Source organism: Armigeres subalbatus, chromosome 1, assembly GCF_024139115.2.
Source record: "Armigeres subalbatus isolate Guangzhou_Male chromosome 1, GZ_Asu_2, whole genome shotgun sequence".
Classification (NCBI taxonomy): domain Eukaryota; kingdom Metazoa; phylum Arthropoda; class Insecta; order Diptera; family Culicidae; genus Armigeres; species Armigeres subalbatus.
The window spans coordinates 260,605,362-260,675,618 of record NC_085139.1 but is presented as its reverse complement, the minus strand read 5'-3'; the positions used below and the strand labels follow the sequence as shown (position 1 = coordinate 260,675,618).

Below are 70,257 nucleotides of genomic sequence, written 5' to 3'. Positions count from 1 at the left end.
CATCCCGTGGATCCGCATAAGTGTTTCTGCTTATGGAACCACCCCACCCATTTATGGCCCTTCATACAGGAGTTTGATGGAATACAAACAATAATATAATCATGATCAAATCGTTTGTCAGGTATGGCCAGTGCTATCGGCAGGTGCCTTGCCACAATAGATGGTAGTATCATCATCATCAAAGTGAACATTTTCTAAGTCTTTTTGAATGGAAAACACTTCGAATATTTTTTGCAATGTACCAAACTCCATACAATATAAGTATTGCCGGAATGGGCTCGATGAGTAGAAGCCGGAAATCGATGTTTGGCGCAATTTGAAATTCAAGATGGTGGACTTCCGGTTTGATAAAACGACCGGAAACCCGTACAGTGTTGACCCAATTTCGTCACGCCCCGATTTTGCCTACCCGATGTCGGGCCCGATTTTATCACGTTTTCGACTCGATTTTATCACGTTTTCGACCCGATATACTAACACCCAAAAATTTCAAAAATTTTAGTCTTTCTTTTTATTTTCGCAAAAATACTTTTACCGCCTGTGGATTATTATGTGTGACTTCTGAGTGAAGGATTCTGTAAGCATTTTTGAAAATAAATAACGGGTACCGTTCACTGGTGTCAGGCCATTTGGCCGAATGCCGTTTGGCCGAATATTTAAAAAAATTAACCTCAGTTTACGAGTAGACCTTCTTCCTCCTTCCTTCTTCTTTCTTCTTTCCACCTCATTCCTTCTTTCTTCCTTCTTCCTCCTTCCTTTTTTCTTTTTCCTTCTTCCTTCTTTCTTCTTCTTTCTTCCTTCTTCCTTCTTTCTGCTTTCATCGTCCTTCTCTCCTCTTCTTTCTTCCTTAATTTTTGTTTCTTCCTAAGTTCTTCTTTCTTCCTTCTTCCTTCTTCCTTCTTTCTACTTCCTTCTTCCTTCTTCCTTCTTTCTACTTCCTTCTTCCTTCTTCCTTCTTCTTTCTTCCTTCTTCCTTCTTCCTTTTTGCTTCTTCCTTCTTTCGTCTTCCTTTTTTCTTCCTTCTTCCTTCTTTCTTCTCCCTTCTTCCTTCATTCTGCTTTCTTCGTCCTTCTTTCCTCTTCTTTCTTCCTTAGTTTTTCTTCCTTCCTCTTCATTCTTCCTTCTTCCTTCTTCCTTCTTCCTTCTTTCTTCTCCCTTCTTCCTTCTTTCTGCTTTCTTCGTCCTTCTTTCCTCTTCTTTCTTTCTTAGTTTTTCTTCCTTCCTCTTCCTTCTTCCTTCTTTCTCCTTTCTTCTTCCTCCTTTCTTCTTCCTCCTTCCTTCTTCCTTCTTCTTTCTTCTTTTTTCCTTCTTCCTTGTTCCTTCTTTCTTCTTCCTTCTTCCTTCTTCCTTCTTCCTTCTTCCTTATTCCTTCTTCCTTCTTCCTTCTTCCTTCTTCCTTCTTCCTTCTTCCTTCATCTTTCTTCGTTTTTCCTTATTCCTTCCTATTTCTTCCTTCCTTCTTCCTTCTTCTTTCTTGTTTCTCACTACTCACTTCTCACTTCGTAAGAAAGCGTATTTCAACTATTCGGCCAAACGGCATTCGGCCAAATGACCCTAAACCCGTTCACTAGTTATGTCTATCCAATGCATAAATCGGTTCTTATTTGTGTTACACTTACACAACTAAAAACTAAACTAAACATAAAATAGAAATAGAGATCATATACCCTATTTTATCACCCCAAAATTAATCAGGGGGCCGATAAAATCGGGATATTACTGTACCATCGGCCGAAACCTATTCCAAGAATTCCTCCGGGAGTTCCTCCAGAAATTCTTCCGAGTGTTCCTCAAAGAAATTCTTCCAGAAGTTCGTCAAAGGAATTCCTCCATAAGTTCCTCAAAGGAATTCCTCAGGAAGTTCATGAAAGGTATTCCTCCGGAAGCTATACAAAGGAATTCCTCCTAAAGTTCTTCGAAGGAACCCAACAAACATTAGAAGCTGATAGAGTGCTTATTAAACCAAAATAGTCTTCTTCAGCTAAAAAACTAACTTTTTCAGCTTAAATTGTTTGTTGGGAATTTCTACAGAAGTTCCTCGAAGAAATTCCTCCTGAAGTTCCTCAAAGCAATTCCTTCGGAAGTTCCTCAAAAGAATGCCTTCAGAAGTACCTCAAAGGAATTCCTACGAATATTCCTCATAGGGCTTGCTCCGGAAGTTTCTCAAATGAAGTACACTTAATTTACTTATGGATCCTGTACACCTCCGGTGGTGCAAAGGGCCGACTTGAAAGATCTCCATCCTGAGCGTTGCCCGGCTATCGCTTTAACCTGTTGCCAGGTTAGATTTCGGTCGACTTCTTTTATTTTTTATTGAGGCTTCGCCGCCATGAGCCTCTGGGTCTGCCTCTGCTGCGATGTCCCGCTGGGTTCCAGTCTAATGCTTGTTTACAGATTTCGTTTCCGCCCCTACGTAGAGTGTGGCCGACCCAGCCCCACTTTCGATCCCGAATTTCTGTTGCTATCGGCCTCTGGTAACAACGACGATGGAGCTCGTTGTTTGAGATCCAGTTGTGAGGCCACCAGGCCCGAATTATATACCGCAGGCATCTGTTAATGAACACCTGCAGCCGTTGAGTGCTCTCCACTGATACACACCATGTTTCGCTAGCGTATAACAGCACAGATTTCACGTTAAAGTTGAAAATTCGTATTTTGGTGTGTTCACTTATCTGCCTGTTTTTCCAGATATTTCTTAAACTCGCAAAGGCAGCCCTTGCTTTCTTGATTCGTGCGCCTATGTCGATCTTGGTACCGCCGTCTGACGCCATTTGGCTACCAAGATATTGGAAGCTTTCAACATTCTCCACTGGTTGCCCAGCTACTGTGAAACTGGAAGGCGTCACCGTGTTTACATCCAACGATTTGGTTTTGTTGACGTTGATGACTAAACCTGCCGAGGAGGAGCGCTCGGCAAGGTCGTTGTGCTTACTCTGCATATCAGAGCGCCGTTGAGCGAGGAGTGCAACGTCATCCGCCAATTCGAAGTCGTTTAGGTGCTCCATGGTTATAGGCTGCCATAACAGCCCGCGGTTTGGTTCACGGTCAATCGCATCTACCAGAATCTCATCGATTACGATGAGGAACAGTAACGGTGATAGAATACATCCTTGCCTCACACCAGCTACGACCCGGATAGGGTCGGACAGGACCCCATTGTGCAGCACTCTACACGAAAAGGCCTCGTACGGTGCTTCGATGAGGCCGATGATTTTCTCAGGAACCCCCTAGCGTCTCAGAGATTGAAAGCTTTTTCGTAGTCAATGAATACCAAGTAGAGGTACTCTTGGGATTCGTTGACCTGCTCCAAAATGATGCGGAGCGTGACAACATGGTCCACACAGGATCTTCCGGCACGGAATCCGGCTTGCTGCCGCCGGAGAGTCGCATCGATCTTCTCCTGAATCCGGGCTAGGATAATTTTGCACAGAACTTTGAGAACGGTACACAGCAACATAATGCCTCGCCAGTTATCGCATACAGTCAGGTCACCCTTTTTGGGCACCTTCACTAAGATACCTTGCATCCAGTCGACCGGGAAAGTTGCGGTGTCCCAGATATTACGAAATAAACGATGCAGTAGTTGAGCGGATGTCATGGGGTCAGCTTTGAGCATCTCGGCTGATATGCGGCCCTGGGGCTTTATTCGATTTCATGCTTTGGATGGCTGTTTGAATCTCTAGCAGTGATGGAGCTTCGGTATTGACACGTGTTATACGTCGGATCCTAGGCAGATCATGCCGAGGTGGTGATGGCCTGGTTGGCACTTGAAAAAGTTGTTCGAAGTGCTCGAACCAGCGTTTCAGCTGGTCAGTTGGGTCGGTCAATAACTGATCATTCGCGTCTTTCACAGGCATCGTTGCATTCATCTTCGCCCCGCTTAAGCGTCGTGAGATATCGTAGAGGAGGCGAATGCCCACGCTCGCTTGTCCCGTCGACATGAGCGTTTTACTTCCTTCTCAAGAGCCGCGTATCGTTGACGGGCTAAGACTTTGGCTCCTCTGGTTTTTGATCGCTCTATCGCGGCTTTGGCTTCTCTTCGCTCCTCTATCTTCTTCCAGGTCTCATCGGTGATCCATTGTTTCCTTGGGTGCGTAGTTCGCCCAGATTGTTCTCGCCGGTGGCGATGAAGTCATTCTTGATGGCGGTCCATTAGTCTTCCACGCTGCCACCTTCCGGAATATCTGCAGCACGCGTCTCCAGTTCTTCAACGAAGGACCGTTTCACCGTGGCACTTTCCAGTCGGCGTGTGTTGAATCGTCGTCCAACTCTTTCCTCCTGCCGACGAATCTGCACAATGCGCAGGCGTATTTCGCCGATAAGGAGGTGATGATCAGACGCGATATAGGCACTACGTTTATTCCGTACATCAAGAAGGGTCCGTTTCCATTTTCGGCTGATGCAGATGTGGTCGATTTGATTTTCTGTAAAGCCGTCACGGGAGACCCACGTGAGCTTGTGAACCGCTCGATGAGGGAAGAGCGATCCCCCGATCACCATGTCGTTATTACCACAAAATTCTGCAGCTCTCCGTTTTCGCTCATTTCTCCGAGACCATGGCGTCCCATAATGCGCTCATGGTTCGAGTTGTCGGATCCGATCTTCGCATTGAAGTCGCCCAAACAGATCTTGATATCACCCTTCGGAATTCTATCTACGACGGCATTGAGTTGACTGTAGAAGTTCTCTTTGTCTTGCAGATCGGCAGCATCGGTTGGCGCATAACATTGGATTATAGTAAGGTTTCGGACCCGTGTTCTAAATCTGGCAACGATTATTTTTCAACTTATAGGTTCCCACTTCATAAGCGCAGAGTGTGCCTGAGCGCTTAGTAGGAAGCCAACTCCGCGATGCCGGGGAGCGTGTTCACCTCGTAAACCAGAGTATAGCAGAACTTGTCCCGACGGCGTTCTGTGTTCTCCAAAGTTTGGCCAACGGACTTCACTCAGTCCCAGGATCTCAAGCTTCATGCGGCGTGCCTAGGGCTAGAGTTAAAACGTTCCATGTTCCTATTCGTGTCCATTGTTTTGCGCTAAGAGTCGTCGCCGTAAAATCAGTCCGTATTCTTTCATTATCGGATTCTCGAACAAAAAGATGTTTCGAGAAAAGTAGGGTTGTTGGCCCAAGGATCCATATCCACCGGGATGAGGCTGCCATCTTAGGTATAGCTTCCGGGGAATAGCATTTCATACTCAGCCGCTGGATGCCAGAACAGACGCTGTTGGAGCCGCACCTCCTTGGTGGACAGACGCTCGATCAGTCGGGTCAAATTTGTTTAAAGTCCCACCCAACACCAGGACTAGGCTGAAGGACTAGGACCAGGACTAGGAATGAAGTACAGAAGATCCTAAAATGATTTTTTCCGGAAGTTCGTTGAAGAAATTTTTCTTGAATTTCCTCAAGGAAAATCCTCCGGAAGTTCGACATAGAAATTTCTCCGGAAGTTCCTCCAGGAATTTCTCCTGAAGTTCTTCCAGGAATTCCTACGGAAGTTCCTTCAGGAATTCTTCCTCCAGGAATTCCTTTGAAAGTTCCTCCGGGAATTCCTCCGGAAGTTTATCCAGGAATTCCTCCGGAAGTTCCTAGGGGAATTCCTCCGGAAGTTCCTAGGGGAATTCCTACGGAAGTTCCTAGGGGAATTCCTCCGGAAGATCCCTTGGGAAGTTCCGCCGGGAATTCCTCCGGACGTTCGTCCGGGAAGTTCCTCCGGGAATTCCTCCGGAAGTTCCTCCGGGAATTCCTCCGGAAGTTCCTCCGGGAATTCCTCCGGAAGTTCCTCCGAGAATTCCTCCGGAAGTTCCTCCGGGAATTCCTCCGGAAGTTCCTCCGGAAGTTCCTCCGGGAATTCCTCCGGAAGTTTCTCCGGAAGTTCCTCCGGGAATTCCTCCGGATGATCCTCCGGGAGTTCCTCCTGGAATTCCTCCGGAAGTTCCTCCGGGAATTCTTCCGGGAATTCCTCCGGAAGTTCCTTAGGAAATTCCTCCGGAAGTTCCTCCGGGAATTCCTCCGGAAGTTCCTCCGGGAATTCCCCAGGAAGCTCCCGCGGGAATTCCTCCGGAAGTTCCTCCAGGAATTCCTCCGGGAATTCCTCCGGAAGTTCCTCCGGGATTTCCGCCGGAAGTTCCTTTTTGAATTCCTCCGGAAGTTCCTCCGGAAGTTCCTCCGGGAATTACTCCGGAAGTTCCTCCGGGAATTCCTCCGAATTCCTCCTGAATTCCTCCGGAAGTTCCTCCGAATTCCTCCGGAAGTTCCTCCGGGAATTCCTCCGAAGTTTCTCTCGGAATTCCTCCGGAAGTTCCTCCGGAAGTTCCTCCGACAGTTCCTCCAGGAATTCCTCCGGAAGTTCCTTCGGGAATTCCTCCGGAAGTTCCTCCGGGAATTCCTCCGAAGTTCCTCCGAATTCCTCCGGAAGTTCCTCCGGGAATTCCTCCGGAAGTTCCTCCGGAATTCCTCCGGAAGTTCCTCCGGGAATTCCTCCGGAAGTTCCTCCGGAATTCCTCCGGAAGTTCCTCCGGAATTCCTCCGGAAGTTCCTCCGGGAATTCCTCCGGAAGTTCCTCCGAATTCCTCCGAAGTTCCTCCGGGAATTCCTCCGAAGTTCCTCCGGGAATGCCTGCGGAAGTTCCTCCGGAAATTCCTCCGGAAGTTCCTCCAGGAATTCCTCCGGAAGTTCCTCCAGGAATTCCTCCGGAAGTTCCTCCAGGAATTCCTCCGGGAATTCCTCCGGAAGTTCCTCCAGGAATTCCTCCGGGAATTCCTCCGGAAGTTCCTCCAGGAATTCCTCCGGGAATTCCTCCGGAAGTTCCTCCAGGAATTCCTCCGGGAATTCCTCCGGAAATTCCTCTGGAAATTCCTCCGGAAGTTCCTCCGGAAGTTCCTCCGGAAATTCCTCCGAAGTTCCTCCGGAAGTTCCTCCGGAAGTTCCTCCGAAGTTCTTCCGGGAATTCCTCCGGAAGTTCCTCCGGGAATTCCTCCGGAAGTTCCTCCGAATTCCTCCGGGAATTCCTCCGAATTCCTCCGGGAATTCCTCCGAATTCCTCCGAATTCCTCCGGGAATTCCTCCGGGAATTCCTCCGAATTCCTCCGGAAGTTCCTCCGGAATTCCTCCGGGAATTCCTCCGGAAGTTCCTCCGGAATTCCTCCGAAGTTCCTCCGGGAATTCCTCCGGAAGTTCCTCCGGGAATTCCTCCGAAGTTCCTCCGGAATTCCTCCGGAAGTTCCTCAGGGAATTCCTCCGGAAGTTCCTCCGGGAATTCCTCCGGAAGTTCCTCCGGAATTCCTCCGGAAGTTCCTCCGGGAATTCCTCCGGAAGTTCCTCCGGAAGTTCCTCCGGAAGTTCCTCCGGAAGTTCCTCCGGAAGTTCCTCCGGAAGTTCCTCCGGAAGTTCCTCCGGGAATTCCTCCGGAAGTTTCTCCGGGAATTCCTCCGGAAGTTCCTCCGGGAATTCCTCCGGAAGTTCCTCCGGGAATTCCTCCGGAAGTTCCTCCGGGAATTCCTCCGGAAGTTCCTCCGGGAATTCCTCCGGGAATTCCTCCGGAAGTTCCTCCGGGAATTCCTCCGGAAGTTCCTCCGGGAATTCCTCCGGAAGTTCCTCCGGAAGTTCCTCCGGAAGTTCCTCCGGAAGTTCCTCCGGAAGTTCCTCCGGGAATTCCTCCGGAAGTTCCTCCGGGAATTCCTCCGGAAGTTCCTCCGGGAATTCCTCCGCGAATTCCTCCGGAAGTTCCTCCGGAATTCCTTCGGAAGTCCCTCCAGGAATTCCTTCGGAAGTTCCTCCAGGAATTCCTTCGGAAGTTCCTCCAGGAATTCCTTCGGAAGTTCCTCCAGGAATTCCTTCGGAAGTTCCTTCAGGAATTCGTTTGGAAGTTCCTCCAGGAATTTCTTCGGAAGTTTTTCCGGGAACTCCTCCGGAAGCTCCTCCGGGAATTCCTCCGGAAGTTCCTCCGGGAATTCCTCCGGAAGTTCCTCCGGGAATTCCTCCGGAAGTTCCTCCGGGAATTCCTCCGGAAGTTCCTCCGGGAATTCCTCCGGTCATTTTTATTAATTCAGCTTTGCTACGTCGCAGCAGGCTTTGGGACAGAATGTCGAAAGACAAAAGGTCGAAGGACAAAAAGTCGAAGGGACAAAAAGTCGACGGGACAAAAGATCGACGGGACAAAAGGTCGAATGGACAAAAGGTCGGAAGCACAAAATTTAAAACCCTATAATTCTGTAAACATGAAGTTTGAAAACAGGTTTCTGAAGAAAAATCTAGCTTATTACATTTCCCAGTATTGCTCTTTTAAATGCCGCGTAAACATATTTTTTGGTCTGCCCTGATCGGAGATATAAACTTTTGAAAAAAAATTAATTTTGACAGGAAAATGAACATAACTTTTGATCGGGAAAAGATATTAAGCATATTTACCCATCAAAAGTTTCATTTTTTGAGCTCTAAAAGTCACCCGAAAACGACTTTTTCGAAAATCTAAAACAAAAAAAGAAGATCAAAAATACTGTTTTTTTAGGTACACCCTAATCCAATTAGGTAAAATTTCTCTAAATCAGCCAACTTAAGAGCTACAGAAAAAGCTTTTATAGCAAAATTTATTAGAATTAGCTGCGCTACAACTTTGTAGAACATAACATGTCAGTATTCCGAAAATAGAAAAAAAATATATTTGTTTTTTTTTTAATGGACCACCTCTTTTTTATAGCACCATGATGGCGTTACTATTTCGAATTATTTCGTAGAACAACACTTTTTACTAAAAAATATAGTTTTGACATAAAATGCATAATTTCGCGTAAATCTGTATCCTGGACCATAGTGGAGTGTTCCAAGACCACGCGCGTCCCGAACGGTTTATAATCATGATTGAGTTTTGTGTATAAACAAGATGTGGGTTCAAGTCAAGATTGGGTCATCGTTCTCACGAACAGTCTGAAGGTCGGCTATTTAAATCGCTCAAAAAGGCAACTTATATTACAATTTTCTTGTGTCCGGATACATATATTTCATTATACATTAGACATTCTAACTTATTCAAAATATGGCCCAATCTGATCCCTATTTGGCCAATTGTCACCCACGATGACGGTACCTACATCATAGCTTTGCTTTGTATTGTTCTCTATACTATGGCTTTTCAATTTTGACCAATTTTGTAATTTCGACCTTTTGTCCTTCGACCTTTTGTCATAGATTCAGGAATTTTCAAAAAGAAACCTGGAGCATTTTTTTCAGGGGGGGGGGGAATAAATTCCTAAAGAAAATTCCAAATGAATTCCTAAAGAATCAAAAAAAAAACCGATGGGCTAAATAAAATTCCTCCGGGAATTCCTCCGGAAGTTCCTCCGGGAATTCCTCCGGAAGTTCCTCCGGGAATTCCTCCGGAAGTTCCTCCGGGAATTCCTCCGGAAGTTCCTCCGGGAATTCCTCCGGAAATTACTCCGGAAATTCCTCCGGAAGTTCCTCCGGAAGTTCCTCCGGGAATTCCTCCGGAAGTTCCTCCGGGAATTCCTCCGGAAGTTCCTCCGGGAATTCCTCCGGAAGTTCCTCCGGGAATTCCTCCGGAAGTTCCTCCGGGAATTCCTCCGGAAGTTCCTCCGGGAATTCCTCCGGAAGTTCCTCCGGAGGTTCCTCCGGGAGTTCCTCCGGAAGTTCCTCCGGGAGTTCCTCCGGAAGTTCCTCCGGGAGTTCCTCCGGAAGTTCCTCCGGGAGTTCCTCCGGAAGTTCCTCCGGGAGTTCCTCCGGAAGTTCCTCCGGGAGTTCCTCCGGAAGTTCCTCCGGGAGTTCCTCCGGGAGTTCCTCCGGAAGTTCCTCCGGGAGTTCCTCCGGAAGTTCCTCCGGGAGTTCCTCCGGAAGTTCCTCCGGGAGTTCCTCCGGAAGTTCCTCCGGGAGTTCCTCCGGAAGTTCCTCCGGAAGTTCCTCCGGGAGTTCCTCCGGAAGTTCCTCCGGGAGTTCCTCCGGAAGTTCCTCCGGGAGTTCCTCCGGAAGTTCCTCCGGGAGTTCCTCCGGAAGTTCCTCCGGGAGTTCCTCCGGAAGTTCCTCCGGGAGTTCCTCCGGAAGTTCCTCCGGGAGTTCCTCCGGAAGTTCCTCCGGAATTCCTCCGGAAGTTCCTCCGGGAGTTCCTCCGGAAGTTCCTCCGGGAGTTCCTCCGGAAGTTCCTCCGGGAGTTCCTCCGGGAGTTCCTCCGGGAGTTCCTCCGGAAGTTCCTCCGGGAGTTCCTCCGGAAGTTCCTCCGGAAGTTCCTCCGGGAGTTCCTCCGGAAGTTCCTCCGGAAGTTCCTCCGGGAGTTCCTCCGGGAGTTCCTCCGGGAGTTCCTCCGGAAGTTCCTCCGGGAGTTCCTCCGGAAGTTCCTCCGGGAGTTCCTCCGGAAGTTCCTCCGGGAGTTCCTCCGGAAGTTCCTCCGGGAGTTCCTCCGGAAGTTCCTCCGGGAGTTCCTCCGGAAGTTCCTCCGGAAGTTCCTCCGGAAGTTCCTCCGGGAGTTCCTCCGGAAGTTCCTCCGGGAGTTCCTCCGGAAGTTCCTCCGGGAATTCCTCCGGAAGTTCCTCCGGGAATTCCTCCGGAAGTTCCTCCGGGAATTCCTCCGGAAGTTCCTCCGGGAATTCCTCCGGAAGCCCGTCTGACATTCATCATTTGGGAAAGTTGAACGGATGAGAAACAGCATTCGCTGCCAGAGTCCAGAGTGAGTTACCGCTGGTCAGTCCCGAGTGTAGAGCATGCATCGTTGTTGAATTCGCATTCGTAGCAGTTGAAGTGGACGATGACGATGAAGGTTCGACGGGGATGGCACCAGTGGCGGAAGGGTTGGAGTTTCGTGTTTCATTGGTTGAATGCACATTTGTTGGTTTACCATGGTTGTATGTATTGGAGGGGCAAAGTTGTGTGTGGTGACGAGATTTACACCTCCTGCAAGAGATTTCCGAAGGACAGTCACGTCCTACATGGCCCTTTCGGAAACAGTTGCGACACAGTTGATGTCGTTTAACAAGTCTTTCCTTCTCTTCGACGGGCATTCGACCAAATATGTGGCATTGATAGATTGGGTGTTCGTCATTTAATTTATTTATTCATCTCTTTATTTTTTTTACAACTCAGTTACCATAAACCTTATAAAACTATTTCTAGTTTTCAGAACTGACCGAATGGATACGTACGATCCGGGCCAACATCGAGGAGATGCGCAAAACCATCTCAACGCCATCCTTCCACTACAATGACAAAGGTTGGACACTCAAGCTTTCTTTATCCATGATCTAACGCTACTTTTACCTTTTCAGTGATACGTCAGAAGGTAGAAACCAAAATGGACCAGAGTCTTGGGCTGTGCAAACAAATTTACACCGCGATCAAGCGGCTACAGGAGGAACTGGAAGAGGAGAATAGTCGAGGGAGTGTCCTCTTCCGGATCAAACACACGCAGTTCCTGGTCATCAAGGACGACTACCTGAATGCGTACCGAGAGCACGAAGAGTTTGTCAACTACTACGAAAACAAGGTGGTCAATCTGATGAAAAAGGAAGCGAAAGCAAGTCGGTTGTATGGGGGTTTGATGTCATGTTTGAATCTAACTTCGATTGTTACTTTCAGTGAGCTACAACATTACAGACGATGAAGCAGCGGAGATGTTGGCCAGCAACCAGATGTCACCTTTTGTAGGGAATGTAAGTATTTCTGTTCTTATGCGATTTAACGGAAAGGTCCCTAAGATAACTGTTTCCGCAGATTCTGGAAGAAACGGAACGGGAACGGCAGAAACTTCGGGACATTATGGCACGACACTCGCAGCTAGTCGAACTGGAGAAGTCACTGATCGAGATTCGTGATCTTTTCGTGAGGATATCGACGCTGGTCATGGATCAGGGCAGTTTGGTTCAGGTGATCGAGTACCACGCGCAGCAGGCTTCGCTCAACACCGATCACGGAGCGCACCAGCTCGAGAAGGCTCGCGAGTACAAACTTAAGGCACTGAAGAAGAAAACATGGCTGCTGATGTGGGCCGTCATAATTCTGGGCGTACTGGTACTGCTAATGATCATATTCTAAGTTAAATTTAAGTTCTGTAAAAAGTGTTCAAACGGCGAAATCTGTCCGTCCTTGGTTGAAAGAAACTCCGCCTGAAGATAGGCCCACCGACTAAATTAGCGACCGCGCAAGTGTGCCGCTGCTACTAGTTAGCATTCTTAGCTGCCCCCACACGATATGATCGCTATTCATTAGCGTCAATTAGGAAATTGTGCAAAACATGTTACAGTCGTGGTTTCGCTTTCCTATTTTGGTTCAGTTTGTAGTCCGTAGTGAGCTTGGGAAGAGTGAGTATCGGCGAGAATCGAGTATTTTTATGTGATTGAATCGGGTTTTGTAATGAGATCGAGCCATGGTTAAAGATCGGCTTCAAGAAATGTTGGAGGTCAAATTAAATTTCTTTCACCGGAAGAAATCCTTTAACAAGCATTCAATTCCCATTTTTAGAAGAGCAAAGCGATCGAGGAATACAAATTTGTGCATGAGCATGAGTTTAGAACGCGATACAATCAGGAACTGATTTTGGAGGACCTTGATCAAGTAAGGTTACTTAATTGTGCTTATTCTGCGTCTCGGGTGGATCGAGAATTGTTGATTTTGACTTTAGAAGGCATCGACAATTCTCACTTCATTCGAAACGAGTTACCTCATACGAAACGTAGAATAGGCACAATTAATAATAAATTAATAGATTGAAAACAGTTATCTTCCAATCCAGTAGTTTTCGGAAATATCAGGCTGGATTCGGCAACTGCATCGGAACGTTACGGACATTGAGGTGAATATCTTCTGCGAAGGGTGGACGAAAGCAAGCCAAAGGCTACGGGAGAATGCCAATCTGTGCTACCGGATCTACGGGGCCGTCAAACGTTTGCCTGGAGAGTTGGATAACAAGAAGAAGGCAGTATCACGGAAAGATTGCGGGGCAGAAGAAGAGGATTTCGATGGAGATAATCTGGTGAATCGGATACGCAGTGTTCAGTTCGAGAGCATTAAGACTGCTTACACAAAGGCATACTGGAAGTATGATGCGGTGGTACGTCGATATGAGGACAAGGTCAAGCGGAGTAGCATAGTGAGTAAGTTCAGTAACACGAATTCAAGTCTCCTCGTTTCCAATGTTCACGGCTCTTACTACTATTTCAGTACCCATTGCGGATGACTTTGGCTCACCTGACGCCACGGATCCACTACTGACTGCCATCCAGTACCGGAGACTGTCCCACTGTGACCAAATACTTCTCTCGAAGCCCATCGAGGAAGTCTACAATACTCTGAATGCCGTCGAAGAGCGACACCAGGAGCTTATGGTGCTGGAACGTTCACTCATCGAAATGCGGGACTTATTCGTTTTGTTCTCCACGTTGGTCATGGAGCACGGCAGTATACTGAACCTTGTCGAGGGGAATGTTCAGGCAGCCTCGCAGCATGTGGCCAGAGCGGTGGTCCAATTGCAGGCGGCCCGTGGCTATCAGTGGCAGGCGACCAAACGGAAGTGTCTATGCTTCAGTGCAACAAGTGTTTTGGTAGTGATTCTGGTGATTTTGGTGGCCGTCGCAGTCTTGATGGCAGTAAAGAAACTGATGTTTTGAGAAGTCGTCTATGCTTATTTCAGGAAAGAAGTTCTACCAGAACTGGATTACTCTTCATACTCCACGTTTGTAGGAATCAGTTGCGCTCGATAGCAGCCTGCCTTACCGTGTACCCGCCAGGAACGGTAATTGGGTCACCGATGGGTCTAAAATGGCGGCGATATGGACAACGGGGAAATACCCAGTCCAAGAGTTGGTATCTTCGACACACGAGGGCTTCGTCATTGCCAAAGTCAACGGGGTCTTCTTCTGCAGCTGCTATGCGCCTCCTCGATGGTCGATCGAGCAGTTCGGTCGTATGCTGGATTGTTTGACGGCTAACTTGATGGGGCTTAGCCCGGTGGTGATAGCGGGGGACTTCAACGGGGGCAGATCCTACTGGAGTCACTGGCCATGTTGGATGTGGACTAGGCTAATGTCGGTTATCGCGATTATCGACGTTACGTTCTGGAGCCCTGGCCAAACGAGTAGTTCGAGCTGGAGGGTAGATGATGGCTACACTCACAGCGACCACCTGGCGGTTCGCTACAGTATCGACTATACGTCCAGCATTCAGCGGACGGAAGAAGGGGTGAGGCCTAGTCCTCGTATGTGGAAGACATCATACTTCGACGACGAGGTGTTTAAGGAAGCGCTCATACGCACAATACTCTCGGTCTGAGCGGCGAGCAGCTGGTAACAGTACTCTCGCGTGCATGCGATGCCACCATGCCTAGGAAAGTCCACCCTAGGAATGGGAGGCCACCGGCTTACTGGTGGACTCAAGCAATTGCGAACCTGCGCAGCGCCTGCCTACGGGCAAGGAGGCGGATGCAGTGATCACGCACAGAAGAGGAGCGTGATGAACGACGGGTGGCGTTCGTGGCTGCTAGAGCCGCTCTGAAGACTGAGATTAGATCAAGCAAACAAGCCTGCTCCGAGGGCCTGTGTCAAAGTGCCAACGCGAATCCATGGGGTGACGCCTATAGGGTCGTAATGGCCAATACACGTGGGCCGATGGCCCCTACAGAGCGGTCTCCAGAGATGCTGGAAAGGATCATCGCGGGGCTCTTCCTACGTCACGACCCAAGTACCTGGCCTCACTTTGTGGAGCTGTCAGGGGCCAGGGTAGCCGACGAGCGAAGAGTAGCTGTGGCGGAACTTGCGGGGATTGCACAGTCGCTTAGTGTAGGTAAGGCACCAGGACCGGAAGATATTTTGAACCTGGCCATCAAAGCGGCCATTGCTGAGGCTCCCGAGATGTTCAGATCTGTCAAGCAGAGATGCCTGGACGAGGGAGTCTTCCCTGAAGCATGGAAAAGGAAGAGCTTGGTCCTATTGCCAAAGGTGGGAAAACCACCGTGGGATCCGTCGGCATATAGACCAATATGCCTGCTTGATACGGCGGGGAAGGTGCTCGAGAAGATCAACAGGTTGTTGATACGAACGGAGGGTGCGGATAGTATATCGAGTAACCAGTTTGGCTTCCGAAAGGATAAGTCGACCGTAGACGCTTGTCGGTTACCAAATGCGTGGAGATAGCTATCCAGCGTAAGAGGAGGGGAGATTGCTATGGTGCAGTAGTGACTCTCGACGTGAGGAATGCTTTCAATAGTGCCAGTTGGGCAGCTATTGCAGATGCGCTCCTGCGTCTTGGAATTCCCGAGTACCTGTACAAGATTCTCAGAAGCTACTTTCAGAATCGAGTACTAGTATACAATACAGAGGCGGGTCGGAAGTGCGTTGACGTAACCTCAGGGGTTCCGCACGGTTCCATACTGGGTCCGGTGTTATGGAACGTCATGTACGACGGTGTCTTGAGGGTGAAGTTCCCGGTGTACGTGGTAATCGTCGGCTTCGCTGACGATATTACGCTGGAGGTCTACGGCGAATCTATCGAAGAGGTGGAGTTGACTGCAGCCCACTCGATCGCAATTGTGGAGGAGTGGATGAGTTCCAGGAAGTTAGAACTGGCTCACCACAAGACTGAGGCGGTTGTTGTTAACAACCGAAAGTCGGAGCATCAAGCGATGATAAGGGCAGGCAACTGCGCGGTCACCTCTGAACGCTCCATCAAACTCTTGGGGGTAATGATCGACGATAAGCTCACCTTTGGTAGCCACCGGATGATGTCCAATAGCTCTGCGGTTTATGCCAGCAAGCGCAAGCTTCTGGCTAGTGTCGCTCTGTCCATACTGAGGTATGGGGGCCAGCTTGGGGCACGACCCTACGTATTAACTGCTACAGAACGAAGTAAGAAAGTACGTATAGGCTCATGTGCCTAAGAGTTGCGAGCGCGTACCGTACCGTGTCGCACGATGCACTTTGCGTCATCACCGGCAAGGATGGTAAAAATCGCCTCACCCTACATTCAATCAGCACTCACCCATAAACATATTCCCGCTATGAAACACACCGTTTGTGTCGCTCCATACCAAGAGTCACACGTTCACGCGAATGAAGGAGATAAAACAAACAGATGAACTTTTGCCTACGTTTAATTTTTGATTGTGTTTATCCACCGATTCTCTCATGTATGGACTGGATCGCTACGCGATGCAAAGGGAAAGATTCGCAAGTGAATGCATTCTTTCAATCACCGTGATCCTTTCCGAAGCATTCACGGGATCGTTTACCGCAATTTTTGGTAGAATATCGAAGCCTTTGCTGGTAAGTCCACAATAAGCAACGGGTGGGTGGCAGCAAATCCAACTGAATTTGTTTACTACTTCCCATGCGATGAAACTTTTTTTTTAAAGCGCATCATTTCTAGGTTCAAGTTTTTCGCCTGCTTGACAAATTAATGACTAGGTATAGTAAATTTATTTGCGCAGTTTTTATTTTAAGGTTTGTTTCCAGCTTACAAGATAATGCGTCAATTAGCATGAAGTGCAGCATTAAAATTTTCATGGAGAGGCATTTAGTTCAGGACAACTTCCTGGATACTGGATAGAGCTAGGTGATAAAATGTCGTTTAGGTAAAATGCGCTACAATTTCGTATATAATAACTCAACATTTGTCCAAACAGCTTAAGCCCTGCCATGGCTTCGAATATTTATGCCGAGCGTCAGCTCTTCTGTGAATAATTTTGCATCAAATAGATGAATATGCGCTTGCAATCGGTTGTCAATCCATTATTGTCCACTTTTGGACTCTGCAAGTTGCTACAGGGAGCTTGAAGTGCCTGTTCATTTTTTAACCAAAACTGCTGTTCGGCAATTCATTTTTCATAATTTTTCATCAAATAAGGCTGAAACAAATATGATTTCCTTCTTCTGTAATGTTGGTCTTTGCATATATCGAAGGGGATGGTAAATAAAAAATAAATGGGTAAATTGATAAAATCTCATCAGTTTTCTTAAAGATTTTTTTGGGAAAGCTCAATATTTTATTTATTTTTTCAAACTTGAAAAACGACTGTATCATATGATAACTTTGGGATTAGCGGCTTTTCAGTTAAATCCATTAACCCGGAAACTATTGAACCAATCGGCGTGAAAAGTTGTATGCAGGGGTTTTTGGGGCCGGGGAAGGTTCTTAAGATGGTTTGAAGCCCATCCTCGCTCTAGAAGGGGGGGGGGGGCTCCCATACAATTGAAGCATACATTTCTGCATGACTCGAGAACTTATCAGAGAATAAATCATTTTTTGGCGAAATGAAGTTCGTCGGGTCTGTTAGTCTTATATCTTCTTATTTAGAGTTCTGAAGAATCCATCAACTCGAGTTGAAATCGATCTTGAGTGCGACGCTGCAATCAAACAAACGATTGACACTTAGATAAAATAAAATCACGAGTTAGATCGGGCAGATTCGTCTAGTAATAAAATAAAACCACAAATGATGACAGAAGATGCAGAAGAAGAAAGTTATATTTGTTCCGGACTTAATTGGTTATCTATTTGAAATTGATCGCCAACTATGTTCAACACCCCTGGAATATGTTGACAACTTTTGTGATCATTTTCCAAGGCTCTCATAGATGTGGAAAATTTATCCGCAGTACAAATAGCACGTGCTATCAGAGCATTCATCGCCACAATCCCCCACGTGGCGGCCCGATTTTCAAAAATATTTTTTTAGACGACTATCTTGCGCTCATTTTTTGTTGCGATTATAAATAAGCGGAGGAGTAGATTTTTTATGAGCGGTACAATATGAGGTTCCCTCGAGCAACCCGTAGTGTAAATTTCCGTCTCCACATCAAAATATGTCATGCGACAGCGCAATTATTCTGACTTTTCATCATGGTTATGCATTTAAAATTAATGACCGATCACAATGATCACTTCTGGAACAAGGGAACATATTTATTTTTGCATCAAAATATACTGTGCGGTATTCTTATTGATTAAGCATAAAACAGATTATCCCGCATTTAAAATTAATAATCACCAGGGTAAATATGGTACAGGACTTATTTGTATTTATGCCAGTAATGACCACACATTCCAATTAAACATTAAAAATAATTATCTGTTTTCCAAATTTTTTTCCATAAATTTACCACTTTTGAGAAGCTGGAACATTTGGATTGTACAATATATTTTATGTACACATACACTCAACCTCATATTTTCATTTGCAGTAACATAATCCCATGTAAGCCATTTGCAGTACCATAACATTCGTAAATTACGTCACATTTGTATAATTAATTATATATGTTTCTACAAAAAGCGACGTTTGAAGGTGGGTGATACATCACTTCATTTTTTACGAGACGTATTTTCTGGATTTCCTCTATAAAATTTTATGGAAATTAAAAACTTCATAGAGAAGGCTGATTTAAAGAGTGTAAAAAAAACTTGCCACTTTAGAATAGGTTTTCCGTTCAAATTTCTCCTGTGAAATTCAATGCAATTTAGAGCAGTTTTGCGTGGAAAGAAGTAGGGTAAATGATGTATCTTGGACAAGCGCAGGACATTCACAATTGAAAACCACTAGGTTCATCCAAATACATAACCTATGATTGGTCTTGTGTCTCCATTGCCCAATTTTTGAGTAAATTACGTTTACTAGGTGTAAACTGTGATATACAGCGAACCGAAATATTTTCTTTTTGGACATCAAATATATAATTTCGACATGGAAAATGCACATATTTTGGACAGAGTCATTTTCTCCTAATTTAAAAATAACCACCTACAGATCTCAATGGTATGACCTACCTACACGTATCCACATTCATTTAAATGCATTTATTTGCTTAACTGACATAGATTAAACCAGAAATTAACATTGTTTCGAAATCTTATCGATATCATTAAAAACAGCCTGAAAGTTGGCAATTAATGGTTCATCCATGTACTGTACATGGGATGACCAATAAATGTCTGATGCATAAAAACATAACTTCATTTTGGTCACTCCTTTTTCATCCGTCTCAAGTTCATGCTAAGCGATTGGATTGTGTTAGTATCTCAATTACAATTAAACTTTGACCGCAGGACCTCAAGATTGCCGTTTGAACCAATTTAAACGTGTTTCAGGTGCATGTTACGAAGAGTCCTATAATGCAGGTTCTCCTGCATACTGGCGTCCAGCAGGCACTTTGGTAGAAAGCTTTACATTTTAGATACTTTTAAAGATAAATAATAGTTGATTTGTGAATTCTCATCAGGAGCCGCTAGAGTTGAGGTAAAAGTATGCAATGATCCTACTTTCGATAAAAATTGTCCTACACATTATCTAAAATTGATCGAAGAAGCTCAGGCTTGTCCAAAATATGTACATGTCCAAAATATATCATTTACCCTAATTTCTTTTTAATTTTTTTTTTAATTTTCAGATATAATCGCTTTAAATATTGTGATCAACATGTACTTGATGTGTCAAAAATCTTCTTCTACTGTGAAGTAGCCCACTTTTAATACTTGAGAATAAACAAACCAGAACAATAAATTTGACAGTCAAGTTAGCGATCAAACTCTTTATGCGAAATCTGGGAAGCTATGGTTGAATCATGTTGGTCACAAACGTTGCATTGCTTATCAAAGCCTCTTGTGCTATAATACTTTTGCTTGTACTGGATGAGAAATAATCTTAATTTCCCGAAGATAATTCATTTTTTTTGTGAAAAATCAAAACAGTTTCTTGTGTAAATTTAAAGGAATTTCCTGACAAAATTTAAAAAATAATCTTTTTGAATGAATGACAACACGTTGAAATTCAGGAGACTTTTTATTTTTTTAATTCAAATATTTTTTCGTGAAAATTGGAAGCAATTTCATGTGCAAATTCTAAGCAAACATAAACCGTTTAAAATAGAGGAAATTTCTAGATTAATAGTTATCAGAATTTTCGGCTTTCAGTCTCATTAAAAATGTTGATAATTTCAAATCATTGCTAACGTTTCGGTCCAGAGGTTTGGATCTTCATCATCCAAACCCCCGGATAGAAACGTTGACAATGAGTTGAAATTATCAACATTTACAATAAGCATTTTTTTTTCAATAAAACAAAAATTTATCAATGCCTCTCGAAGATGATTAAAATTGGGTTCCATTCCACTTTTTATTTCGAAATTTTGTGTGATTCAATTTCGAGAAAAATCAAAATATGTTTACAACCTAAATTTAATAAGAATGTGTATCTTAAGGTAATATTTTAGCGGATGAAAAATTAAAATTTATTCGTTTCAAACACCTACTACTCATAATCTACTGACACTAGCAATACCCGAAATCGAATATAAAACGGCAAAAATACGGCCAAAAACTTTTGCCGAGGGTGAACCTAAACTTTTGGCCGGGAGTGTACATCTCTATATCTTTCCCTATGCCGATAGTTTTCATTCTGCATACATTTCCGCTTACTACACTACTAAAAATCCACACATATTTATTGGCAAAAATCCATAGATTTAACTTATGATGTATATCAGCGCACACATAACCATTCTCCACGCGAGTTACTAATAAAATATATATCCAAATTAACTTTATGTGTGGTCTCGAATAAGCAATTATTTAATTTATGTGTGATTCTATATTGATTATATTAGGGTGGAGCTATTGCAAAAATTTAAAACGGCGACACATATATCATAATATATAGATATTTTTGGCAGTGTACTACTCGATAGCCTCCCTATCTCGATATCTCTTTATCTCGATATATTCTGGTCATATTTCGTTCGGGATTCTCTCTCCCTATGTCGAGGTGTTCTAATTTCAGGGCTACTAGACCACCTTGGGACAATAATATGCACATCAAAAACAAGAAATGGCATTTGTTTTGTTGTCGTTTTCCATAGCAACTAGCTTTTTTCGATCTAGTGCCCATTTCAATGTTCCCGCCATTCCATTCCATAGATTTCGGCCCAAAAAAATTATAAAAATATTTGTAATGCTGTATAAATTGGTATACATTTGTAGAACGAAGTTGAAAAATGCAGCCTCCCGGGACGTCTGGTCACATTAATCATTACTCAAAATGAATTTGAAACGGATTGCTGATGTAATGCATATTTCCGATTCAGTTTGAAAACAAATCTCCCCATACAATTTGAATTTTTGCTGATAATACTCTTAGATTCAGTTTCGATTGTTCCCTGAATTTTATGGAATAATAATATACTTGGTGTTACGTAGGACTGTAAAAGGATTTCGGCACGCTGCTTAATATTGTCTATCCGGAACAAAGTTAGAACGCTTGTTATACCGAAGTTGGAACAACGCATCAATTAGATGAAACTTCGGAAGAAAGTTCGGTTCGGAAGTCCCTACTTCCGAATTCTAAGTTGGTGTTTTGATGTTTGTTTTTTTGATGTAATGTTTTGATGCTAAATTCGTTCAATGGAATCTGAATCACATTATAAATTATTCCGTAGTACGTGAATGACTCCACGCATTAAAATGTTGTATAACATTTGGAAAAAAATATTTTGGTATAAGCACTATCGAGATAAAATGTATGTACTCCTTTTACGGGATCCATGAGCGGATAATGTGATTGCGGTAATCAATTTTGAGTGGAGAAGCAAAAACTGTCGCAAGGCATAGTTTTGTGAGAAAAAAAAATCCTCGCCGACACCTTGTGGGTTCTAGTAGTGGCGTGGTCACTGTGGTCACTAATCAGATTCGAATGTTGGAATTTGATGGACAAACAAGAACAAACTGCTAAAGCTTGGAATACTTCAGCGTAAAAACGGAAATGCACCCTTCTACCAGTTCCCGGGGTGCACTTTACATGAACCAGGAGTGGACATTATTCATTTCAAGCACATAAATAACCATTTATTTGGTGGGAAATCCCGACGTAAGAATCGCCGCATTACATATTTTAGTGTGAAAATTGTAATGTCCCCAACGCGTGCCCGGGGGCATATGGCAGCATATATTCACATAGCCACATAATTGATGAGTTTTGAAGATAAATGTCATATTATAACCGAACTTTATAATTGGATTATAAGAAGACTATATTCTATAAACATTTACATTTCTCGATCAATATGACCCTAACATATTATTCGGTAAACAACCACACAAACGTATCAAAAAATGAGTTCATCTGAACCAATCAATCACAATCACGCGAACCAAAAAGATTCAATCGCAAATGAGCGTTCCCGATAGGATCGCCTGACCCACATGGAGCACAATCGTTTTGTTTCGCTTGTTTTGCAGTCATTTGCTTCCAGGGCTCTCATTATTCTTAATTCACTAGAAAATAAAATAAAATTGAAGTGAATTTTTGTTTGGCCATTTACTTAAAATTTAAGTGAAACTTTGATATTTTTTTCTATATTATCCCTATTAGTGATGTGTATCCCGTCCACTAGAAACGGACGAGAGCAAAATGGGAGTTGAAAACTATTTCATACTCAAACATTTTGCTTCGCAAATCGTTCTCATAATGCTTTTGCAAAATGTTTCATTAGCGATAGTTGATAAACATACATTTCGCTCTGAGAACCCCACTCATATATTTTTCATACATTCATTTTGAGTAGAATTCACTAGAAGAGTATATAAATATTATTTTCAATGTTTTCTAATGAATTCCACTACATTTGTTTTTAAGATGCACTTGAGCTTTTAGTAAGTTTTATTTGATTCCAGTAAGGCCGATGAATGTTTCGATTTTTAAAGTTTACGTGACTTTTTATAGTGGAATTAAAGTGACAATTATTTTGAGTGAAAATAGAAAAATACGATTTAGATGACATTATGGGTTTATTCGTTATGTGAATTATTTTGAGTAGGAATTTCATCGATTATTTCTTTTGATGTATTTTTTATAAGACTGTAAAACCCGTAGAGTGAATGATCGCTAGTTCAAATCAGATACTTCTTTATTGCCAAAAAAACAGCAATCACCACCAGAAATGCTAACAGCACCAATAGGCAGCGACTAACATCTATGCATAACCATTTCCCACCTCCGGCCTTCCGATAGTAGTGATAGGCCTCCTTGATATCCTCTGCCGCAACGGCCACATGTTGAGCCGCGTCTTCAACCTTGGTTTCCGCCAGGTTCAGCATGCTGCCGTGCTCCATCACCAGAGTCGAAAACAGTACAAACAGATCACGCATTTCGAGCATTGTTCGTTCCAGGGATTGCAGATCTTGATAGCGGCCCTCGACGGCCTGAAGCGTTTCGGACGCTGCTGCTTTGTCGATTGTGGCAGTTTTTTGGAGGCCATTTTGATCCTCCAAAGAGTGACGCCGGGAGGACTGTTGATCGCTTGTATCCACATTGGTATCAGTCGGAACGATTGTGGGTTGTGAGATGTCGCACTGCGAACGCGATATGTTGCTCTGAGATGAAACTGTAGGAAGAAAATTGCAAAAGCGAAAGTTTATGGGCTAGTTACCCTATTGATGTGCAAAGTTCGAGCATTTTCATAACACGCAATAACCATAATTTTGGAAACCTACCGAAGAGTCCATAAATCTCACCGTTCGTACTTACCAATTCGTTTACATTCTTCCATCTTCTGCTCATAGTTCCTCACCAACGTCTGGAACTTCCAGAACGCGTCAAAGTATGCAGATTTGGCACTCTCTAGCTGGCTACTCCACACCAGGCTCACCAAGTCCGTACCTTCGTCACCATCAACACCGCTCGACTCTCGGGTTTCGCCAGACTTTTGCTGATTGATTTGCTCCAATTCAGCCTGCATTCGTTTAACGCTGTTGAATATTTTGTGACAGAGAGTTGCCGTATCGCTCAACATCTGACTGGACCCGATCGAAGCATCGTCCGAGAACGCACGTTCAATTTCGTCAACATTCCGCAGCAACTCAGCGATCCATCGAATGATTTCTGCGAACTGTTGAGCATTAAAATTTGACTAAGTATGTTATGTTACTAATCTTATGAAATGGAATGTCCTACAAAACCTACTTGTGCCAGATCGCAGACTATTTGTTTCTGGTTGAGCAATGTTTGGGGCCCATGTTGATGAGCGATCTTTTCAATTGATTGCGCAAATTGCCGTTTCTGAAAAATGAAGTTTTGAGTTTCATAAGCTTGCAGAAAAAGAAAAAAAACGAAAAAAAATTGCCTTCAACAATGAGTTTAAACGATCACGAATCATTTCTGCAAAATAACGGACGATAGATTGACCATAACCATGCAAATGGTAACAAATAACTGAACCGGTCCTGACAAAATTTATCGTCGTAAGCCTAAAAAGCCGCAGCGACGAGTCCTGGTATTTTAACGCCGCAGATAGCTCGTTATATATGTTATCATTCAATTTATGTTATCAAACTTCTCACGAAGGCTTACTAAATATAATCGAATTTTCTTAATGCAGCTATTTTTCTTCTTTCTTCACTACTGAACATATGCATAGTCGCATATATATATTTGGGATATGTTGGTTTTTCTCGGTGACCAAAACTTCATTATATCAATATGGATCGGTTCTGTACGTATAGTCAATTTCGGAATGAATATGAATCAGTGAGTATTCATTTATGGCTTACAAACTGACAAATTTCTGTAAAACTAATCGCATTTTCAATGATTTAAGTAATTGACCGAATTTGTAGATCCGAGCCAGTCGTCCAATTGAGATTAGGTATGTAGTTGTTCGCACGCAGTCACCATCAATGGCAATCAAATGAGTGAGACAATGAAGAACAAAATCACTGAGAAAACCATTTTATGTTTTGATTATTCATAAAATGTTTGGCAAGGTTCGGGCCGATGATTCTTCAATAAGATGAATAATTCATGCACTGGTTGCAACTATTCGTTCCAATGTGACGCCAATATCCAGTATCGGTCATTCAAAAACGGGAAGAAATAATTGTAGAAATCGTCACTATCGTCGTGATTGGCACGCCATATGAAGAAACTGAACAGCTTAGACTGATAATTGTCTGCCCTGAACTGATGCCACAGTTGTCGGTTCCTTATGAAAGATAAAATCGTGATAGTATCGATCCAATCAATTCGAAAACATGAAAGTATTCGGCACTGATGAGAGAAAATGCGTTTACCTACCGTATTTATAGGGACAGGGGAGCGATATGCTCTAGCTAAGAAAATGCTGCTGCTTTCCCGCTCATTCATTTATTCAGACTAAGGCCGAAGTGGCCTGTGCTGCACATAAAAGACTTCTCCATTCAGCTCGGTCCATGGCTACACGTCGCCAACCACGCAGTCTACGGAGGGTCCGCAAGTCATCTTCCACCTGATCGATCCTCCTTGCCCGCTGCGCACCTTGCCTTCTTGTGCCCGTCGGATTGTTGTCGAGAACCATTTTCACCGGGTTATTGTCCGACATTCTGGCTACGTGCCCGACCCACCGCAGTCGTCCGATTTTCGCGGTGTGAACGATGGATGGTTCTCCCAACAGCTGATGCAACTCGTGGTTCATTCGCCTCCTCCACGTACCGTCCGCCATCTGCACCCCACCATAGATGGTACGCAACACTTTCCTTTCGAAAACTCCCAGTGCGCGTTGGTCCTCCACGAGCATCGTCCAGGACAGTTCATACGAATAGTAAAATAAAAAAAAACACCTTAATAAAGATTAAAAAAAAAATCGTGACAAAAATGGAGAACATCTTTGGTTGAAAAATGATTATTTCAATACCAAATTTTCAAAACGACTTATCTGCTTTTGTAAACAAATATTTAAACGTCGATTTGACGAATCTGATAGCACTCCCACGCAAACCAACACCATCAACACGTAGGTGAAGGCGTCGGCTACCTGTTGGTTTGTGTGGGAAGGCCATCGGATTTGTCAAACCCAGAGTTCATTATATAGAGTTGCGGATAGCCTGTCAAGCCATAATGCCGGTAAGAGAAGCATATCTATTACCGCAGTAGTTCTGGAAGGTTCAATACTGGGCCCGGTTTTATGGAACCTTATGTACGACGGGGTACTGAAACTAAAGTTCACTCCTAATGTTAAGATGACGTAACCCTGGAGGTCTACGGGTAGTCAATTCCCGAGGTAGAACTGACCGCGAGTTGTGGTGTCTGCCTAGCAGGTGGTGGGGTTTGACAGTGGACCCTGTTAAACTTCTATAAAAAGCTGCATGTATCCGTAAGCACGCTCCACCAAAGCGACCGTGTGCTGCTCAAAGCACACGTCCTGGTGTTAGGTGGGACTAAACTGCTCTATACTAGGAGTTTTAGGTACCGTCAACTGGGGGGAAGATGATCATTGAGGTGAAGATGATCATTTGATGTGTCAGTCAAAAGTGCCATTTTTTTATGAAACGGTAGTCAACAATATTATCCGTTCAAGTAATGTTACCGCTAGGTAGAAAATCCGAGTTTTTCCATTATAATCATGAAAATGTATTTTTTGGAAGAAAGAGAGAGATAGTCATAAATGACGCTATTTTCGTTTCAAATATTGGCTTCGTAGACTTCTTTACGTAGTAAATTAAACATTCATACGAATAACCTAGTGTATTTTGACTACTAGGACATAATGATTTTAGTAGAGCTGTCTTGATCAACTTCACCCCAAACCAGATTACTCAAAAATGTGTGATAATTCAATTTATTTTAATAAATGCGAACGCATTTCAGAAAACTAAAGTTGTTGATTATTGCAACGTATAGCAGTACATGTTTTGAAAATATTTGTTTCGATTTAAAATGTAAACACACACACTTAGAATAAATCGCCGAATTCGGTAATATTTTACCGAAATCTCAACAGCAGAACTGTTCGGTAAATAATTTTACTGATATTCGGTGATTTTGACAGTTGAACAATGGAAAAAATTACAAAATATCTGTAAAATAATTACCGAACAGATCTGCTGTTGAGATTTCGGTAAAATTTACCGAATACTGTAAAATGAGTTAAGTGTGCACATTGTTATTGCATGTTTTGTCTTAAAAATGATCATCTTCCCCCCAGTTGACGGTACCAGACAAAGGCTCGCAACGCGCACTTTACAGGGTCGTTACTGTTGAGCGATCGCTAGATAAATCCTAATCAATTAGGTGGACTGACTTACCTCTTACCTTGGTTTTCGGCGAACTAGACACAATTTTGAAATTAGGAATTTGTATATGAAAATAAATTAACAAAACTACGTGAATTTGGAGAATCATGCAATCTAATACTTTATTCTAAAAACTTTTGTAGGTAAAGTGAATGGAGTTTGGTTTAGGGTACTTGCTCATTCCGTGTTTCTTAAACTTAACACTGTCGTTGCGGCCGTTGTGATTCTCGTTGGTCGACTTTGGTGGTATGGTGCACTGGGCGGGGAAAGTTCCGATGAGGTTTTCTTCGGAACCGGAAAATGCCGGGAAGGGGCACTAGCAGGGGGTATCACAGTAACGGTATCCAGATGACGGCAACTCGGCCAATGTAGCGATAGGCCTAGCGTTTCACGTTTAGGGCCCAGGGAGCGGTACTATGTGCACTAAACATGCGAGCGTCTTCAATACAGATCGATTGGGACATTAGTGATCGGAACTGCACACGCGGTTTTCTGTAGTTCTTCTTCGTGTCTTTTGGATGGCTTGACACACACACTTTTCGACCAAATATGAGATTGGCTATGATTGCTGAATTTGGGCACACTCGCGACGGACTACAGTCACTGGCTACGGACCATGAATTGTCCTCAAATACCCAATATCCTCACTCGAACGGATGGGTAGTAGATTACCTTCGCTTGGCCAATTAACTAGCCGAACACAGTTCACTTGCTAATAGCTATCACCGCTTGATTTTAGTTTTTAGCCCACGGTGAGGTTTTAATTTCGGTGCACCGATTGATGTGCGCTCGACGACGTGCTGCTGGCTGCACGAACAAGGTCAATAACTTACGTTCCACATAAATTAAAAATCATTTGTATGAAAAAAATCTTACATTGGGGGAGGGGGGGTCGAAAAACCCAGATAAATTGCTTACGTAATAAGTGTACGACCTTGGACCCGTTTGCGGAAGTAAAATTCCGACAATAATCCTGCAAAGACACCGTTCTGGGAAAAAAACTCTTGGAAGGTCACGTCTCCACGCTCAGCAATGAGTATTAACAAAAACAAGAGGAAGGGGGAGTCTCTGAATTCTCCACTTCCTTCAAAGAAACAAGGTTTCAAGACCGTGCTGCCCAAGCGCGGAAAAGATAGAAGGAAGCTGGAGACTTCAGATATTCCTTCTAAATCTAATGTTGATATTGTTTCTTCTCCTATCGAACTGAGCAATCAGTTCGACTTGTTAATGATGAATTGAGCAAATCGAATCTACCTTTAGCCCAGGTGATTCGATTCATGCGAAGAAACAAAGGATTCCGCCAATTGTGGTATATGTTGCCGAGTTTTCTGGTTTTCGGAAAGAAATCTTGAGTAACCTTCAGGGGATCAAGGTTTCATTCCAGATTGCTAGGAAGGGTGACTGCCGCGTTTTGCCGGGATCCTTTGACGATCGCAAACGTCTTCTTCAGTATTTAACTGAGAAGCGCCATAAATTCTTCACATACGACGGCAAAACTGAGCGATTGTTCAAAGTCGTCTTGAAAGGTCTCCCCAGTGATGACAAATCACTGGATGAGATTAAAATTGAAATTTCTCAATTACTTGGATTTTCACCAGTCCAAGTAATTAGGATGAAAAAGAAATCCCACTCTGGTACTTCCCAGAGGGGCATTTCTCAAGAATTTTATTTAGTTCATTTTAACAAAAGTGAACTAAATAATATGAAAAGTTTGGAAAAGGCCTGTATTATGTCTCATGTCCGTGTTACATGGGAACATTTCCGCAGGCCTGGGGAAAATTTCCAAAACCCCACCCAGTGCCGTAAGTGCCAAAAGTGGGGTCATGGAACCAAACATTGTCACATGGATGCTAAATGCATGATTTGTGGTGGAACCTCTCACGCCAAGGACGCATGTCCTGTGAGAGAAGATTCCAATAAATTTAAGTGCGCAAATTGTGGGGGCAATCATAAATCCAATTTCTGGGAATGCCCTTCACGCAAGAAAGTTTTGAATTCTCGTGCAAAATTGATGACGGGAAATTCCAATCGGATCCCAGATTCGAGCAATTCATACCCACCACAATTCACAAACAAATTTTACCGCTCGTCAACGGGTAGCAAGCACTTCAGTAAATTCCAATTTTTCGAATGTACCTACGTATGCAAACATCGCTGCTGGTAGACAACATTTTCTTCTCAAAATGAGGTTTATACCCATATCCCAACGGAAAATAACGGTCATGTTGCCGATTCAGGTAGCATGACTGATTCCGATTTTGATTTTTAACTGAACAATTGCATCACATGATTGATGCAATGTTCAAAGCAAATACCATTCCTGAAGCTGTTCAGGTTGGTTTATAGTACACACAAAAATTGTTATCGGCCTCCGGTTCCATGGATCCAAATAACTGTGTGAAGGTTCTAAATTGGATTGCCCGCTCTTTTAAGAGTAAGGAAGATGAATTATTCAACTTCCTAACAGTTCATAATGTGCATATTGCCATTATAACAGAAACTTATTTAAAACCAGGGCTCTCCATTAAAAGAGATCCAAATTATTTTATCTACAGAAATGATCGTCTTGACAGCGCCTGTGGTGGGGTCGCCATTGTCATCAATAGACGTATCAAACATAAATTATTTTCTTCGTTCGAAACCAAAGTTTTTGAAACCTTGGGAGTTTCTGTTGAAACAAATTTTGGACAATTTTCCTTCATTGCAGCCTTGTTGAAAGCTGATCTTCAAATTCTGACTCGCAACAAATCAAAATTCTTCGCAAATGCCAAACACCGTTCATGGAATAATGCTCAAAGCAATTCCAACGGCAACATTTTATTTGAAGATTGTTCTGCGGGATATTATACTATTCAATATCCCAATGGCCCTACTTGTTTTTCTTCCAGTCGAAATCCTTCTACAATTGATTTAGTTTTAACTATAGATAGTAGAATCTATAGATGAGCGAAAGCAAGGCTGAGTCGATTTTTTTGCCTGTGCACACGCGCGTATGACGTCACAGCCCTTAACGTTTCCATTGAAATCGTGACGTCATGCTCGTTTGGAGACACGTTTGACAGTTCGTTTGGAGACAGAGGATTTATCTTCGCTCATCTATATATTCCACTATCTATAGTTTTAACTGTGTGTCAGCTGTGTGGCCAATTGGTAACTCATGCTGACTTTGACTCTGATCACCTTCCTGTGACGTAATCCAATTAGCTCCAATTTTAATTATCATATAGCTGATTGGGATTTATATAAAACGTTTATTGATAGGAATTTTGATGTTGATATTCCTATCGATACAAAAAGTGATATTGATAATGCTCTCGTATCTTTGACAAATTTAATTGTCGCAGCCAGAGGCATTGCAATTCCTAAATGTGAAATTAAATTCAACTCCATTATTATTGACGACGATCTTCAGCTACTGATCCGTCTTAAAAATGTGAGGCGAAGGCAATACCAAAGAACTCGCGATCCCGCGTTGAAAGTTATTTGGCGAGATTTGCAAAATGAAATTAAAAAACGTTTCGCTATTCTGAGAAATACCAACTTTGAGAATAATGTCTCTAAGTTGGATCCCAGTTCGAAACCCTTTTGGAAATTAACAAAAATTCTTAAAAAACCTCAAAAGCCAATTCCAGCGCTTAAAGAGGGAAATAAAATTTTACTAACAAATGGCGAAAAGGTTCAAAAACTTGCTCAGCAGTTCGAGAGTGCCCATAACTTTAGTCTAGGTCTCACTAGTCCAATTGAGGATCAGGTTACACGGAGCTTCGAAGACATTCTCAATCAATTGAATGTTTTTGACCCTTCGTTGGGAACTAATTTGGATGAAGTGAGATCTATTACTAGAAAATTTAAAAATATGAAAGCCCCGGGTGATGATGGTATTTTCTACATACTTATCAAAAAACTTCCTGAGAGCTCTTTATACTTTTTGGTTAATTTATCTCACAAATGTTTTCAATTGGCATACTTCCCAGATAAATGGAAAAGCGCCAAAGTTGTTCCTATTTTGAAGCCGGACAAAAATCCAGCTGAGGCTTCTAGTTATCGCCCAATCAGTTTGCTTTCTTCAATAAGCAAACTGTTTCAAAAGATTATTTTAAATAGAATGATGGTTCATATTAACGACAATTCAATTCTATTTTTTCTGATGAGCAATTTGGTTTTCGCCATGGGCATTCAACCACCTATCAGTTATTAAGAGTTACGAATTTAATTCGGCTCAACAAATCTGAAGGATATTCGACTGGAGTTGCTCTTCTTGATATAGAGAAAGCATTTGACAGTGTTTGGCATGAAGGTTTGATTGTCTTCTTCTTCTTCGTTGGCATTACATCCCCCACTGGGACATTGCCGCCTCGCAGCTTAGTGTTCATTAAGCACTTCCACAGTTATTAACTGCGAGGTTTCTAAGCCAAGTTACCATTTCTGCATTCGTATATCATGAGGCTAACACGATGATACTTTTATGCCCAGGGAAGTCAAGACAATTTCCAATCCGAAAATTGTCTAGACCGGCACCGGGAATCGAACCCAGCCACGCTCAGCATGGTCTTGCTTTGTAGCCGCGCATCTTACCGCACGGCTAAGGAGGGCCCCAAGGTTTGATTGTAAAATTGATTAATTTTAATTTTCCTCTGTACATCATTAAACTGATCCAAAATTATTTATCAGATCACTCACTGCAGGTAAACTATCAGAATTCCAAATCTGATAGATTACCTGTAAGGGCTGGGAACCCCTAAGGCAGCATACTGGGGTCCATATTGTATAACATTTTTACTTCTGACTTACCTGATTTGTTTGCAGATGACACAGGTCTCTCAGCCAAAGTGCGAAGCCTTCGTGTCATTTGTAGTAGATTGCAAAAAAGTTTGGATGTTTTCTCCACTTACTTGCAAAAATGGAATGCTTCCAAAACTCAGCTTATAATTTTCCCACATAAGCCGAGAGCTTCTTATTTGAAACATTCTAGCAGACATATTGTCACTATGAATGGGGTTCCAATTAATTGGTCTGCTAAATATTTAGGCGAAGCTAAATATTTAGGACTTCTGCTAAGTCAAAATTAACTTTTAAAAATCACATTGAAGGCCTTCAAGCCAAATGTAACAAATATATTAAGTGTCTATATCCACTTATAAACAGAAAATCAAAACTTTGTCTTAAGAACAAACTTTTGATTTACAAACAAATTTTAGACCTGCCATGTTGTATGCTGTGCCAATATGGACTAGTTGCTGCAATACCAGAAAGAAGGCACTTCAGAGGATTCAAAGTAAAATTCTGAAAATGATTCTGAAGTTGCCTCTGTGGTATAGTACCAATGAACTTCATAGAATTTCTAATATTGAGACATTGCAACAAATGTCCAACAAAAATAATTTCCAATTTTAGACAAAAATCGTTGCAATCTTCTATTGCAACGATTAACTCCTTGTACCCTTAGTATAAAATAGGTTAAGTTTAGTTTAAGTTGAAAACATTGTAATTCCTACATGGTTCAATTCAACCAGAGGAAAAAATTCTAACTGCCAGAGGCAATTGAAATGTATTAATAATAACTAAAAATATGACATAGCAAATAAGGATGATAGTGTTAAGAAAACACGGAACACCTAGTCTAAGAGATGAATGCATGTATTAGATAATTAGCAAATAAAATTAGTTAAAATAAAAAATTAGTCGTAGGTCGTTTTCGTTCGTCAGCCGGTGAGAGCTGAGCTTTCCAATAGTCGATCTAAACTCCTCCTTTTGGCTAACCTGAGCGTTCAAATCTCCTATGATGATTTTGACGTCGTGGTTTGGGCAGCTGTCTTACTCACGTTCCAGCTGCGCGTGGATGCGTCCATCATCAGTGGTTCCGGAGTGTGGGCTATGGACGTTGATTATGCTGAAGTTGAAGACCCGGCCTTTGATCCTCAACCTGCACATACTCCCATTGATCGGCCACCACCCGATCACGCCTTACCATATCGCCCATCACTATGTAAGCTGTTGCAGGCTCGTGTGTGTTGCCGCAGCCCGGTAGATGATATAATTACCTCTAAACGTTCGCACCATTGATCCCTTCCAATAAACCTCCCACAGCGCTACAATGCTGAATCCACGCTCCTTGTGCACATCGGCGAGTATTCATGTACTCCCGATGAAGTTGAGAGATTTGCAATTCCACGAACTGAGTTTCCAATCGCTAGTCCCTTTTCGTCGCAGTGGTCTTCGCCGATGGTTCCGGTCCGTACTCTCTTGTTGAATGTTCGTTGCTTATGATTTTTTAAAGGCTGGCTTGCAGGGTCTGACACCAAACCCCCTAAATTTCCGGAGGACCATTCCTCCTTATTTCCGGTGGACCATGGTGCACAGTTTCATAGAGTCCCTCGTTGGCACTCGGACGATGATCAGCCGCCCTAACATGGAGAACAGACGCTGTTGTGAGCCGATCCTGACATGGAGAACATACGCTCAATAAGATTTGCACCTCCGGAGAGGAGTAAACCCTCCCTTCCCTGTCAGCATACGACCATAGTTCCCACCGGGGTTGGTTACCCGATCTTCCCTAAGGTTGCTCGTATCCCGGCCAGTACCGCGGGGAGGTAGGGATAGGAGTTGCTGGGTAAGAGGCTAAGGACCGCGAGATGGGGTCTATTTTATTCCTTCAGGTACGCGAAGTACCAATCGTACGCTTTACCCAGCATTTGCCGTGCCATCTTACCTAGAGGCCTGAATAAGAGAAACGCGGATAGGTATGTGCCGCCAATCGAACCGTCAAAAAACAGCAGCCAATCGAGCAGGAGACCTTTCAAGCAGCCAAAATGTTGGCTCAAAAACTGAAAACGGCCAAATTCGATTTCATGCCATTTTTAAATAAACAAAATTTAATGTATTTTACATTATTTTACAATAATATATGCAAGTCATTTATAGATTATGAAATTAAATTCCATTGTTTATTGGATTGTATTGTTATATAATGTGAACACTGCTGATGTTGACTCGGGCGATGCCGGCCGGCGACGTGGTTATCCTCGGCTTGCTCGCGATCGAATTGCGACAGTCAGTGATACCAACAGAATAAAGCTGACCTTGTTGTAAATCAACACGTGTAAGGAAACTGAGGTAATAAGACTGGTATGCACCTCACAAGGACCATTCCTCCTAATTCCCGGTGGACCATGGTGCACAGTTTCACTTAGAGTCCCTCGCTGGCACTCGGACAATGATCAGCCGCCCCTAACATGGAGAACAGACGCTGTTGTGAGCCGATCCTGACATAGAGAACAGACGCCAGTCTTCACGAAAACATGAGCGGCGCTGAGCTTGAGTGCAGTTTTTGCCAGTGCATGTTCATCCCGAGCGAGCGTTCTCTTTCAAGCTCGTGTTCACCATCAGCATTGAACATGGGTCCAAAAAATGAACGCGGTGCGGCCCAGCTCAGACACGAGCTCAAGTTCGAAACTTGGGCTGTGTGTTTAGGCTGTGTGCTCATGCAGCATGCTGTGTGCTTAGGATGAGAACTGAGGCTGTGAGAATAGGTTTTGAGTCGAGCGGGATGATTTACGATTATGTGGCATGTTTCGTATTCGCCATAGTTGAGCGGCATAGCACAAAAAGACGAATCGGAGTTCGTAGATGAAAACAAGTTATGGTTTCAGCCAAGATTTTTTTTATGTACAGGTTATCCGACTTGTCAATATCCCCAACTCAGCCATCTTCGATTTTTGTATGGAATTTATGCTCGTTTGTTTACGTTTTGCACTGAAAATGTATGTTTCCCCCCCGCGCTGGCTATTCCCATCTACTGACGAAGTCGGATAACCTGTACATAAAAAAAATCTTGGTTTCAGCATTTGCATTTGCGTGCGTCAAAACGGGACAACAGTCAAAACGTTCGCAAATGCACCCATTCTGCGTGGCCCTTTAGTATGTGAAAAGCAAGCGTGTTATGTTTTATTGTTGAAAATAATCCAAAAGCTAACTAACTTTAACATGAAAATTAAGTGTGTTAGCAAAGATGGTACATATTGCGGATCTTTTGAAATTTTTCCATTTTGCGGATTCCGTAAAGTTCTTCCGCAGCTGTCAAGGTTCTTCCACAGGCTTAAAAATCTTTGAAAAACTGAAACAAAAACCAGATATTTGGTGTTGTCATCGAAGTATGCCATGCGAAACGAGAGAGAAAATGCTGCGGTAGTTTATAAATTGAACCGGAAAAGGGCAAGCTTTCTCTGGAACAGCAATAACATTATTTTTTCTGTTCAGCTTCATTAAAAGAATTAAGCTTAATTGGGGAAACAAATGAAACATAAAATCTTCCCAAAAAACAAAAACATAAAAAGTGTACAAAAAACGGATTAGTTGATTGATTGCCACTACCATGTTTGGGTTTGGGTGAGGGAAACATTTCCGACGCTCTGGGCATAGTATATTCATTGTGTTTACTATATAAGATACAAAATACACATTTATGCAATAGCAGGAATAGAAAAGCTTCAATTATAACTGTTCCTTTAAATGCTAATAGGGAACACTTAGTTGAAAACATGTCAAGTTGCAGTTGAAATGTAAACCCATTGAAGAAGAAAAAAAATGTTTCGATATTGTATTGTCAACCAATTTTGTTTCCCACAAACCCTCAACAAATTGTGTTGAACAAATTGAATTGCTTTTTTTATAGTAGGTAGATACATAGTAAAGTACGTGAGTTAAAATTTATGCATTAGTTGTTCAATAATTCCGATTTCACATGGAGGCTTATATAATCGTGAATTAAATAATCCTGATTGTTGATTATTGCATTGCCAAAATACACACATTTCCATCCCAAGTAGAGAGATATCCCTCAGTGCCGGACAACTTAGTCACATTACGTAAAATTCTATAAATTTCGGGTTCTGCGACAGGTACCCTGCATACACAAAATATACGATTCATATTTGATTATTTGAACATGTTTTCCGATGATGTACTTTGATAATGACTGAAGGTAAAAAAAATCACGGATTACAAAACTGTCTTCCAATATCGTGAACTTTAGCGGCATTTTAAAATATAATCGCGTTTCCTACTCGCTTGAATAAAATACAATGAGGTCGGTTTTTGCTAGGGGAATGCGTTCCACGTACATCCGCGTAGAAAAACTTTGTAAAAAAAATCGCGTAGAAAACCGGCGTAAATCTCGAAACCCGCTTAAAAATCGCGTGATTCATGAAATCCGCTTGAAAAGCGACCCCAGTATACACATTCATAACACTATTTTTCACTTGTGTAAAGACTTTGGTAGTCGTACTTTAAAGGAAATCACATAAACCTAAAGTTCCCACTTTTTTCAAGGTCGCAGAAGAAGCGTAAAGAAATTCTTCTAAACAAGTCTAAAGGCTAAATGTTCTATTAAAGTTCAAAATCTTACATGATTTTGTAACGGTCTTCAATTTTCAATTTTACACCCTGTATCCGATCCGCGACCCCGAATCCACAGAACTGGATTGACAATAAATATTTTAAAATCTGGTGCATTTTTTCTGTTTTGTCTTATTTCGGCCAGTTGCAACTTGCTTTCTTGCATGCTTTCTTCCAAGCAGGCGCGTGCTGGTGCTTATTGCACATTGTTACATTTATTTTAACCAGGAGGTTTTGTGGGTACTCTTAGGTAGATTCGCTTCAAGTTAATTCATATCCTACTCGAATATGTGCTACGAGAGTCGGTTGTCGGTCTCTCTGCGGTTTAGCCTTAAATTTGATCGCGCGACGCTCTCCACTCTATATGCTGTGAAGCTGCCTAGTTTGGAACAAGCGATACTATCTACCGCGCGCGCGACAGTATCATTTGGAACCGCAACTCACCCACATGAGCGTTTTCGGTACGCTCGCTCGCTGACGGTCGCGTATGTGCCTGTCTCGGATTAATCACTTTTATCGCGAAACTGACTGATTGATAAGATTGTGGAAATTGCCTGCGTCAACGAAACGTACGGTGTTCTATACTGTGAACGTACAATGTTCCAAAATAGATAGGGCAAAGTTATAGGAGTGGATTTTGCCGGAACCTGATATTTATCGATCAGGTCGTTTGAATAGCGAAAAAATAAGTCACTCATGACCATGGTGAAAGATCGTTTGAGCGAATTGAAAAGTGTAAGTGAACCTCTCGAATCGAAGGGAGGATTTCCCTTTCATGTAAACTGCTCTTCGGTCGGTCGGCCGGTCGGACGGTGTTGATTTGCGATTCAAATCGTTCTGAATGCTTTGATATCCAGCTAAATACTTGCCTTGCGGTAAAGCGTCCGGATTGCGTATTGGCCGTCCGAACCAATTAGTGCCAATTACATTCAGTTCAGCCGTTTTGCGGGCAACGAGAGTGTGTAGAGTGCACTGCAAAGTGGAACTCGTCTGTGAAGTTGTCACTCCGTAACGAGGACGAAGAGACTGTAAAAACTACTTGTTGTTAGCCTCATCAGGGTGCTTCCAAAAAAATAGAATAAGTCTGGTGCTAAATTTTTATATAGAAGCTGTATATTAGAGTAGGTCGATAGGGTCGTTTTTCAGATTTTTACTCAATACTCGGTGCAACAAGAATAATACAGTCCCTGTTTTTCAATTTGATATTTTTTATAATTTGCATCTTCAACTTCTACTGTAAAATTGTTGAGAGTGATTGATGCCGAATGCAAAGATCAAACTCGATCACCATTACTTATCTGACGATGGGACACTCTAATTCCAAACCCCATGTGATAATCAGTGGACCAAGGTAGACGAACTGATTGCCGTTGCTCCGTTTCGCGAGCAGCGCAACGCGCGGTGCGGCTTCTAACAAAGATGCTGAAAATCACACCGATCGCCGCGAGATACCTACCTACCTAATATATACCGAATGTGATTCGAGAGAGTAATGTACCGTACCCGATGGATGCAATGAATCATGTGTTTTGGACAAGGTGTAATGACCAGTTGTGTGTGCACGGACGCGAAAAGGTGTTTTTGCTGAATAATAGCGTTGCAATTTTCCGGTTGTTCTTTCCAGAAAAGTAAATATGTCAGCGAGGTCAGTCTCAATTTGGTACCGTCGAAGTCGCAGGAGGAAATTTTCTGCAATCTGGAAAAGGTGAGTGATAATTTTCAATCATTTTTATTTATTAGCAGGGTAAGACAATAGAGGTAATAAACCATAGAGGACGATTGTCGCTGCGGTTCCCTTGTTGGGTACATGTTGGGTAAATTTCCATCTGTCAAAACGTACTGATTTTTCCTTCGTTGACATTTAGTGCCCTATCTTCGCCAGCAAAAGATGTTTCGCCAGTGACGACGGCGACAAGCTTCCACTATAGTTTATTACCTCTATTGGGAAGACCGAAGTGGTTTGTATACACCCAGGTTTTTTACACGTTTTTTTGAGAGGTTTTTCTACACGGATTTTTGAACTAAAGTGAACATTTTCTAAGTCTCTCGTGGATAAAGGGCGGACTCTTCTCCCCATCTATTGGGTCAATCTGGAAAACGAGGGCTAGATTATATTATTGTATGTACGAACTTTCTTCTGGAAGGAGATTCTCTATTCATCCCGTGGATTCGCATAAGTGTTTCTGCTTATGGAACCACACCACCCATTTTTGGGCCTTCATACAGGAGTTTGATGAAATATAAACAATAATATAATCATGTCAAATCGTTTGTCAGATATGGCCAGTGCTTTCGACAGGTGTCTTGCTACAATAGATCATCAAAGTGAACATTTTCTAAGTCTTTTTGAATGGAAAACACTTCGAATATTCTTTGCAGTGTACCAAACTCCATTCAATATGGGCTCGATGAGTAGAAGCCGGAAATCGATGTATGGCGCTATGTGAAATTCAAGATGGTGAACTTCCGGTTTGATAAAACGACCGGAAACCCGTACAGTGTTCGGGCCCGATTTTATCATGTTTGCGACCCGATATACTAACCCCCAAAAACAAAAATTTTAGTCTTTCTTTTTATTTTCGCAAAAATACTTTTACCGCCTGTGGATTAAGCATTTTTGAAAATAAATAACGTATTTCTCCGGAAGCTATACAAAGAAATTCCTCCTAAAGTTCTTCGAAGAAACCCAACAAACATTAGAAGATGATAGAGTGCTTATTAAACCTTCACACTTAAATCATTTCACAGATTTCGGTGAATTTTGCTTCAATTCACCGAAATCTCAACAGCAGATTTGTTCGGTAATTATTTCACCAAATTTTCGGCGATTTTTCCTTTGTTCAACTGTCAAAACCACCGAAACTCTGTAAAATTATTCACCGAACAGTTCTGCTGTTGAGATTACGGTGAAATTTCACAGAAATCTGCGATTTATTTTAAGTGTGTTGTCTTCTTCAGCTAAAAAACTAATGTTTTTAGCTTAAATGGTTTGTTGGGAATTTCTACAGAAGTTCCTCGAAGAAATTGCTCCTGAAGTTCCTCAAAGCAATTCCTTCGGAAGTTCCTCAAAAGAATTCCTTCAAAAGTACCTCGAAAGAATTCCTCCGGAAGTCCCTCCAGGAATTCATTCGGAAGTTCCTCCAGGAATTCCTGTGGAAGTTCCTCCAGGAATTCTTGCGGAAGTTCCTCCAGGAATTCCTGCGGAAGTTCCTCCAGGAATTCCTGCGGAAGTTCCTCCAGGAATTCCTGCGGAAGTTCCTCCAGGAATTCCTGCGGAAGTTCCTCCAGGAATTCCTGCGGAAGTTCCTCCAGGAATTCCTGCGGAAGTTCCTCCAGGAATTCCTGCGGAAGTTCCTCCAGGAATTCCTGCGGAAGTTCCTCCAGGAATTCCTGCGGAAGTTCCTCCAGGAATTCCTGTGGAAGTTCCTCCAGGAATTCCTGCGGAAGTTCCTCCAGGAATTCCTGCGGAAGTTCCTCCAGGAATTCCTGCGGAAGTTCCTCCAGGAATTCCTGCGGAAGTTCCTCCAGGAATTCCTGCGGAAGTTCCTCCAGGAATTCCTGCGGAAGTTCCTCCAGGAATTCCTGCGGAAGTTCCTCCAGGAATTCCTGCGGAAGTTCCTCCAGGAATTCCTGCGGAAGTTCCTCCAGGAATTCCTGCGGAAGTTCCTCCAGGAATTCCTCCGGAAGTTCCTCCAGGAATTCCTCCGAAGTTCCTCCAGGAATTCCTCCGGAAGTTCCTCCAGGAATTCCTCCGAAGTTCCTCCAGGAATTCCTCCGAAGTTCCTCCAGGAATTCCTCCGGAAGTTCCTCCAGGAATTCCTCCGGAAGTTCCTCCAGGAATTCCTCCGAAGTTCCTCCAGGAATTCCTCCGGAAGTTCCTCCAGGAATTCCTCCGGAAGTTCCTCCAGGAATTCCTCCTGAAGTTCCTCCAGGAATTCCTCCGGAAGTTCCTCCAGGAATTCCTCCGGAAGTTCCTCCAGGAATTCCTCCGGAAGTTCCTCCAGGAATTCCTCCGGAAGTTCCTCCAGGAATTCCTCCGGAAGTTCCTCCAGGAATTCCTCCGGGCGTTCCTCCAGGAATTCCTCCGGAAGTTCCTCCAGGAATTCCTCCGGAAGTTCCTCCAGGAATTCCTCCGGAAGTTCCTCCAGGAATTCCTCCGGAAGTTCCTCCAGGAATTCCTCCGGAAGTTCCTTCAGGAATTCCTCCGGAAGTTCCTTCAGGAATTCCTCCGGAAGTTCCTTCAGGAATTCCTCCGGAAGTTCCTTCAGGAATTCCTCCGGAAGTTCCTTCAGGAATTCCTCCGGAAGTTCCTTCAGGAATTCCTCCGGAAGTTCCTTCAGGAACTCCTCCGGAAGTTCCTTCAGGAACTCCTCCGGAAGTTCCTCCAGGAATTCCTCCGGAAGTTCCTCCAGGAATTCCTCCCGAAGTTCCTTCAGGAATTCCTCCGGAAGTTCCTCCAGGAATTCCTCCGGAAGTTCCTCCAGGAATTCCTCCGGAAGTTCCTCCAGGAATTCCTCCGGAAGTTCCTCCAGGAATTCCTGCGGAAGTTCCTCCAGGAATTCCTGCGGAAGTTCCTCCAGGAATTCCTGCGGAAGTTCCTCCAGGAATTCCTGCGGAAGTTCCTCCAGGAATTCCTGCGGAAGTTCCTCCAGGAATTCCTGCGGAAGTTCCTCCAGGAATTCCTGCGGAAGTTCCTCCAGGAATTCCTGCGGAAGTTCCTCCAGGAATTCCTGCGGAAGTTCCTCCTGGAATTCCTCCAGGAAGCACCTCCAGGAATTCCTTCGGAAGTTCCTCCAGGAATTCCTGCGGAAGTTCCTCCTGGAATTCCTGCGGAAGTTCCTCCAGGAATTCCTGCGGAAGTTCCTCCAGGAATTCCTCCGGAAGTTCCTCCAGGAATTCCTCCGGAAGTTCCTCCAGGAATTCTTCCGGAAGTTCCTCCAGGAATTCCTCCGGAAGTTCCTCCAGGAATTCCTGCGGAAGTTCCTCCAGGAATTCCTGCGGAAGTTCCTCCAGGAATTCCTGCGGAAGTTCCTCCAGGAATTCCTGCGGAAGTTCCTCCAGGAATTCCTGCGGAAGTTCCTCCAGGAATTCCTGCGGAAGTTCCTCCAGGAATTCCTGCGGAAGTTCCTCCAGGAATTCCTGCGGAAGTTCCTCCAGGAATTCCTCCGGAAGTTCCTCCAGGAATTCCTGCGGAAGTTCCTCCAGGAATTCCTGCGGAAGTTCCTCCTGGAATTCCTGCGGAAGTTCCTCCTGGAATTCCTGCGGAAGTTCCTCCAGGAATTCCTGCGGAAGTTCCTCCAGGAATTCCTGCGGAAGTTCCTCCAGGAATTCCTGCGGAAGTTCCTCCAGGAATTCCTGCGGAAGTTCCTCCAGGAATTCCTGCGGAAGTTCCTCCAGGAATTCCTGCGGAAGTTCCTCCAGGAATTCCTGCGGAAGTTCCTCCAGGAATTCCTGCGGAAGTTCCTCCAGGAATTCCTGCGGAAGTTCCCCCAGGAATTCCTGCGGAAGTTCCTCCAGGAATTCCTGCGGAAGTTCCTCCAGGAATTCCTGCGGAAGTTCCTCCAGGAATTCCTGCGGAAGTTCCTCCAGGAATTCCTGCGGAAGTTCCTCCAGGAATTCCTGCGGAAGTTCCTCCAGGAATTCCTGCGGAAGTTCCTCCGGGAATTCCTGCGGAAGTTCCTCCAGGAATTCCTCCGGAAGTTCCTCCAGGAATTCCTGCGGAAGTTCCTCCAGGAATTCCTGCGGAAGTTCCTCCAGGAATTCCTGCGGAAGTTCCTCCAGGAATTCCTGCGGAAGTTCCTCCAGGAATTCCTGCGGAAGTTCCTCCAGGAATTCCTCCGGAAGTTCCTCCAGGAATTCCTCCGAAAGTTCCTCCAGGAATTCCTCCGGAAGTTCCTCCAGGAATTCCTCCGGAAGTTCCTCCAGGAATTCCTCCGGAAGTTCCTCCAGGAATTCCTCCGGAAGTTCCTCCAGGAATTCCTCCGGAAGTTCCTCCAGGAATTCCTTCGGAAGTTCCTCCGGAAGTTCCTCCGGAAGTTCCTCCAGGAATTCCCCCAGGAAGTTCCTCCAGGAAGTTCCTCAAGGAATTCCTCCGGAAGTTCCTCCAGGAATTCCTCCGGAAGTTCTTACAGGAATTCCTCCGGAAGTTCCTTCAGGAATTCCTCCGGAAGTTCCTCCGGAAGTTCCTTCAGGAATTCTTCCGGAAGTTCCTCCAGGAATTCTAACGGAAGTTCCTTTAGGAATTCCACCGAAATTTCCTTTAGGAATTCCACCGAAATTTCCTTTAGGAATTCCACCGAAATTTCCTCCAGGAATTCCTGCGGAAGTTCCTCCAGGAATTCCTCCGGAAGTTCCTCCAGGAATTCCTCCGGAAGTTCCTCCAGGAATTCTACCGGAAGTTCCTCCAGGAATTCTACCGGAAGTTCCTTTAGGAATTGCACCGGAAGTTCCTCCAGGAATTCCTCCGGAAGTTCCTCCAGGAATTCCTCCGGAAGTTCCTCCAGGAATTCCTCCGGAAGTTTCTCCAGGAATTGCTCGGGAAGTTCCTCCAGGAATCGCTCCGGAAGTTCCTCCAGGAATTGCACCGGAAGTTCCTCCAGGAATTTCTCTGGAAGTTCCTCCAAGAGTTCCTCCGGAAGTTCCTCCAGGAAGTTCCTCCAGGAATTCCTCCGGAAGTTCCTCCAGGAATTCCTCCGGAAGTTCCTCCAGGAATTCCTCCGGAAGTTCCTCCAGGAATTCCTCCGGAAGTTCCTCCAGGAATTCCTCCGGAAGTTCCTCCAGGAATTCCTCCGGAAGTTCCTCCAGGAATTCTTCCGGAAGTTCCTCCAAGAATTTCTCTGGAAGTTCCTTCAGGAATTCCTTCGAAAATTCCTCCAGAAATTCCTCCAGAAATGCCTCCAGGAATTCCTTCGGATGTTACGTAAACCGTTACGGAGCCGGAATCATGTTTTTGAATACAGTTTTTCATGATTATTATACACTAATGTTGGTTTTGGGGTACTCGTGGTTTGATCGAGGTTAGGAAATACAATTATACAATAGAAAAGAAAGGGAATTTAGGGTGCCTTATTTATTACAATGCTGATGTTCACACAGTTGAAATCCATGGCAATGTTTCACATCTGTAACGAGACAAATATTTTTGAGAGACAGCATCGAAAAGAAGACATACGAATGGGGTTTAACGGTAGTTAACAAAAGGAAGACATTCTTGAGGGATTACGGCAGCAAAAGGGAGGGATGGACGACGATTACAATCTAACATCAGCAACTTTCGAAAATTGGTGGACAAGGGATATGTATTCAAGATCGAGACCCGCCAACATTTCCCTAATAGGTTTCGGCTGTTTTCCTCGAATCGAATTTTGAGCCATGACCGCTTCGACATCTGTCGGCGAACTGAATACAGACATCTACTCATCTCCCCATCTGAAGAGCGCTGTCAAGGATCAACAGGGGAAAGAAACTTGTACTCTTGTCGCGGGGGAAGTGAATCTATCGACTGTACGCCATCGATGATGGCCTCAGGATATTTTTCCCAATCGATGTGCTTCGTGAGGTCATATGAGAAGTTGATAGAAACAGATCGATTACGTCCATTGGAAACCGAGACTTCGATCGGCAAATGTTCACTACCATGGGGATCTTGGACCACCTTCCAAGTACATTCCAACGATAATGAGCTCGAAAAAGTGGAAAGAACTAGATGGCTATCTCTTGCTGGAGGAGCTACTCGTGTAACTTCTCCTGTATTCAAAATTGACATATTGAAGTCGTCGCAGAGGTCGTATATCATTGTTAAACGGTTATCGTCGTACAGTTCCCCCAGCCTGTTCGATGGGAGTTAAAATCTCCAAAGAGCATCCGTGGCTCAGGCATAACCGAGCAGATGTGCGAGAGATCTCTACGAGATATTGCGGTGTTTGGAAGAAGATATATCGAGGCGATACTGAGGTCTTTTCTTCGAATAGTCACCTGACATGCGACAGCTGTCCAGACATCGGCGCAAGATCGACGCTTTAGAAGAGGTGCTGTTTTTTGATCCCTAAAAGCACCCCTCCATATCGATTTGCTTGATCGCGGCGGATTATGTTGAAATCAGGAAAATGAAGATTTACATCTGGTTTTAGCCAAGTTTCACATAAAGCTAAAACATCGCATTGTAATTTGTTAACTAAAAATTTAAAAAAAATCTACTTTTGGAAGAATACTTCGACAGTTCCACTGTAGAAACGAAATCATGTTATCCTTATTGACTAAGTTAGCCATGGAAGGATACAAATGACTCGAGGGGTGGCATTTTTGAAGCCAGCTGCTTTAGGAGAGGAGCACATAACATATAGGCATCTTTCCCTTGGAATGTGGTCCCTCCATGATTTTGGAACGCTAGCGAACCTAGCGGTGGAAGTCAAGCTTTACTGAACAACGCGCATTAGACAGAGCGGCACCGCATGCTTTGCTGTCTCTTTCTTTCCCTTTGGATATACGGGAGTGCCGTTCGTCGATTGTTGATACACAAAGAGCCTACTTTGAAATTTGCAGTTTGTTCTATGATGTCTATCTGTTTTGTGAGAGGAGTCAGACCGTGTTCTTCACTATAAGGCCGAAGGTCTTTCTTCTTCGCTCAACTTTTTTTTCTTACTTCTTACATTTTTCTTCTTCTTTCTTTATTCTTTTTTCTCACTTCCTTTTTCCTTCTATATCTCTTCTTCTATCTCTCTTCTTCTTTCTTCTATCTTCTTTCTTCTTTCTTATTTTTTCATTTTTCTTTCTATCTTCCTTTTCTTACTTCTTCCTTTTTCCTTCTTCATGCTTCTTCTTTCCTTCTTCTTTCTTCCTTTTTCTTTCTTCTTCCTTCATTCTTCCTACTTCCTTTTTCCTTCTTCCTGCTTTCTTCTTCCTTCATCCTTCTTTATTCTTTATTCTTCCTCCTTCCTCAAATCTTTTTTTCCTTCTTCCTTTTTCTTTTCTCCTTCCTTTTTACTTCTTCCTCCATTCTCCTTCCTTCACCCTTCTTTCTTCTTTATTACTTATTTCATTTCGTCCAGGGAATAGTTTGTAGCTGAGACGAGACCTGCAAAGACGCTGCTTCTTTTTCTTGTTTTGACACTTGTTCTTCTTTTCATCACAGTTGACCATCGAGTTTCAACTGTTTACTTGACTGTTTCACCTAAGCCCCAGGTGGACCCTTCTGAGCACAATAAAAGTGTATCCAATTCACGAAATAGTTAATTCATTTTCATAAGGATTTTTATACCGGGAACAAAACACAGGTTTATTACTGATTATTAACAAGCTAAACGGAAGGTTTGGAATACTCGGTAAAGTAAAGAAGTCTTGGTAAAACAAAAATGATGTGGAATATTTTATTTGGGATACCAATACTTTCACTCAAAAAGCTGCTGGTTGCACCTGACAGTTCGTGACAGCAGTTGACTGGCAGCAGCTGAAGTTACATTTTTTCCTCTTTGCAGGTCTCGTCTCAGGTTTGTAGCAGTTGGATTCTTTTCAACTTTCCAGAACTTTTTCATGTAGTTGTGTAGATCAGCGACAGTAGCCACGTTACAATGGACGGGTGCTTCTTGCCGGCTTTGTGTGGTGCGACCAGACAGCACCCACCCGAAGACCGAATTAACTAACGAAGGGAGTGACTCTCCAAGTGAAATGCGTCCTGGTACGTCGAACAGATCGAAGAAAATTTCGGCATTGCCCATGGTACTCGATTGGAAGAAAGCAGGATCGGCAAGATTGATGTTGGATGGGATGTTCCAAGCAGCGACATCGATGCTTGTTGATGGCAGGTCCATGGTGACTTTTGGCAAGATAAGAAAGTCGACGTTGGTTGTGTAATCCGAGTTTCGGGATTTGATAACGGCTCGATATTGGTGCTTAACTTTAGTAGTAGCCTTTCCTATTCCTGCAACCGGCGTATTCACCCTCGATCGTCTGACATTCATCATTTGGGAAAGTTGAACGGATGAGAAACAGCATTCGCTGCCAGAGTCCAGCAGAGCGCGTGCGAAGTGCTCCTTCCCTGCATCATCAACAACAATTACCACCGCAGTGGCAAGCACAATCTTCGATCTACCTGGCAATTGTGAGTTACCGCTGGTCACTCCCGAGTGTAGAGCATGCATCGTTGTTGAATTCGCATTCGTAGCAGTTGAAGTGGACGATGACGATGAAGGTTCGACGGGGATGGCACCAGTGGCGGAAGGGTTGGAGTTTCGTGTTTCATTGGTTGAATGCACATTTGTTGATTTACCATGGTTGTATGTATTGGAGGGGCAAAGTTGTGTGTGGTGACGAGATTTACACCTACAGTTGATGTCGTTTAACAAGTCTTTCCTTCTCTTCGACGGGCATTCGACCAAATATGTGGCATTGATAGATTGGGTGTTCGTCAGGGCAGAAGAGGCATCTCCGTCGATTCTCCTGAAAAGCTCCGTGGCTACCAACTCGAACATTTTGCGATTTGCGAGGCTGATAGGCTTGCTGTGGTTCGACTTGCTTGGAAGAAACTTGTTGAAGGACACTTACTCGACGTTGGATAAAATCAGTCAAATCCTTGAAGACCACATTGGCTTGGGCAGCAGAAAATTCTTCCCAATCACGACGAGTAGTCGGATCGAGCCGACTTGAAAGGAAATGGATCAGCAAGATATCCCAATATTCAGTGCTTTCACCTAGTTGTTTTAGCACCTTGACGTTTGCTTCAAACTTCTCGACCAATGAATGAAGCTCGGTAGAGGACTCTCGACGAAGCACCGGAAAATCAAACAAAGCCTGAACATAATTGCGCTTGAGTACCTTTGGGTTCTGGAAGTGCTCGAGCAATAAATTCCAAGCGACAGGATAATTTATCGCACTAATTGGAATAGTTTGAACTAATTTTAGAGCTTCACCAGCTAATGACGACCGGAGATAATAAAATTTTTGTATAGTTGACAACTCGGTGGATGAGTGCACAAGCGATACGAACAAATCGTGAAAGTTGAGCCACGTTTCATAATTTCCAGTAAACACTGGTAATTTCACATCAGGTAGCTTCACGTGGTTTAAGCTATGGCTATGGGCGGATGCGGTGGACGTAGGGGCACTTGTTGAGGCAGGGCAGTGTTGTGATAGGAAACCTTTTACCCTATAATAGGATGTTTCGAACTCAGTTCTCTCTATGAGGTACTGGTCGAGGGCTTCCGGAGTCTCATACTGGGTTTCCAAGTCGGTCTGTACCTTATTGAAGTCCGCCCACAACGATGTGATCGCTTCTAGTCGTATGGGTACTTCTGCTCTGTCTCTCTCCTCCTGCCGCATGAAGATGAAGAAAGGTCCGGTGATGATGCTATCCGGATGTCGATGGCATGTAAGCAAGGAAAGGCCCGGTAGACGAGCGATATCAAAGTGAGGCGATTGGAATATCACTCACCTGTTTGAACAATTATCAATGCCTTGCAATTTTTCTCAGACAGCTTCAATGATGGCGATGGGTGGGAAATTGTGATGGCGATTTGATGGAAGCCGTGTCACACGCAGGAATGGCGTAGGAACCATTTGCCGTAGATTCACCGGATGATCGGAAACGGGTCGACGATCATTCAATTTGCAAAAAAGAAGTAACCGCGGTGGAGGTTCGGATTTTGATGGCTTTTCCGCAAACGCCTCGAACGATGCCTGGACGAACGAAACTTCCCAGGCAGTTGGAAACGGCAGAAATTGGTGTTATTGCCGAGACCCGGCAAACCGCCTGGAGATCCTTCGGCATACAGACCAATTTGCCTACTCGACGCAGCTGGGAAGTTGTTAGAGAGGGTGATCCTGAATAGATTGTCGGACTATACGGAGTGTGCTGGTGGCTTATCTATCAACCAGTATGGTTTCCGTAAAGGCCATTCAACCATTAAAGCAATTCGATCAGTAACGGATACGGTAAAGGTAGCGCGTGGTTTGAATAGGCGAGGTGTTAGGTACTGCGCATTGATTACACTTGAGGTAAAGAATGCGTTTAACAATGCTAGCTGGGTAGCTATAGCTCACTCCCTGAATCGCTTGAGGGTTCCGGATTATCTTTATTATTATTTAATATTATTTATTCAGACTAAGGCCGAAGTGGCCTGTGCAGTACACTAAAGTCTTCTCCATTCAGCTCGGACCACGGCTGTACGTCACCAATCACGCAGTCTCCGGAAGGTCTGCAGTTCGTCCTCCACTTGATCGATTCACCTTGCTCATTCTGACGTTCTGGCTACGTGCCCGGCCCACCGCAGTCTTCCGAATTTCACGGTGTGAACGATGGATGGTTTTCCCAACAGCTGATGCAACTCGTGGTTCATTCGCCTCCTCCACGTACCGTCCGCCATCTGCACCCCACCATAGATGGTACGCAGCACTTTCCTTTCCACGAGTATCGTCTAGGTCTCGTGTCCGTAGAGGACTACCGGTCTAATGAGCGTTTTGTAGATTATCAGTTTGGTACGGCGGCGAGCTCTATTCGATCGGAGCGTCTTGCGGAGTCCAGAGTACGTACGATTTCCAGCCACTATGCGTCTCCGAATTTTTCTGCTGGTATCGTTTTCGGCAGTCACCAGTGAGCCCAAGTACACAAATTCTTCTACCACCTCGATTTCGTCACCACCGATGCAAACTCGCGGTAGGTGTTCACATTGTCTACTTGTCTACAACTTTTCCTATTATGTACTTCGTCTTCGACGTGTTGATGACTAGTCTTCAGTCTGATGTAGGCTTCCTCCATCTTCTCAATGTTACGTGCCATAATATCTATGTCGTCGGCGAAGCCAAATAGCTAGACGGATTTATTGAAAACTGTACCACTCGTGTTAATCCTTGCTCTTCGTATTACACCTTCCAAAGCGATGTTGAATAGCAGACACGAAAGATCACCACCTTGCCGTAACCCTCTGCGGGTTTCGAAGGGACTCTAGAATGCCCCTGAAACTCGAACTACGCACATCACCCGATCCATCGTCGCTTTGATCAACCGTGTCAGTTTATCCGGAAATCCATGTTCGTGCATTGCCCGTGGTGGAGCGTTCGTCCTTAAACTCGCCTGGTACTGCCCCACGAACTCTCTTGCAATTGGTGCTAGTCGACGGCATAAAATTTGGCAGAGTACCTTGTAGGCGGCGTTCAGCAATATGATTGCGCGGTAGTTGCTACAATCCAGCTTATCGCCCTTTCTGTAGATGGGACACACGACACCTTCCATCCACTCATGCGGCAAAACTTCCTCCTCCCAAACCTTGGTAATGACCCAGTGCAGCGCTCTAGCCAGTGCCTCACCACCGTGTTTAAATAGCTCTCCTGGTAGTTGGTCAACCCCAGGGGCTTTGTTGTTCTTCAGCCGGCAAATCTCCTCCTGGATTTCCTGGTCGAATTATGTCCTGCGCGCGTTCTCCCAGGTCCATCACCATACCGCCATCTTCATCTGTCACATCGCCATTCAGGTGTTCTTCGTAGTGCTGCCGCCACCTTTGGATCCCCTCACGCTCGTTCGTAAGAAGGTTCCCGTTTATGTCCTTACACATCCCTAGTAACATTTTGGTTTTGTGCTGGTTTTATAACACTCCTGTAGAGTAAATTGTGGTCTTCGAGAGCGTTATAAAACTTAAAATGTTATTTGGGATATCATGCTGTATCACGTGGCTGTATTACGAGCACGGTTATCATACAACTTTCGTGTGTTATTAGCGCGGTACAGTTGCTTCGTCTGTTCATCTTCCTGCTGGCGCTTTTTCCTCCGGAAAATCGAGTTTTGTCTGTTCGCGCCCGTTCATATCGTGCCTCGTTCGCCCTCGTGCGGTGTTGCAGCAAGCTTGCCCATGCTGCATTCTTCTCTTCCACTAACTGCTCACATTCATCGTCATATCAATCGTTTCTCTGATCCAGGGACACCGTGCCTAGTGCATCGGTTGCGGTACTACCAATGGCGGATCGAATATCTCTCCTGCCATCTTCAAGAGACGCTGCGCCTAGCTGATCTTCCGTTGGGAGTGCCACTTCCAGCTGCTGCGCGTATTCTACCGTCTTGTAGCCACCCAATGTTAAGCTACGGCGTCCGACTTCGACGCGTGTTGTACACCGTGGAGAGTTTTGAGCGCAGGCATACTGCAGCGAGGTAGTGGTCGGATTCAATATATGCTCTGCGGTAAGTGCGGACGTTCGTGATATCGGAGAAGCATTTACCGTCGATTAGATGGTTTTCCGTTTCTTGGTTCAATGCCCGCTTTTCCACACTTTCTGTCCTGTCCAGCAAATCTCCTGCAGCGCCACGACGTCAAAGTTGCGGGGATGTAATTCATCATAGATCATCCTGTTCAACTTGGCAGAGCTATATAAAATGGGGCATATATCACAATAGATCTAACAAATGGCAGTGATTGAAATACCCAACAAGAAAAAAATCCTTCACCCAGTGTGAATGTCCTTCCTTAACAGAACATTACTTCAATGGCGGTTTCTATGTCTTGCTATTACTATCTTGCTACGATGGCGGGTAATTATTTGTGGTCCGGCTTGATGATGGCAATTCCTCACGGACGCGATACCGATATACCCACGCTGGTTGTCGAAGAAACGATGGCCGTTTTCCGTTAACTGGTCTTCAGGTTCGAAGGACTTGGTTCCTATCCCTAGTAACATTTTGGTTTTATAATGGTTTTATATCACTCTTGAAGAGTAAATTATGGTCTTCAAGAGCGTTATAAAACTTAAAATGTTACTTGGGATATTTACTTTAATCAATGAAGCAAAATTGTGCTTCCGACTCCAACAATGATGGGAACGGTTGACTGCGCCTGTTGTCCCTCCTAAATTACCTGATTCCTTCCTGGAATTTGGACATGGAAAGGCCTCGTTTGTATACTCAGTTCAACTCTCTGGAACGGGATATACGATGGAGTGTTGACACTGCAGCTGTCCAGCAAGTGAAAATCACCTGTTTTGCAGACGACGTGTCACTAACGGTAATGGGCGAAACATTTGAAGAAGTGAAGGTGTCAGTAACGGAGACGATTGGCACGATCTGGAGACTGAATGAATGGAGTTACGCTGTAGATAGCCCAGCCACTTGGAAGTGATGTTTAACGACAGACTTGACCTTGAAAATGGCTTGAACTTAACGTCATGGCCGAATGATACACATCTACATTACCCAGGTGGTAGACATCGAACTCTATAAGCGAAAAGACGCCGAAATTGTGAAAAAGATGGTGAGAATTTGTTAGATGACGAAGTGGCAGCAGTAGTAGGACTGTACCGAGAAACGAAGGTGGACCTAACGGCGCAACCTGAGCCTGGCTAGGTTCCAACCTGAAGTTTCTAGGTTCGAGCACCTCATCGTTGTGTCCGGAGAGTGAGAGGCTTGCCCTAGGTTTGGAATAGTACGAAGCGAAGTAGACAGTTCGAGCTAAAAGAATGTCGTAGAAGAAATGTGGCGAAATTGGGTCCTAAAATGAAGAATCGATATTCGATTTTCTTTCAGGGAACGATGAAGGTAATCATTCTAAACGTGTCAGTTTTTCTTTAGACTCAAAAATCGAAAAGAACATTGTTTAATTTGAAATTGAAAAATATATGAAAAATGCTTCCTCGACATTTTCGGTCTTGTTTGACGTACGGATTCAAACGCACTAGCAAAACACCGCAGGGCACTTGACTCAACCTTTGACAGTTAATATATGGGGCTGACGTTTTGGGCTGATGGTTCATTCGTTCTGAAATGTTGCACAGTCCAAAATTTGCCTTAAAATGTCTTAAACACAAAAATATTATTTTTACTGATTTAGAATTTTACCAGAATTTTTATAACAACGGTACAAGTATTCCTGACCGATGCACTATCGTTTGCAACCATAAATGATGTAGGGCTTTAGGACCCAATTGAAGCACATGGAATGCAGTCGATGGGACAGTCATGCGCATATTATTCGAGCTGCAGAAGTAATAGCGTCGGGGTCGGAAGTACACCGTTGGCAAATATTATGTTCAAGGGCTTACGAGGTGGTTTATTCCAGAAGCATCGTACCAATATAGATTTTGTAGGCTTCGGATATGAAAGGTTGTGAAGTATAGCAAAATCCGAACCATGCCTTATCGATCAGCCTGTACCAACTGTCGGGGTTTCCTTTTTTACCAGATAAAACACACAAATTATTTAATTTTCACTTAATATTTATATTTACTTTTTTTTTTTCAAATTCTGCTCATTTATTTTTTTTGTCACACCCCAAGTAACAATTTCAATGCTTGTTAGATTTATTCAATTCTTATAGCGGATTTATAACAGCAGTCACCATGACCAGTTGTTATGTTCTATTGGCGTTCTTATTGCTATCAATAAACCTCTCATAAATCTGCTGAAAAAGCTTCAAACGTCAAATGCTGATTGATCTTATGGGCAGCATTACGGTTATGACTGAGAGCGTAATAAGTCATATTTTCAAAGCTCGTTCAAAGCCAAAATTTTTGGTCGTAATGTGGTCGAATGAATAACCACAATAAGAATATTTGCATTGCAAAGAGTTTATTACGGTGTTCGTCGAGAGCAACATTTTTCTGTTCGATATACATGACGGCCATATTGAAAATAGAAAAGCATTTCCAGATCAGTGAAATTCATTACTGAAATTTACTTCTAGACAATATTTACGCCGCATAAAGAACTTTCCAGGTAATTTGTTAAAATTGCAAATATATTGGTGAGGGAAATCAATGGAATAAATGGATATTTAGAATATCGATGTTATTATTATGTCCAGTGTATTGCCCAGAACTACATAATTTTGTCGGCGCCTAGTGCTGAATCTATTTTTTTTACTAGGTTTTACAATAAAACTGAACGCGCAGCTCATTTCAATAAATATATATACCGAAGAAAAAACCTTGGAAAATATATTTTGTTGTTTTCATTTTCATCTACAATCCATTTTGTTTTTATTATTCTGTGATGTTTTTTTCTCTTTTTCAAAGCGACTTTTTTGACAGCTGCCGCAGCCAAATTCCCTTTTTTTGCGGGTGGCTTGAAAAGGGTTTCGAAATACTCTTATAATACATTTATAGTGGTTATCAAGGGTGGGCCACTTAGTCATATCTTACTCTTATAGTGGTCATCAGAAGGTTGCCGTGTGGTCGTGGGTTTTATTGTGAGTTATTATAATTTGATCTTGAAAACCATTCCAAGAGAGGGATAAAACTTAAAATGTTACTTGGGACACCCGTTTCCGATAACGTCCGTCACAAAACTGAATGCATTGCTTCCAGCGCTGACTGACGTACGCCAGACTCAGCTCTCCGCTCTATTGTCGTGTTTTGCTCTCCCGTTTTGCTCTTTGCTACGGGTTTCTACCACTCGAAGCATCAAGAATATTCTCGAACAAGCTTCACTTTTTGTTTTTCACTGGCACTCTAATATTATATCAAACATATTTGAAATGTGCAATCTAATAATATTTTTCTAAAGTAATATTCTAGTAATGCCAGTAAACGGAATTATTATATTTTTTGTGCTACTCTATTTCCTACACCAACCATGTCACCGGCAATCAAGCGTGCTATCATTAGAATCCTAAGTTTGTTCGTTAATAAAATTATAATAATTAGTTATTTCCGCGAATATTGTCAATACCCCTACCCAGAAAATGATTTTCTTCAGTCGCTGAAGGGCTCACTGATCAAGATGGAGCTATGAACAATTTCAGTTCACTGCAGTCGACTGTGGAGTCCTACCCGTATAATACCCAATTAATTTATTTATTCATCTCTTTATTTTTTTTACAACTCAGTTACCATAAACCTTATAAAACTATTTCTAGTTTTCAGAACTGACCGAATGGATACGTACGATCCGGGCCAACATCGAGGAGATGCGCAAAACCATCTCAACGCCATCCTTCCACTACAATGACAAAGGTTGGACACTCAAGCTTTCTTTATCCATGATCTAACGCTACTTTTACCTTTTCAGTGATACGTCAGAAGGTAGAAACCAAAATGGACCAGAGTCTTGGGCTGTGCAAACAAATTTACACCGCGATCAAGCGGCTACAGGAGGAACTGGAAGAGGAGAATAGTCGAGGGAGTGTCCTCTTCCGGATCAAACACACGCAGTTCCTGGTCATCAAGGACGACTACCTGAATGCGTACCGAGAGCACGAAGAGTTTGTCAACTACTACGAAAACAAGGTGGTCAATCTGATGAAAAAGGAAGCGAAAGCAAGTCGGTTGTATGGGGGTTTGATGTCATGTTTGAATCTAACTTCGATTGTTACTTTCAGTGAGCTACAACATTACAGACGATGAAGCAGCGGAGATGTTGGCCAGCAACCAGATGTCACCTTTTGTAGGGAATGTAAGTATTTCTGTTCTTATGCAATTTAATGGAAAGGTCCCTAAGATAACTGTTTTCGCAGATTCTGGAAGAAACGGAACGGGAACGGCAGAAACTTCGGGACATTATGGCACGGCACTCGCAGCTAGTCGAACTGGAGAAGTCACTGATCGAGATTCGTGATCTTTTCGTGAGGATATCGACGCTGGTCATGGATCAGGGCAGTTTGGTTCAGGTGATCGAGTACCACGCGCAGCAGGCTTCGCTCAACACCGATCACGGAGCGCACCAGCTCGAGAAGGCTCGCGAGTACAAACTTAAGGCACTGAAGAAGAAAACATGGCTGCTGATGTGGGCCGTCATAATTCTGGGCGTACTGGTACTGCTAATGATCATATTCTAAGTTAGATTTAAGCTCTGTAAAAAGTGTTCAAACGGCGAAATCTGTCCGTCCTTGGTTGAAAGAAACTCCGCCTGAAGATAGGCCCACCGAGTAAATTAGCGACCGCGCAAGTGTGCCGCTGCTACTAGTTAGCATTCTTAGCTGCCCCCACACGATATGATCGCTATTCATTAGCGTCAATTAGGAAATTGTGCAAAACATGTTACAGTCGTGGTTTCGCTTTCCTATTTTGGTTCAGTTTGTAGTCCGTAGTGAGCTTGGGAAGAGTGAGTATCGACGAGAATCGAGTATTTTTATGTGATTGAATCGGGTTTTGTAATGAGATCGAGCCATGGTTAAAGATCGGCTTCAAGAAATGTTGGAGGTCAAATTAAATTTCTTTCACCGGAAGAAATCGTTTATCAAGCATTAATTTCTTATTTTTAGAAGAGCAAAGCGATCGAGGAATACAAATTTGTGCATGAGCATGAGTTCAGAACGCGGTACAATCAGGAACTGATTTTGGAGGACCTTGATCAAGTAAGGTTACTTAATTGTGCTTATTCTGCGTCACGGGTGGATCGAGAATTGTTGATTTTGACTTTAGAAGGCATCGACAATTCTCACTTCATTCGAAACGAGTTACATCATACGAAACGTAGAATAGGCACAATTAATAATAAATTAATAGAATGAAAACAGTTATCTTCCAATCCAGTAGTTTTCGGAAATATCAGGCTGGATTCGGCAACTGCATCGGAACGTTACGGACATCGAGGTGAATATCTTCTGCGAAGGGTGGACGAAAGCAAGCCAAAGGCTACGGGAGAATGCCAATCTGTGCTACCGGATCTACGGGGCCGTCAAACGTTTGCCTGGAGAGTTGGATAGCAAGAAGAAGGCAGTATCAAGGAAAGATTGCGGGGCAGAAGAAGAGGATTTCGATGGAGATAATCTGGTGAATCGGATACGCAGTGTTCAGTTCGAGAGCATTAAGACTGCTTACACAAAGGCATACTGGAAGTATGATGCGGTGGTACGTCGGTATGAGGACAAGGTCAAGCGGAGTAGCATAGTGAGTAAGTTCAGTAACACGAATTCAAGTCTCCTCGTTTCCAATGTTCACGGCTCTTACTACTATTTCAGTACCCATTGCGGATGACTTTGGCTCACCTGACGCCACGGATCCACTACTGACTGCCATCCAGTACCGTAGACTGTCCCACTGTGACCGAATACTTCTCTCCAAGCCCATCGAGGAAGCCTACAATACTCTGAATGCTGTCGAAGAGCGACACCAGGAGCTTATGGCTCTGGAACGTTCACTCATCGAAATGCGGGACCTATTCGTTTTGTTCTCCACGTTGGTCATGGAGCACGGCAGTATACTGAACCTTGTCGAAGGGAATGTTCAGACAGCCTCGCAGCATGTGGCCAGAGCGGTGGTCCAATTGCAGGCGGCCCGTGGCTATCAGTGGCAGGCGACCAAACGGAAGTGTCTATGCTTCAGTGCCACAAGCGTTTTGGTAGTGATTCTGGTGATTTTGGTGGCCGTCGCAGTCTTGATGGCAGTAAAGAAACTGATGTTTTGAGAAGTCGTCTATGCTTATTTCAGGAAAGAAGTTCTGCCAGAACATCTTGGACACGGCCCTTTAATTTAAATTGTTGATTGGATTGTTCTTCATACTCTTCGGTTGTAGGAATCAGTTGCGCTCGATAGCAGCCTCCCTTACCGGGTACCCGCCAGGAACGGTAATTGGGTCACCGATGGGTCTAAAATGGCGGCGATATGGACAACGGGGAAATACCCAGTCCAAGAGTTGGTATCTACGACACACGAGGGCTTCGTCATTGCCAAAGTCAACGGGGTCTTCTTCTGCAGCTGCTATGCGCCTCCTCGATGGTCGATCGAGCAGTTCGGTCGTATGCTGGATTGTTTGACGGCTAACTTGATGGGGCTTAGCCCGGTGGTGATAGCGGGGGACTTCAACGGGGGCAGATCCTGCTGGAGTCACTGGCCATGTTGGATGTGGACTAGGCTAATGTCGGTTATCGCGATTATCGACGTTACGTTCTGGAGCCCTGGCCAAACGAGTAGTTCGAGCTGGAGGGTAGATGATGGCTACACTCACAGCGACCACCTGGCGGTTCGCTACAGTATCGACTATACGTCCAGCATTCAGCGGACGGAAGAAGGGGTGAGGCCTAGTCCTCGTATGTGGAAGACATCATACTTCGACGACGAGGTGTTTAAGGAAGCGCTCATACGCACAATACTCTCGGTCTGAGCGGCGAGCAGCTGGTAACAGTACTCTCGCGTGCATGCGATGCCACCATGCCCAGGAAAGTCCACCCTAGGAATGGGAGGCCACCGGCTTACTGGTGGACTCAAGCAATTGCGAACCTGCGCAGCGCCCGCCTGGGGGCAAGGAGGCGGATGCAGCGAGCACGCACAGAAGAGGGGCGTGTTGAACGACGGGTGGCGTTCGTGGCTGCTAGAGCCGCTATGAAGACTGAGATTAGGTCAAGCAAAAAGCCTGCTTCGAGGGCCTGTGTCAAAGTGCCAACGCGAATCCATGGGGTGACGCCTAAAGTGTCGCAATGGCCAAGACACGTGGGGCGATGGCCCCTACAGAGCGGTCTCCAGAGATGCTGGAGAGGATCATCGCGAGGCTCTTCCCACGTCATGACCCAAGTCCCTGGCCTCACTTTGTGGAGCTGTCAGGGGCGGGGGTAGCCGACGAGCAAAGGGTAGCGGTGGCGGAACTTGCGGGGTTTGCACAGTCGCTTAGTGTAGGTAAGGCACCAGGACCGGAAGATATTTTGAACCTGGCCATCAAAGCGGCCATTGCTGAGGCTCCCGAGATGTTCAGATCTGTCAAGCAGAGATGCCTGGACGAGGGAGTCTTCCCTGAAGCATGGAAAAGGAAGAGCTTGGTCCTATTGCCAAAGGTGGGAAAACCACCGTGGGATCCGTCGGCATATAGACCAATATGCCTGCTTGATACGGCGGGGAAGGTGCTCGAGAAGATCAACAGGTTGTTGATACGAACGGAGGGTGCGGATAGTATATCGAGTAACCAGTTTGGCTTCCGAAAGGATAAGTCGACCGTAGACGCTATCTTGTCGGTTACTAAATGCGTGGAGATAGCTATCCAGCGTAAGAGGAGGGGAGATTGCTATGGTGCAGTAGTGACTCTCGACGTGAGGAATGCTTTCAATAGTGCCAGTTGGGCAGCTATTGCAGATGCGCTCCTGCGTCTTGGAATTCCCGAGTACCTGTACAAGATTCTCAGAAGCTACTTTCAGAATCGAGTACTAGTATACAATACAGAGGCGGGTCGGAAGTGCGTTGACGTAACCTCAGGGGTTCCGCACGGTTCCATACTGGGTCCGGTGTTATGGAACGTCATGTACGACGGTGTCTTGAGGGTGAAGTTCCCGGTGTACGTGGTAATCGTCGGCTTCGCTGACGATATTACGCTGGAGGTCTACGGCGAATCTATCGAAGAGGTGGAGTTGACTGCAGCCCACTCGATCGCAATTGTGGAGGAGTGGATGAGTTCCAGGAAGTTAGAACTGGCTCACCACAAGGCTGGGGCGGTTGTTGTTAACAACCGAAAGTCGGAGCATCAAGCGATGATAAGGGCAGGCAACTGCGCGGTCACCTCTGAACGCTCCATCAAACTCTTGGGGTAATGATCGACGATAAGCTCACCTTTGGTAGCCACCGGATGATGTCCAATAGCTCTGCGGTTTATGCCAGCAAGCGCAAGCTTCTGGCTAGTGTCGCTCTGTCCATACTGAGGTATGGGGGCCAGCTTGGGGCACGACCCTACGTATTAACTGCTACAGAACGAAGTAAGAAAGTACGTATAGGCTCATGTGCCTAAGAGTTGCGAGCGCGTACCGTACCGTGTCGCTCGATGCACTTTGCGTCATCACCGGCAAGGATGGTAAAAATCGCCTCACCCTACATTCAATCGGCACTCACCCATAAACATATTCCTGCTATGAAACACACCGTTTGTGTCGCTCCATACCAAGAGTCAAACGTTCACGCGAATGAAGAAGATAAAACAAACAGATGAACTTTTGCCTACACGGAAGAAAAAAAGTACCCAAAATTGAGTATTTTTAAACTTACTTTTGAGTTATTTTTTCTCTTCTCTTTCATCCACTCTTTCTTTTGTTGTCAAAAACAAAAGAGCCAAACAATCCAACAACGCCAGTTCAATACGGGAAGCCAATTTTGAGTTTTATTACCTGAGGTCGAAATTGAGTAAATTAAACTTAAATTTGGGTCAATAAATTTTCAGTTGGGTACTTTTTTAACATGGGAGTAAAGGCAAACTACTTCGACCCTACTTACTCAATTTTGGCTTCCCGTACGGATGTTCGAGGTTGGGTGAATTAAACTCACTATTGGGTAGTTTATTTCTTCCGTGTACGTTTAATTTTTGATTGTGTTTATCCACCGATTCTCTCATGTATGGACTGGATCGCTACGCGATGCAAAGGGAAAGATTCGCAAGTGAATGCATTCTTTCAATCACCGTGATCCTTTCCGAAGCATTCACGGGATCGTTTACCGCAATTTTTGGTAAAATATCGAAGCCTTTGCTGGTAAGTCCACAATAAGCAACGGATGGGTGGCAGCAAATCCAACTGAATTTGTTTACTACTTCCCATGCGATGAAACTTTTTTTTTAAAGCGCATCATTTCTAGGTTCAAGTTTTTCGCCTGCTTCACAAATTAATGACTATATTAAATTTATTTGCGCAGTTTTTATTTTAAAGTTTGTTTTCAGCTTACAAGATAATGCGTCAATTAGCATAAACTGCAGCATTAAAATTTTCATGGAGAGGCATTTAGCTCAGGACAACTTCCTGGATACTGGATAGAGCTAGGTGATAAAATGTCGTTTAGGTAAAATGCGCTACAATTTCGTATATAATAACTCAACATTTGTCCAAACAGCTTAAGCCCTGCCATGGCTTCGAATATTTAGATGGTTATGCCAAATGTCAGCTCTTTTGTGAATAATTTTGCATCAAATGGATGAATATGCGCTTGCAATCGGTTGTCAATCCATTATTGTCCACTTTTGGACTCTGCAAGTTGCTACAGGGAGCTTGAAGGGCATGTTCATTTTTTAACCAAAACTGCTGTTCGGCAATTCATTTTTCATGATTTTTCATCAAATAAGGCTGAAACAAATATGATTTCCTTCTTCTGTAATGTTGGTCTTTGCATATCGAAGGGGGTGGTAAATAAAAAATAAATTGGTAAATTGATAAAATCTCATCAGTTTTCTTAAAGATTTCTTTGGGAAAGCTCAATATTTTATTTATTTTTTCAAGCTTGAAAAACGACTGTATCATATAATAACTTTGGGATTAGCGGCTTTTCAGTTAAATCCATTAACCCGGAAACTATTGAACCAATCGGCGTGAAAAGTTGTATGCAGGGGTTTTTGGGGCCGGGGAAGGTTCTTAAGATGGTTTGAATGGGGGAGGCTCCCATACAATTGAAGCATACATTTCTGCATGACTCGAGAACTTATCAGAGAATAAATCATTTTTTGGCGAAATGAAGTTCGTCGGGTCTGTTAGTCTTATATCTTCTTATTTAGAGTTCTGAAGAATCCATCAACTCGAGTTGAAATCGATCTTGAGTGCGACGCTGCAATCAAACAAACGATTGACACTTAGATAAAATAAAATCACGAGTTAGATCGGGCAGATTCGTCTAGTAATAAAATAAAACCACAAATGATGACAGAAGATGCAGAAGAAGAAAGTTATATTTGTTCCGGACTTAATTGGTTATCTATTTGAAATTGATCGCCAACTATGTTCAACACCCCTGGAATATGTTGACAACTTTTGTGATCATTTTCCAAGGCTCTCATAGATGTGGAAAATTTATCCGCAGTACAAATAGCACGTGCTATCAGAGCATTCATCGCCACAATCCCCCACGTGGCGGCCCGATTTTCAAAAATATTTTTTTAGACGACTATCTTGCGCTCATTTTTTGTTGCGATTATAAATAAGCGGAGGAGTAGATTTTTTTATGAGCGGTACAATATGAGGTTCCCTCGAGCAACCCGTAGTGTAAATTTCCGTCTCCACATCAAAATATGTCATGCGACAGCGCAATTATTCTGACTTTTCATCATGGTTATGCATTTAAAATTAATGACCGATCACAATGATCACTTCTGGAACAAGGGAACATATTTATTTTTGCATCAAAATATACTGTGCGGTATTCTTATTGATTAAGCATAAAACAGATTATCCCGCATTTAAATTAATAATCGCCAGGGTGAATATGGTACAGGACTTATTTGTATTTATGCCAGTAATGACCACACATTCCAATTAAACATTAAAAATAATTATCTGTTTTCCAATTTTTTTTCCATAAATTTACCACTTTTGAGAAGCTGGAACATTTGGATTGTACAATATATTTTATGTACACATACACTCAACCTCATATTTTCATTTGCAGTAACATAATCCCATGTAAGCCATTTGCAGTACCATAACATTCGTAAATTACGTCACATTTGTATAATTAATTATATATGTTTCTACAAAAAGCGACGTTTGAAGGTGGGTGATACATCACTTCATTTTTTACGAGACGTATTTTCTGGATTTCCTCTATAAAATTTTATGGAAATTAAAAACTTCATAGAGAAGGCTGATTTAAAGGGTGTAAAAAAAACTTTCCCCTTTAGAATAGGTTTTCCGTTCAAATTTCTCCTGTGAAATTCAATGCAATTTAGAGCAGTTTTGCGTGGAAAGAAGTAGGGTAAATGATGTATCTTGGACAAGCGCAGGACATTCATTAGAAAATATATCGAGATTGAATAGTATAAAACAATTGAAAACCACTAGGTTCATCCAAATACATAACCTATGATTGGTCTTGTGTCTCCATTGCCCAATTTTTGAGTAAATTACGTTTACTAGGTGTAAACTGTGATATACAGCGAACCGAAATATTTTCTTTTTGGACATCAAATATATAATTTCGACATGGAAAATGCATATATTTTGGACAGAGTCATTTTCTCCTAATTTAAAAATAACCACCTACAGATCTCAATGGTATGACCTACCTACACGTATCCACATTCATTTAAATGCATTTATTTGCTTAACTGACATAGATTAAACCAGAAATTAACATTGTTTCGAAATCTTATCGATATCATTAAAAACAGCCTGAAAGTTGGCAATTAATGGTTCATCCATGTACTGTACATGGGATGACCAATAAATGTCTGATGCATAAAAACATAACTTCATTTTGGTCACTCCTTTTTCATCCGTCTCAAGTTCATGCTAAGCGATTGGATTGTGTTAGTATCTCAATTACAATTAAACTTTGGCCGCAGGACCTCAAGATTGCCGTTTGAACCAATTTAAACGTGTTTCAGGTGCATGTTACGAAGAGTCCTATAATGCAGGTTCTCCTGCATACTGGCGTCCAGCAGGCACTTTGGTAGAAAGCTTTACATTTTAGATACTTTTAAAGATAAATAATAGTTGATTTGTGAATTCTCATCAGGAGCCGCTAGAGTTGAGGTAAAAGTATGCAATGATCCTACTTTCGATAAAAATTGTCCTACACATTATCTAAAACTGATCGAAGAAGCTCAGGCTTGTCCAAAATATGTACATGTCCAAAATATATCATTTACCCTAATTTCTTTTTAATTTTTTTTTTAATTTTCAGATATAATCGCTTTAAATATTGTGATCAACATGTACTTGATGTGTCAAAAATCTTCTTCTACTGTGAAGTAGCCGACTTTTTATACTTGAGAATAAACAAACCAGAACAATAAATTTGACAGTCAAGTTAGCGATCAAATTCTTTATGCGAAATCTGGGAAGCTATGGTTGAATCATGTTGGTCACAAACGTTACATTGCTTATCAAAGCCTCTTGTGCTATAATACTTTTGCTTGTACTGGATGAGAAATAATCTTAATTTCCCGAAGATAATTCAGTTTTTTTTTTTTGTGAAAAATCAAAACAGTTTCTTGTGTAAATTTAAAGGAATTTCCTGACAAAATTAAAAAAAAACTTTTTGAATGAATGACAACACGTTGAAATTCAGGAGACTTTTTATTTTTTAATTCAAATTTTTTTCGTGAAAATTGGAAGTAATTTCATGTGCAAATTCTAAGCAAACATAAACCGTTTAAAATAGAGGAAATTTCTAGATTAATAGTTATCAGAATTTTCGGCTTTCAGTCTCATTAAAAATGTTGATAATTTCAAATCATTGCTAACGTTTCGGTCCAGAGGTTTGGATCTTCATTATCCAAACCCCCGGATAGAAACGTTGACAGTGAGTTGAAATTATCAACATTTACAATAAGCATTTTTTTTTGCCAATAAAACAAAAATTTATCAATGCCTCTCGAAGATGATTAAAATTGGGTTTCATTCCACTTTTTATTTCGAAATTTTGTGTGATTCAATTTCGAGAAAAATCAAAATATGTTTACAACCTAAATTTAATAAGAATGTGTATCTTAAGGTAATATTTTAGCGGGTGAAAAATTAAAATTTATTCGTTTCAAACACCTACTACTCATAATCTACTGACACTAGCAATACCCGAAATCGAATATAAAACGGCAAAAATACGGCCAAAAACTTTTGCCGAGGGTGAACCTAAACTTTTGGCCGGGAGTGTACATCTCTATATCTTTCCCTATGCCGATAGTTTTCATTTCATTCTTTATAATTGGATTATAAGAAGACTATATTCTATAAACATTTACATTTCTCGATCAATATGACCCTAACATATTATTCGGTAAACAACCACACAAACGTATCAAAAAATGAGTTCATCTGAACCAATCAATCACAATCACACGAACCAAAAAGATTCAATCGCAAATGAGCGTTCCCGATAGAATCACCTGACCCACATGGAGCACAATCGTTTTGTTTCGCTTGTTTTGCAGTCATTTGCTTCCAGGGCTCTCATTATTCTTAATTCACTAGAAAATAAAATAAAATTTAAGTGAATTTTTGTTTGGCCATTTACTTAAAATTTAAGTGAAACTTTGATAATTTTTTCTATAGTATCCCTATTAGTGATGTGTATCCCGTCCACTAGAAACGGACGAGAGCAAAAATGGGAGTTGAAAACTATTTCATACTCAAACATTTTGCTTCGCAAATCGTTCTCATAATGCTTTTGCAAAATGTTTCATTAGCGATAGTTGATAAACATACATTTCGCTCTGAGAACCCCACTCATATATTTTTCATACATTCATTTTGAGTAGAATTCACTAGAAGAGTATATAAATATTATTTTCAATGTTTTCTAATGAATTCCACTACATTTGTTTTTAAGATGCACTTGAGCTTTTAGTAAGTTTTATTTGATTCCAGTAAGGCCGATGAATATTTCGATTTTTAAAGTTTACATGACTTTTAATAGTGGAATTAAAGTGACAATTATTTTGAGTGAAAATAGAAAAATACGATTTAGATGACATTATGGGTTTATTCGTTATGTGAATTATTTTGAGTAGGAATTTCATCGATTATTTCTTTTGATGTATTTTTATAAGACTGTAAACCCCTGTAGAGTGAATGATTGCTAGTTCAAATCAGATACTTCTTTATTGCCAAAAAAACAGCAATCACCACCAGAAATGCTAACAGCACCAATAGGCAGCGACTAACATCTATGCATAACCATTTCCCACCTCCGGCCTTCCGATAGTAGTGATAGGCCTCCTTGATATCCTCTGCCGCAACGGCCACATGTTGAGCCGCGTCTTCAACCTTGGTTTCCGCCAGGTTCAGCATGCTGCCGTGCTCCATCACCAGAGTCGAAAACAGTACAAACAGATCACGCATTTCGAGCATTGTTCGTTCCAGGGATTGCAGATCTTGATAGCGGCCCTCGACGGCCTGAAGCGTTTCGGACGCTGCTGCTTTGTCGATTGTGTCAGTTTTTTGGAAGCCCTTTTGATCCTCCAAAGAGTGACGCCGGGAGGACTGTTGATCGCTTGTATCCACATTGCACTATGGTCCAGGACACAGATTTACGCGGAAAGATGCATTTTACGCCAAAACTTTATTTTTTTTTAGAAAAACTGTTAGTCTACAAAATTATTTGAAATAGTAAGGTCATCATTATGGTGCTACCAAAAAATAAGGTGACCAATCACATAAAAAATTGAAAATATTTTTTTCATTTTTCGGAATACTGACATGTTATGTTCTACAAAGTTGTAGCGCAGCTTATTTCAATAAATTTTGCTAAAAAGCTTTTTCTGTAGCTCTTAAGTTGGCTGATTTAGAGCAATTTTACCTAATTGGATTAGGGTGTACCTCAAAAAACAGTATTTTTAATCTAATTTTTGTTTTAGATTTCTCGAAAAAGTCGTCTTCATGTAACTTTTAGAGCTCAAAAAAATGCAACTTTTGATGGGTAAATATGCACAATATCTTTTTCCGATCAAAAGTAATAATCATTTTTCTGTCAAAATCACATTTTTTTCATAAGTTGATATCTCCGGTTAGGGCAGACCAAAAAAATATGTTCACACGGCATCTAAAAGAGAAATTAATATTCTTCATTATGTCAAATAATTGGGGATATGTTATTTTTTTATCTCAAGTTTCACCAATTTTACTAAAATCATGTTTTTTCAAATAAATTGATATAACTCGACAACGGAAGAAGATACAGACGATATTCTTATAGCAAAACACGCGTTTTGAAAAGCTCCAAAAGTCTTCAGAAGATGACATCCGTGAAAAATAAAAAATGAAATGAGCAGATCATAAATCTTGTTTTTTGAGGGACACCCTAATCCTGGTAAGTAAAATTACTCTAAATAAGTGAGCTTAAGAGCTACATTAAAAGTTCATATAGCAAAGTTGATTGGAAAAAGCTGCGCTATAACTTTGTAGAACATTTTACGTCAATATTCCGCAAAATAAAAAAATGAAAATTTTACATTTTTATAAAATGGCCCACCCTATTTTTCGGTAACTCTATAATAAGGGCCCAAGTATCCAGAACAACTTTGTAGAACAAATTTTGTTTCTTAAAAGTATGCTTCAGACCGAAAATGCATCTTTTCTCGTAAATCTAGCAATACGATGATAATGATAAAACTTATAAAAAGTGTTAGAGCTGTAGATTTTTTATTTTTCATTTCTCACGAATGTCATCTTCTGAAGACTTTTGGGGCTTTTCATAACGCGTGTTTTGCTATAAGAATATCGTCTGTATCTTTTTCCGTTGTCGAGTTATATTAATTTATTTGAAAAAACATGGTTTTAGTAAAATTGGTAAAACTTGAGATAAAAAAATAACATATCCCCAATTTTTTGACATAATAAAGAATATTAATTTATTTTTCAAATGCCATGTAAACATATTTTTTTGGTCTGCCCTAACCGGAGATATCAACTTATGAAAAAATAATAATTTTGACGGAAAAACGATTATAACTTTTGATCGGAAAAAGATATTGTGCATATTTACCCATCAAAAGTTGCATTTTTTAGCTTTAAAAGTCACACGAAGATGACTTTTTCGAGAAATCTAAAACTGGAAAGTAGATAAAAATTACTGTTTTTGAGGTACACCCTAATCCAATTAGGTAAAATTGCTCTAAATCAGCCAACTTAAGAGCTACAGAAAAAGATTTTTTAGCAAAATTGATTGGAATAAGCTACGCTACAACTTTGTAGAACATAACATGTCAATATTCCAAGAAATGAAAAAAATATTTCCTAATTTTTTTTATATTATGGGCCACCTTATTTTTTGGTAAAACCATAATGATGGCCTTACTATTTCGAACAATTTTGTAGAAAAACAGTTTTTTCTAAAAAATATAGTTTTGGCGTAAAATTCATCTTTCCGCGTAAATCTGTATCCTGGACCATAGTGCATTGGTATCAGTCGGAACGATTGTGGGTTGTGAGATGTCGCACTGCGACCGCGATATGTTGGTCTGAGATGAAACTGTAGGAAGAGAATTGCCAAAGCGAAAGTTTATGGTTTATGGGCTAGTTACCCTATTGATGTGCAAAGTTCGAGCATTTTCATAACACACAATAACCAATACCGAAGAGTCCATAAATCTCACCGATCGTACTTACCAACTCGTTTACATTCTTCCATCTTCTGCTCATAGTTCCTCACCAACGTCTGGAACTTCCAGAACGCGTCAAAGTATGCAGATTTGGCACTCTCTAGCTGGCTACTCCACACCAGGCTCACCAAGTCCGTACCTTCATCACCATCGACACCGCTCGACTCTCGGGTTTCGCCAGACTTTTGCTGATTGATTTTCTCCAATTCAGCCTGCATTCGTTTAACGCTGTTGAATATTTTGTGACATAGAGTTGCCGTATCGCTCAACATCTGACTGGACCCGATCGAAGCATCGTCCGAGAACGCACGTTCAATTTCGTCAACATTCCGCAGCAACTCAGCGATCCATCGAATGATTTCTGCGAACTGTTGAGCATTAAAATTTGACTAAGTATGTTATGTTACTAATCTTATGAAATGGAATGTCCTACAAAACCTACTTGTGCCAGATCGCAGACTATTTGTTTCTGGTTGAGCAATGTTTGGGGCCCATGTTGATGAGCGATCTTTTCAATTGATTGCGCAAATTGCCGTTTCTGAAAAATGAAGTTTTGAGTTTCATAAGCTTGCAGAAAGAGGAAAAACGAAAAAAAAAAATTGCCTTCAACAATGAGTTTAAACGGTCACGAATCATTTCTGCAAAATAACGGACGAGAGATTGACCATAACCATGCAAGTGGTAACAAATAACTGAACCGATCCTGACAAAATTTATCGTCGTAAGCCTAAAAAGCGACGAGTCCTGGTATCTCAACGCCGCAGATAGGTCGTTATATATGATATCATTCAATTTATGTTATCAAAGTTCTCACGAAGGCTTACATATAATCGAATTTTCTTAATGCAGTTTATTTTTCTTCTTTATCCCTTCACTGCTGAACATATGCATAGTCGCATATATATTTGGTATGTGTTGGTTTTTCTCGGTGACCAAAACTTCATTATATCAATATGGATCTGCTCTGCACGTATAGTCAATTTTGGAAACAATATGAATCAGTGAGTATTCATTTATGGCTTACAAACTGACAAATTTCTGTAAAACTAATCGCATTTTCAATGATTTAAGTAATTGACCGAATTTGTAGATCCGAGCCAGTCGTCCAATTGAGATTAGTTATGTACTTGTTCGCACGCAGTCACCATCAATGGCAATCAAATGAGTGAGACAATGAAGAACAAAATCACTGAGAAAACCATTTTATGTTTTGATTATTCATAGAATGTTTGCCAAAGTTCGGGCCGAAGATTCTTCAATAAGATGAATAATTCAACTGGTTCCAACTATTCGTTCCAATGTGACACCAATCCTATTATATCCAGTATCGGTCATTCAATAACGGGAAGAAATAATTGTAGAAATCGTCACTATCGTCGTTATTGGCACGCCATATGAAGAAACTGAACAGCTTAGACTGATAATTGTCTGCCCTGAACTGATGCCACAGTTGTCGGTTCCTTATGAAAGATAAAATCGTGATAGTATCGATCCAATCAATTCGAAAACATGAAAGTATTCGGCACTGATGAGAGAAAATGCGTTTACCTACCGTATTTTAGGGACAGGGGAGCGATATGCTCTAGCTAAGAAAATGCTGCTGCTTTCCCGCTACACTGGGGATATAGTTACTTTTGTATTTATTGATTACGGTGTAAATCTGGTCATATTATCAGGAGCACTTCGGTGCAGCTAATAATATGACGTCCCCTAACCCCTAATCCTACGGTATCAAGCGACCCGTGCCAAGGGAATGCATGGTCTGAGGGGTGAAATAAATAGCAGGCCGCTAACGGAGCCTGTGGGGTACCTGGGCACCCCCCTACAGTATAACGTTCCCTTACCACGTTATTGTGGAGCTCTAGCGTGGTGGACCTATTTTCTAGCCTGAAAAAAAAATGGCCATAACAGGTTCGAGCCCTTACGGAAGAAAAGCAGCTGGCAGAAAGTCAGACTACAAAACTCCGCAGACGCATGTCTATTACTGGAGCAACTCCAAAGCTTAGTAAGGTTAGTATGGCAACCGACCTGAAGGAGGCTAGCGCCAAGCCGGTATTGCACGAGAAGAAGGCTACTAAGATTCGTCGGGAGAAGGTTGCCGACCCTAAGGAACGACGGAAACCAGTTTCTCCTTCTACGAGGACTACCGAAGTTCGTCGGGAGGAAGGGAAGTTGTGAATCCCAAAAAGGCGAAGAAGGAGCGAAAAGCGGTAGAGGAGGCGAAGGCGCCATTGGCCAAGAAGGGGAGTGCCCGTAGAGGAAAAGGCACACCTTCCAATGGTCATGGCAGGAAGGACAGAGGCGAAGCAATTATCGTCAAGGCTGATGGTAAGAGCTATGCTGACGTTCTTAAGGCTCTGCGGGGCGATAAAAAGCTCACTGGCCTAGACGATGGTGTCAACTGCATCCGCAGAACGCAGAAGGGTGAGATGATCATCGTCCTGGAGCGGGATGCTGCGCGGGAGAGTTCCACGTCTAAAAAGTTGGGAGAAGAGGTGCTGGGTGATGCGGTTCAGGTAAAATCCCTTTGCCCAGTAGAGGTAATCCAATGCCGAGGCCTGGACGAAATTACCGAAGCCGCTGAGCTGGTAGCTGCACTGAGAGATCAGTGTTGCGTTGAAATCCAGGATACCGCGGTTCAGTTGCGGAAAGTTTATGCTGGAACGCAGGTTGCCTCATTCCAGGTACCCGTGGCTGACGCCAAGAAGGTACTGGATAAGGCCAAGCTGAAGGTGGGTTGGTCGGTATGCTCGGAGAGCGCAAAACAACAACCTCCGGCCTGCTTCAATTGCTTCGATTACGGACATAAGTCATATGACTGCAAAGGTTCTGATTGGAGTCGGCTTTGCCGGAGGTGTGGAGCTGAAGGTCTGAACTACGAAATCAAATGTAGTAAGAGAACCTGCTTTGAAGAGCTGTGTAGGATGGCCAATAATACTCCATGGGGGGAT

At 42.9% G+C, this 70,257-nt stretch overlaps 4 protein-coding genes across 9 annotated transcripts in view; 2 read left to right on the top strand and 2 right to left on the bottom strand.

Moving 5' to 3' along the window:
- The window catches only part of LOC134213290 (syntaxin-4-like), a 15,409-nt gene extending 1,508 nt beyond the window's left edge, over window positions 1-13,901 (top strand). The window contains exons 3-7 of one of the 3 annotated variants that reach the window (XM_062692221.1): window positions 11,110-11,206; window positions 11,262-11,513; window positions 11,572-11,645; window positions 11,707-12,546; window positions 12,725-12,863. In XM_062692221.1, the coding sequence (XP_062548205.1) occupies window positions 11,110-11,206; window positions 11,262-11,513; window positions 11,572-11,645; window positions 11,707-12,027 (744 nt within the window). In that variant the 3' untranslated portion in view covers window positions 12,028-12,546; window positions 12,725-12,863. Of the gene's footprint in view, window positions 1-11,109; window positions 11,207-11,261; window positions 11,514-11,571; window positions 11,646-11,706; window positions 12,547-12,724; window positions 13,086-13,152 lie in introns of those variants that run through there. The other 2 variants (XM_062692230.1, XM_062692210.1) reach the window with 2 other exon arrangements.
- Window positions 13,902-22,750: 8,849 nt separating this feature from the next.
- Window positions 22,751-24,125, bottom strand: LOC134207267 (syntaxin-1A-like). The gene is made up of 4 exons (XM_062682989.1): window positions 24,093-24,125; window positions 23,933-24,028; window positions 23,498-23,858; window positions 22,751-23,354 (listed from the first exon to the last, which is right to left on the bottom strand). The coding sequence occupies exons 1-4, from the start codon at window positions 24,123-24,125 to the stop codon at window positions 22,861-22,863; spliced, it is 984 nt and encodes a 327-aa protein (XP_062538973.1). The 3' UTR covers window positions 22,751-22,860.
- A 12,718-nt stretch (window positions 24,126-36,843) lies between these two features.
- Window positions 36,844-56,722, top strand: LOC134213274 (syntaxin-4-like). Of its 4 annotated transcripts, none has more exons than XM_062692195.1 (7): window positions 36,844-37,143; window positions 38,033-38,113; window positions 54,241-54,330; window positions 54,386-54,637; window positions 54,696-54,769; window positions 54,831-55,670; window positions 55,849-55,978. In XM_062692195.1, the coding sequence occupies exons 3-6, from the start codon at window positions 54,285-54,287 to the stop codon at window positions 55,149-55,151; spliced, it is 693 nt and encodes a 230-aa protein (XP_062548179.1). In that variant the 5' UTR covers window positions 36,844-37,143; window positions 38,033-38,113; window positions 54,241-54,284; the 3' UTR covers window positions 55,152-55,670; window positions 55,849-55,978. The 4 variants fall into 4 exon arrangements, with proteins under 4 accessions (XP_062548179.1, XP_062548162.1, XP_062548170.1 ...); XM_062692178.1 differs by having other exon boundaries at window positions 54,234-54,330; XM_062692186.1 differs by having other exon boundaries at window positions 54,234-54,330; window positions 55,833-55,934.
- An 8,068-nt stretch (window positions 56,723-64,790) lies between these two features.
- On the bottom strand, window positions 64,791-67,942 carry LOC134207266 (syntaxin-1A-like). Its single transcript, XM_062682988.1, has 5 exons — window positions 67,910-67,942; window positions 67,749-67,844; window positions 67,314-67,674; window positions 67,121-67,176; window positions 64,791-65,216 (listed from the first exon to the last, which is right to left on the bottom strand). Exons 1-5 carry the CDS (start codon window positions 67,940-67,942, stop codon window positions 64,791-64,793), a joined length of 972 nt encoding a protein of 323 aa, XP_062538972.1.
- Between the last annotated feature and the right edge of the window lie 2,315 nt (window positions 67,943-70,257).

What these genes read in the sequence shown, in the direction of transcription:
- LOC134207267 (XM_062682989.1), bottom strand. Translation starts at nt 24,125, where the DNA reads ATGATTCGTGATCGTTTAAACTCATTGTTGAAG. An exon ending in TAGTCTGCGATCTGGCACAA is followed by an intron (nt 23,859 to 23,932) that starts GTAGGTTTTGTA and finishes AATGCTCAACAG; the next exon opens with TTCGCAGAAATCATTCGATG. An exon ending in GGAAGAATGTAAACGAATTG is followed by an intron (nt 23,355 to 23,497) that starts GTAAGTACGAAC and finishes TTCTTCCTACAG; the next exon opens with TTTCATCTCAGAGCAACATA.
- LOC134213274 (XM_062692168.1), top strand. Translation starts at nt 55,483, where the DNA reads ATGGTTAAAGATCGGCTTCAAGAAATGTTGGAG. An exon ending in TTTTGGAGGACCTTGATCAA is followed by an intron (nt 55,671 to 55,851) that starts GTAAGGTTACTT and finishes CCAATCCAGTAG; the next exon opens with TTTTCGGAAATATCAGGCTG. An exon ending in CAAGCGGAGTAGCATAGTGA is followed by an intron (nt 56,210 to 56,276) that starts GTAAGTTCAGTA and finishes CTACTATTTCAG; the next exon opens with TACCCATTGCGGATGACTTT.
- LOC134207266 (XM_062682988.1), bottom strand. Translation starts at nt 67,942, where the DNA reads ATGATTCGTGACCGTTTAAACTCATTGTTGAAG. An exon ending in GGAAGAATGTAAACGAGTTG is followed by an intron (nt 67,177 to 67,313) that starts GTAAGTACGATC and finishes CTCTTCCTACAG; the next exon opens with TTTCATCTCAGACCAACATA. An exon ending in ACATCTCACAACCCACAATC is followed by an intron (nt 65,217 to 67,120) that starts GTTCCGACTGAT and finishes CCTGGACCATAG; the next exon opens with TGCAATGTGGATACAAGCGA.